At 47.2% G+C, this 71,604-nt stretch overlaps 1 protein-coding gene across 1 annotated transcript; it reads right to left on the reverse strand.

Moving 5' to 3' along the window:
• Positions 1-5,006: 5,006 nt before the first annotated feature.
• Positions 5,007-42,270, reverse strand: GALNT15 (polypeptide N-acetylgalactosaminyltransferase 15). Its single transcript, XM_079921249.1, has 10 exons — positions 41,186-42,270; positions 25,393-25,559; positions 23,789-23,993; positions 22,618-22,785; positions 16,149-16,266; positions 14,638-14,832; positions 13,771-13,902; positions 13,080-13,184; positions 9,041-9,184; positions 5,007-6,452 (listed from the first exon to the last, which is right to left on the reverse strand). The coding sequence occupies exons 1-10, from the start codon at positions 41,860-41,862 to the stop codon at positions 6,306-6,308; spliced, it is 2,058 nt and encodes a 685-aa protein (XP_079777375.1). The 5' UTR covers positions 41,863-42,270; the 3' UTR covers positions 5,007-6,305.
• Positions 42,271-71,604: the final 29,334 nt, after the last annotated feature.

Below are 71,604 nucleotides of genomic sequence, written 5' to 3' on the forward strand. Positions count from 1 at the left end.
TATGTTTTCCTCTAAGAGTTTTATAGTGACCAGTCTTACAGTTAGGTCTCTAATCCATTTTGAGTTTATTTTTGTGTATGGTGTTAGAGAGTGTTCAAATTTCATTCTTTTACATGTAGCTGTCCAGTTTTCCCAGCACCACTTATTGAAGAGACTGTCTTTTCTCCATTGTATATCCTTGCCTTCCTTTGCCATAGATCAGTTGACCATAGGTGCCTCGGTTTATCTCTTGGCTTTCTATTGTGTTCCATTGATCTATATTTCTGTTTTTGTCAGTACCATACTGTCTTGATTACTGTAGCTTTGTAGTATAGTTTGAAGTCAGAGAGACTGATTCCTCCATTCCGTTTTTCTTTCTCAAGATTGCTTTGGCTTTTTGGGGTCTTTTGTGTTCCATATTAAGTGTAAATTTTTTTGTTCTAATTCTGTGAAGAATGCCATTGATAGTTTGATAGGGTTTGCACTGAATCTGTAGATTGCTTTGGGTAGTATAGTCATTTTCACAACATTGATTCTTCCAATCCAAGAACATGGTGTATTTCTCCATCTGTTTATATCATCTTTGATTCCTTTCACCAGTATTTTATAGTTTTCTGAGTACTAATCTTTCATCTCCTTAGGTAGGTTTATTCTTAGGTATTTTATTCTTTTTGTTGCAATGGTAAATGGGATTGTTTCCTTAATTTCTCTTTCTGATTTTTCATTGTTAGTGTATAGGAATGCAAGAGCTTTCTGTGTATTAATTTTGTATCCTGCAACCTTACCAAATTCATTAATTAGTTCTAGTAGTTTTCTGGTGGCATCTTTAGGATTTTCTATATATAATATCATGTCATCTGCAAACAGTGACAGTTTTACTTCTTCTTTTCCAATTTGTGTTCCTTTTTTTGCCTTTTCTTCTCTGATTGCCGTGGCTAGGACTTCCAAAACCATGTTGAATAAGAGTGGTGAATGGACACCCTTGTCTTGTTCCTGATCTTAGTAGAAATGCTTTCAGTTTTTCACCATTGAGAATGATGTTTGCTGTGGATTTGTCATATATGGCCTTCATTATGTTGAGGTAGGTTCCCTCTATTCCCATTTTCTGGATAGTTTTTATCATAAATGGGTGTTGAATTTTGTTGAAAGCTTTTTCCGCATCTGTTGAGATGATCATATGGTTTTTCTTCTTCAATTTGTTAATATGGTGTATCACATTGATTGATTTGTGTATACTGAAGAATCCTTGAATCCCTGGGATAAATCCCACTTGATCATGGTGTATGATCCTTTTAATATGTTGTTGGATTCTGTTTGCTAGTATTTGTTCAGGATTTTTGCATCTATGTTCATCAGTGATATTGGTCTATAATTTTCTTTTTTTGTGATATCTTTTTCTGGTTTGGGTATCAGGGTGATGGTGGCTTTGTAGAATGAATTTGGGAGTGTTCGTCCCTCTGCAATTTTTTGGATGAGTTTGAGAAGGAATGGTGTTAGCTCTTCTCTAAATATTTAATAGAATTCGTCTGTGAAGCCCTCTGGTCCTGGACCTTGGTTTGTTGGAAGATTTTTAATTACAATTTCAATTTCATTACTAGTGATAGGTCCGTTTATATTTTCTAATTATTCCTGGTTCAGCCTTGGGAAATTGCACCTTTCAAAGAATTTGTCCATTTCTTTGTGGTTGTCCATTTTATTAGCATATAGTTATTTGTAGTAGTCTTTTGTAATCCTTTGTATTTCTGTGGTGTCAGTTGTGATTTCTCCTTTTTCATTTCCAATTTTATTGATTTGTGTCCTCTCCGTTTTTTTCTTGATGAGGCTGGCTAAGGGTTTACCAATTTTGTTTATCTTCTCAAAGAACCAGCTTTTAGATTTATTGATCTTTGCTATTGTTTTCTTCATATTCTATTTCATTTATTTCTGCTCTGATATTTATGATTTCTTTCCTTCTACTGACTTTGGGTTTTCTTTACTCTTCTTTCTCTAGTTGCTTTAGGTGTACAGTTAGATTGTTTATTTAAGATTTTTCTTGTTTCTTGAGGTGAGGTTGAATTGCTATAAACTTCTCTCTTAGAACTGCTTTTGCTGCATCCCATAGATTTTGGGTTGTTGTGTTTTCATTGTCATTAGTTTCTATGTTTTTTAAATTTTAAATATGTTTTTAAATTTCTTCTTTGCTTTCTTCAGTGATCTCTTGGTTATTTAGTAATGCACTGTTAGCGTCCATGTACTTGTGGTTTTTACAGTTTTTTTTCCTGTAATTGATTTCCAATCTCATAGCATTGTGATCAGAAAAGCTGCTTGATATGATATGATTTCAGTTTTCTTAAATTTTCTGAGGCTTGATTTGCGACCCAAGATGTGATCTATCCTGAAGAAATTTCCATGTGCACTTGAAAAGAAAGAAGTGTATTCTGCCACTTTGGGGTGGAATGTTGCATAAATATCAATTAAATGTAACTGGTCTATTGTGTCATTTAAAGCTTGTGTTTCCTTATTTATTTTCTCTTTGGATGATCTGTCCATTGGTGTAAGTGGGATGTTAAAGTCCCCTACTATTACTGTGTTACTGTCGATTTCCCCTTTCATGGTTGTTAGCATGCCTCATATACTGAAGTGCTCCTATGTTGGGTCCATAAACATTTATAATTGTTATATCTTCTTGGATTGATCCCTTGATCATTATGTAGTGTCCTTCTTTATCTCTTGTCCTTGTTTATCTCTTGTAGCAGTCTTTATTTTAAAGTCTATTTTATCTGATATGAGTATTGCTACTCCAGCTTTCTTTTGATTTCCATTTGCATGGAATATCTTTTTCTATCCCTTCACTTTCAGTCGTATGTGTCCCTAGGTCTGAAGTGGGTCTCTTATAGACACCATATATATGGCTCTTGTTTTTGTATCCATTCAGCTAGTCTGTGTCTTTTTGTTGGGGCATTTAATCCATTTACATTCAAGGCTATTATCAATATGTATGTTCCTATTACCATTTTCTTAATTGTCTGGGGTATGTTTTTGTGGGTCTTTTTCTCCTCTTGTGTTTCCTGCCTAGAGAAATTTCTTTAACATTTGTTGTAAAGCTGGTTTTGTGGTGCTGAATTCTCTTAGCTTTTGCTGGTCTGAAAAGCTTTTTATTTCTCCATTGAATCTGAATGAGATCCCTGCCGGGTAGAGTAATGTTGGTTGTAGATTTTTCTCTTTCATCACTTTAAGTATATCCTGCCACTCCCTTCTGGCCTGCAGATTTTCTGCTGAAAAGTCAGGTGATAACCTTATGGGGATTCCTTTGTATGTTATTTTTTGTTTTTCCCTTGCTGCTTTTAATATTATTTCTTTGAATTTAATTTTTGTTAGTTTGATTAATATGTGTCTTTGTGTATTTCTCCTAGGTTTTATACTGTATGGGACTCTCTGAGCTTCCTGGACTTGGGTGACTATTTCCTTTCCCATGTAGGGAAGTTTTTGACTATAATCTCTTCAAATATTTTCTCAGACCCTTTGTTTTTCTCTTCTTCCTCTGGGACCCCTATTATTCGAATGTTGGTGCATTTAGTGTTGTCCCAATGGTCTCTGAGATTGTCTTCAATTCTTTTCAGTCTTTTTTCTTTATTCTGCTCCTCAGCAGTTATTTCCACCATTTTATCTTCCAGCTCACTTATTCATTCTTCTGCCTCAGTTATTCTGTTATTGATTCCTTCTAGTGTATTTTTCATTTCAGTTATTGTGCTGTTCATCTCTGTTTGTTCTTTAGTTCTTCTAGGTCTTTGTTAAATATTTCTTCTATTTTCTCAATCGGTGCCTCCATTCTATTTCTGAGATTCTGGATCATCTTTTCCATCAGTACTCTGAATTCTTTTTCAGGTAGATTAACTATTTCCTCTTCATTTTTTTGGTCTTGTAGATTTTTACTTTGTTCCTTCATCTGTGACATATTTTTTTCCCATCTCATTTTTTTTTTTCTTTTCTTATGAGTGGGGTTGTGCTCCTGTCTTTCTGGTTGTTTGGCCTGAGGCTTCCAACACTGGAGTTTGTAGGCTGTTGGGTAGAGTTGGGTCTTGGTGCTGAGATGAGGACCTCACTCCAATGAATATTCCCTGGATTCTGAGGTTCTCTGTTAGTCCAGTGGTTTGGACTTGGAGCTCCCACCACAGGAGCTTTGGCCTGACCCCCGGCTCATGAACCAAGATCCTGCAAGCTGTGTGGGGTGGTTAAAAAAAAAAAAAAAAAGGAGAACCATAACAAAGTAAAAAATAAAATTAGACTAGGAAACTAACAGCTGTGTTAGTTTCCTAGACTAAAAATAAAAATATAGATGAAACAACAACTGGAAAGTAAAACAGAACCACAATAGTAAAAAAGAGGAAGAGAACAAAGAAAAGGTGGAAAAGGCCTTGGCTGTGGAGGGCAGGGCCTGAGCAGGGGTGAGGTTTGAGCAGTGAGTGGGGCCTATGCTTAGGATCCATGGGGCTGGAAAAGGTGGGGGGTGTGTGGTGGGTGGGACTTAGGCTCAACAGAACAGAAGGGCCCAGGTGTGCCCCTGCCTCTGGTCTCAGAGGGTGGGGGACCTCACCTGGGAACCCAGCAGGTTTCCTGGGCTTGAGTGGGCAGGGCAAATGCCCTCCACTCCTCTACCACTCCTCCGGTCCCAGAGGGCTCCTCCCGCCTGCCTCTCCTGATCTCCCCAGCCTCCCTCCTATGCCCCCAGGACCCACGCACCCAGAGGGGACTTTGGAGGTTGGGAGACTGGCCTGGGAGCTCAGCAGGCTCCCTGTGCCTGAGTGGGTGGGGCAAACCCTCTCTGCTCCTTTCCTACTCCTCTGGTCCTGAAGGGTCCCTCCCGTCTGCCTCTCCTGTTCTCTCCCGGCCTTGCTCCTATGTCCCCAGGACCAACTCAGCCCAGAGGGGACCTCTGAGGGCATAGGACCCAGCCTGAGAGCCCAGCAGATTTCCCCGGCCGATTGGGCAGGGGAAATGCTGGGCCCCTGATCTGAGCCCCTGAGGTCCCTCCAGGAGTGGGAACCCCTCCCCCCTCTCAGCCACCCTTCAAGGGTGCCGGTCCTGTCTAGCGTCCACTTCTCCTTCCCCCTCAGTCCCCCCACATCCTACTGGTTTGCTTGGGGGTTATTCCCATCTCCTTGGGTGTCAGGGTCCCCCACCCAGCACCATGTCTTCTCAATCACAGAACCACCCCCACTCAGCAACTCTTACAACCCAACTGGGTGGGCCAAGTCACAACAAGAGGGCCATTCAGCTTTTGCTAGCATGGGCTCTGCCCTGATGGAGATGTGTTCTTCTATGACTGAATGTTCAGGTGTGGGCATATTTGAGGGTCCCAGACATTTCCTACCGGCTCAGAGTCAGCCCTTTCATGGACATTAACACCCACCTCTAGTTCCTCTCATAAGAATTTTGGCTCAGACGCTGGCATTTCCCTCCCAGGGAGGTTTGCCTTTTTGCAAATGTTGCTCATTCTGATCCAATCAGCGCAAACCCTGTAACAGGGCATCAGGAGAGTTTCTGAACTGTACACACTTCTGTTAGTGGGAGTGTTCAATCTAAGCTGACCCAACACCAATGATTAAAGAAAAGAATATTGCATGAGAATCCGATTGTGGTTAATCTAGATAGAGAACAGCAAGGGCAGGGTGAATGGAGATAGAAAGTTCTGAGGAAATTCTCATTAACATGAGAACATCTTATTCCAGGTCTACTGACTCTTTTCAGCTACTAGGCTGAGCTGAAGAATTGGGTCAAAGCTCTCTCCAACCCTATTTTCTCTCAGTAGCTTACTTGCCTTCCTTCCTCTGAGCTATGCCTCAACCAATGAACATGAAATTTGTCCTCATAAGCCTATTGCAATGGTTTTTGGATGTCAGGACTTTGCACTTTCTTCATGCTTTAATTTTCATGGCTGGTGACACAGACAACCCAAGATAAGGCCATTTGTGATAAACTGATCAATCAGAATTGTGTATCCTGAAGGTGTTGCCAGGCCTTTTTCCTTAGTCAGAGATAAAAGCAATTATTTACTGCTCAATGGAAAAAAAAACCCCAAGAATCTTATGTACCATGTAAGGATCATCTACCAGTGATGAAGACATTGAGACAACGGGTCCATGTTTTTCTTTTTCTAAAACAGCCAGTGGTCAATGAAGTAAGGTACGGGAAGGAAAGACTTCCCATATTCATTTGTGGAGTTTTTGTTTCTACTATCACCACTGCACAAATACAAAGGGTCTCCTTCATGATATGCACATGCTCCTGTTGTTCCCTTGAGTTGAACCTCTATGGTCACATTTCTCTTTTCCTTCTGTTGGTAGCATTCATTGTTCATCCACGGTGCTGACATTGTCAAATCGCCACAGCTGGCTGGCTTTTCCATCACACTCACGTAAATACAAATCTTTATTGTTTTCCTGCATCACAGCTTCTATGCATTTCCCAGAAAGAATGTGAACAATCATTCCATTCTGAAAAGAGAGAAGAAAAGGAAAAAAAAAACAAAGAAAATGAGTTGGTCCCCCACAATCAGTCAGCAAAGAAGGAAATTTCTAAGATTTGTGCTAATCATTAAGAGAATAATAAAGGTGATATGAACTGGCCTGGTAAGGAATTGGAGTATTTTGGTTACTATATAATATAATTTAGGTAACCCTAAAATTTAAATATCATACAGAGCCTTGGGGTCATTAATTCAATTATTATTATTGTGGTTGGGTAATTATGCCATTTCTTGGAGAGTTCTGGCTAGTAAAATGCCAGTGTAAAGATCATGTTCAATCATTATACTGTATTGTTGACATTCATTGTTATCACTGTACTTGTAAATTTCTGCTTTCAAAAGGATTTAATTTAATCTCTGCCCTCTGTTAATCCTGCAATTTAGTACTGCTGCCACCAGGCTGCAGTATACAGTAAGACTTTAAGGATACACTGAAGGCCTGAGTCAGCCATGTTTGGAAGACCATAGCTGCTTCCTGCCCAAAATCTACCAAACTTAATACTGAATGTAGCCATCCCCTTTTCAAGAAAAAAATCAATTTCTTTATGAAAAGTTAAACAACCTTAACCAACAGTGCTGATAATGTCCATTTATTTATTTAGAGATATAATTCACATGCCCTAAATACAACTCAACAGATTTTAGTATATTCACAAAGTATATGCAACCATCACCTCTATCTAATTGCAGAAAATTTCATCACTGTAAAAAGAAATGTACTATCCATTAGCAGTCACTTCCCATTCCTGCTTCCTTCCAGCCACTGGAAATCATTAATCTAGTTTCTGTGTTTATGGATTTGTCTCTTCTTGACATTTCATATAAATGGAATCATATAATATATGGCATTTTGTGACTGGCTTCTTTCACTTTGCATGGTATTTTCAAGTTTCATCCATATTGTAGCACAAAATAGTACCCAATTTCTTCCTTTCTTTCTTTCTTTGTAGTGGTAAAAATATGTAACATAAAACTTTCTACCTCAACCATTTTTAAGTGTAAAATTTAGTAATGTTAAGTATATTCACTTTGTTGTGAAACAGATCTCCTTTTTTGAATGAAGAACTTTTTCTTCATTCAAAACAAACTCTATACCCATTAAACAACAACTTCCCTCTCCTCACTTCCCCTCGTGCCTGGTAACCACCATTCTATTTTCTGTTTGTGTGAATATGACTTCTCTATATATTTCATATAAGTTTAATCATACAGTATTTGTCTTTTTGTGACTGGCTTATTTCACTTAGCATAATGTCCTCAAGCTTCATCCATGTTGAAGCAAATGACAGGGTTTCCTTCTTTCTTAAGGTGGGAAAATAGTCCATTGTATATATATAGCACATTTTGTTTATTCATTCATCAATCACTGGACCCTTGGGTTGCTTCCACCTATTGACTATTGTGAATACTGCTGCTATGAACAGTATCTTGCTCCTTTTTATGGCTGAATGAGAATACTTTATAAAGCTTTATTTTTTAATGCCTGAAAGATGCTGGGTGTATCTTAGTCACTAATCTTTTACATATTATTTTTAAATGCTGTTTCTAAATCTATCTTATCCAGAGGACTTTCTTAGAATGATCCTTTATGATCATTCATAAAGGGCCTTAACTTGGTTTCTAAGAATTCTTTGAGCATGTGTGGGCCCCCTGAGGCCTAGGTTCACTTGTCACCAAAGCCCCAAGAGCTTTGTTCTCAACTGTTTATCGTGAGCTCAGCTTAAGTTTTACACTATACGATTTTCCTCTTTCACAGCCTGCTTTAAGAGTACCGATGCATGGAGTTCTGCTTAGTTATTTAATCCCCCCGCCCCCGTTATTCCCAAGCAAAAGTTGAAGAAAGGCATGTTTAAAAGATGTGTGTATTAATCTGTTTGTTTGTATACTTGTACCCTAACTCATTTCAGAAGGGATTTGAGGTGAAGGAAAAACTATGTATGGACAGTTATTGTTGATACTGTCACCTTCCAATCCCAATCCTGTAAACGGCTCACTCTCCCTAAATACTTACACTCCTATTTCCTAATACTTACACTCCTATTTCCTCTTTATTGATGCATAACCTCTGGAAAGGATCTCAAGCTTCTCTCTGGAGTCATGGGAATCAAAGCCTTACTAAACTGATGAAATGCTCAGAGTGGAATTTGCAAAGGAAGAAAGAACGATCTACATCCTCATCTATCTGGTTGTGGAACAGGAGGCAGGCCTTTCCATTGCCCCTAAAACCACACCACCAACGTGGTTGACTGCTTCTGTAACACGCTCCATGGTCCTACTTGTGACCTAAGCTAATAAAGTTTAAAAAGAGGCTGTCTCCTCTCTCCACCATATCAAGACCAGAGCTATACAGAAACCTGGCAAATCAGTACATTTCAAGATGCTGGTGGTTAACTTTGCTGCAAGGTTGGCTTCACCTCCCCCTGAGGCCTTAGTGCCAAGTCACTCAGTTCAACAGCAGGGACACAGGCTTGTATGGTAATACTTGACCTCTTGGAAGAGCCTGAGACACGCACCAGCCAGCCGCCCCGCTGAATCTTTCCTAGCTGGGTTACTTACCTCCTGGTAGTCCCAGTGCTGCCGATGGATGTCAGGGCCTCCCTTGGTGCAGTTCTGCAGAATCACCTGCTCTCGCCTGACATCGAAGCACAGGTGGTGGGGACTGCCATAGTGGATCTCCTTCCTGCCCATGTGATCCAGGTGCTGGGACAGAGGGAAATGGCTGTTAGCACAGCTAGAAGGAGATCCTCTCCAAAGCTGGAGGTAAAGGAAGGAGAGCTCATTGCAATAGGGCTGAGGTCTGGGGGCAACCTTCAGATTCTACTGGGGTCAGCAAGACCCTGTCTCATAGTCAAGTCCACAGATATGATGCCGGACTAGCCCTGGCCTCTGAAATCTCCACATTCCATCTACTTTTGCATTCATATTTATACATTCTGGAAAGTTCCTCCATTATTCCATTTACTGTATCATAGGTGAGGCCATAAAGGATGCTGTGTGTTTTGTGAGGGTACAGTTGGAAGGGCAGATGAGGAAACTCCTGAGGCCCGAGTGGATCTCTTTCTGGAGACGTCTGTGCTGGCCCTGCAAGTGATTTTCCTTCTGTCTTTTGTATCTGCTGACTCTCGCTCATGGTTTGCATTTCCTCCTGGGTTCCGTAGGACTGGATCATGCATTCCTTTGCAGAGGGGCTTTAGCTGCGGGAAGCTCGTGGGCCCAGGTTGGAAACACATCCCGATAAAACCATTTTCCGTTTGTTCCTGCTAAATGCAGCCTGAACTAATTTTCACGCTAACTTTGTGGCTGGGAGACGGGGTTGGCTTCATGGGCATGTGACCTGTGTAACTGCAGGGGCCTCATGCTTAGAAGGGTTTAATGTTCTTGGTGTAATATATTTGGTTTAATGCTGATACTATCTAGGAATTCTTAATAATTGTTGAGTGATAGGTCTCACCATCTTCATTTGCACTGAGCCCAACAAGTTAGGTAGCCAGTCCCACCTGAGGATTCCCAGACAACACAGTTCCTATAAATTTGAACCCTAAACCCACGTCGGACACAAACTTGTGGTTAAAAATTTTCAGGGAAGAGTCATTTTCTCCAACGCAAAGACCTGTCTACAGACCTGCTTCCTTGTCATCTTCTGGTGGCAATAGGTAGTCTTTTCTAGTCCCGGTTTTCACAGATAGGTTACTCTGTGAAGGTCAAAGTTGGCTTTGTATGGGTGTCCCATTTCCAACCCCTCATCTGTCATGGGCTGAAGATGGGCTTTCGTCACTATCTCCTGCTTGGAACCAACGCCTCTGGGTTCCTGAGGTTTGACAGAAACTGTCCCCTTCACCCTGCAGGAGAGCTTGGCCATGGCCCTATGACTCTATTTCAGTTGCCTCTGGATTCGGGGCCCCTGGAGATTTCCCTTTGTTATAAACATAGTTACTTATGCATAAAAGAGGGTGTTTCTTCTTTTTTATATGGCATATGGTGCTTTCAGCTTAGCAAGTTCACAATTTTTCTGGATACAGAAGCCCTTGCTAATCCCCACCTCCCCACCAAGAATGTAAATAAATAAATAAATCCAAAAGCTAACATTCTTTTTGCACCATTATCCCCAGTTACAGATGAGGAAACCAAGACTCAGAGAGGTTAAGAGGCCTGCCTGATGTCACACAGCTAGAAGGTGAGCTATTTCCACCAACACAGAGCTATCTCTCTGTCCTCCTGTGCCAGGTGTGAGTGCCCATTGGGGTGTTCTAGAACATTGGTAAAAGGGCAAAACTGAAAGGGGACAAATGGATATTGAGAACTTGCTTCCCCGGGTGTCCTCCAGGCTCAGGGCCTTCCCCTAGGGTCCCAGAGCCTCGCCAGTCCTGCCTGCAGGGCTGGACCCTCCAAGACTTGTTCTGCCTTTCACCCCAGGCTCTTGGGGCCTCACCTGACTCATTTGATCAATATCTCCAGGAAGTTACACTTTGTTGTTGGTTTTTTAATACAGGCCTTTGGGGTAGGACAACTTATGCAAAGGCCCCATCACAGGCTGAAAAGAGAAAGGTTTGGGGGGCGGGCTAGGCTTTCCAGGTTGTCATCCAAGTTGTGATAAGAAGTAGACACACTAACCTCCATCCGGCATCATGGGGACGTCCCACGACCTGGGCAGTTATTCCTGAGATGGAAATTTGAAGAGAAGAAATACTCTAACATAGAAGGAGACCTTCCTGATATCCAAGGAGCCCACATGGTGCCGGAAGGACCCTCTGTCTCTAGATTCTTCCCCTGACTCAGTGTGGATTTCAGACCTGATTCAGGTCCCTTCTGGCCATATGTACCCACGAGCAGGACCTCTGGCTCAAGGAGAGACTCTCCCTGTGGTCAGTGCCTGCCAGTCACTTTCAGTGTCGCCCTTTGGGCCATAAACTTTTGTTGTCACAGGGCAACCCCGCCCTTCCTCGGTACCGAAGGGTCCAGCCATGCTGCAGAGTGAGGCCCCGGGAAATCCATGGAGTTGGTCTCCAGTGCGCCCCAGGAGAGCTCGTGTGCTCTTTCCCTCCCATCCCCAGGGGCGTTTGTACCCTCTGCCTTCCTCCTGACCATGCAGTGGAAGCCTTTCTCCCTGTGGAAGGAGTTTCACAAACCACATTGCTCTGTGTGTGGGAAACGTTCCGAATGAGGCCACAGCTCTGAAACCCGATGACCCCATCTGTGTGTAAGGTCTCCTCTGACAAGTGAGGCAGAGGGTCACCAGAGGCCAGGAGCCTTGTCTACCCAGATCCAGCCCTCTCCCCACTTCACACACACACACACACACCCCCCAGGCTCCTGTGATGCCCTAAAGTTCCCCCTCTGGCCCAGAAGTATTGGCCCCCATAGATCCCCATTAAATGCCCGAAAGACACAGCATAGCTACTCTGGGCAGGACTCGGCGTCAGAAGCCTGGAGTCTTAGGAACACAGTCACGAGCTATGGGTTTGAGGCACTGCTGCAAATGGGTAACATTTTCCAGGGTCCCCTCGATTCCTCAGTGTTTCTGTGCCTATAGTGCCTGCTCGGTGACCCACTTTCTCCATCTCTGGTTCTAGTTGGCTAACGATCTTGAGCTGGTCCAGATGTTTCAGAAAGGTGCCCTGGTGGAAATTTGCCTGCACACAGGTCTTCTTTGACCTCTGATTATAGATTTTTAATTTAAATGGGGAGCTTTTCCATTTTATAAATAAGTTCATTTGTATCATTTTTTTAGATTCCACATATAAGAGGTATGTTAGGATATTTGTCTTTCTCTGTCTGACTTACTTCACTTAGGATATTCACAGAACAGAAACAGACTCAGACATAGAAAACAAACTTATGATTACCAAAGGGGAAAAGGGGGGAGGGATAAATTACGAGTTTGGGATCAGCAGATACAAACTACTATATATAAAATAGATAATCAACAAGGTCCAACTGTATAGCACAGGGAACTATATTCAATATCCAGTAATAAGGTATAATGGAAAAGAATCTGAGAAAGAGTATATATATATTTATATATGTATAACTGAATCACTGTGCTGTACACCAGAAACTAACACAACATTGTAAATCAACTATACTTCGATAAAAAAAAAAAGAAAAAGAAAAAAATGGGGATCCTTTCCATAAACTCTGGATTTCCAGTGTCTTTTAAATTTTTGGATGATCTTGTAATACTGGATCTGGTTTCATACAAAACGAAAGACATTTACTGAGGCTGGGGCAGGCGCTCCTCTGTGACAACAGCCTCCGCCCAGCTCCCCGGGTTTGTTTCCTTTATCCACTTAAACCCTGGAGACACACCTGAGTTTGAAGCCCCTGGGCTAGCCACTCTCCAAGCCTCGGTTTCCTCATCTGTCAGATGAAGACATTGGCTAAACAGCCTCGCCATGTCCCTCGAGCTCAGATGCTCATATTCTCTGATGGGTCCACATTTGGGCTTGGGGCTGGGGCAGGTTGGGGAATGGGTCGTCAGAGTGGGGGACCATGCACAGTCAAGGGACATGGGACCACTGAAAGGAGATGCCCCAAAGGGAAGGGAGGGCCATCCCAGCAAAGACCCCTTGCAGGTCTGAGAACACTGACCACCCACCTGCTGCTGCTGGCTGTCACTGCAAGGAGCTAGCATCATGGCACAGCCCAGGACGTCCCCTTCTGCCAAGCAGTCTGCACAGAAGCCAAGTCCGGTGTTGTGGAGCTGTAAGCAATGTTCACAGAAGTGAATCCCGCCCTCTGCTGTAAAGATGCCCTCTGTCGGCCACTCCTTCACCCTCTGCAGTGTAGCTCAAGGTTCCATGCTCAGATCATAAAAATGATCGAGGTCAAGCTGAAGCCAGTGACCCTAAGGACAGGCCTCCTGAAGGAGGTGACAGCACCTGTCCTGGTGAAGGGGCCCTGGGATGGGTTATGGGGCAGCCCAGCCACCCCCCACAAGGAGGCCCTGCTGAGCTGGGACTGGGTGGCCAGGGTCATGGAAGAGCATCTGAACTTCAGCTCCTATCCTGGGAGACCACCCAACCCGTTCTCTTCCTCTCTCTCTGCACTTTGTTTTTGTTTTTTTTTTGCGGTACGTAGGCCTCTCACTGCTGTGGCCTCTCCCATTGCGGAGCACAGGCTCCAGACGTGCAGGCTCAGCGGCCATGGCTCACGGGCCCAGCCACTCTGCGGCATGTGGGATCTTCCCGGACCGGGGCACAAACCCGTGTCCCCTGCATCGGCAGGCGGGCTCTCAACCACTGCGCCACCAGGGAAGCCCTCTGCACTTTGTTTTTATCATGACTTGCCTTTCCAGAGAACCTGGGCCTGCGTTCGGATGGGTAGAGCTCGGGATAGATGTTGGCCAGAAACCAGTGGAAGGTCCGACAGCCCAGCCTCCTCTGCAGCTGCTGGCGTTCAGTGCAGTCCGGCTTCCCAGCCTGGGGAGGAGAGAGACACAGGCGGCAGGACGGAGAAAGCTGGTTTTACATCACAGTTCATGTGCTGGGAAGCACAGAGGTGTCTGGGAGCAAGCTGAAGGAGGGAGACAGCAAGCATCACTGTGAACCACGTCCCACATTAAATAGCATTTACATGTCACGCCATCAGAACGGCGCTGAGTGGTAGTGGACCAGGTGAAAATGCACTGTTTGCAAGACATTTCATTAAATGTTTAAAATGTTTATTTTTCTGTGCCTTTTTGGGGATGTCCTTTATGTTTATATTTTATAGTAAAAAATACTTATATTTGTTTCACGTCTTCGGTAATTTTACACAACACTGTAAATCAATGTTATATTTGTTTCACATCTTAGGTAATTTCACAGCCTTGAGCACTTTGCCTGGGATGAGAGGGCCCTTGGAGACCCACTGCAGCGCTCACTCCTCACCCAGCCTCTCCTCCGGCCACGGGATGAAGGATCACACCCCTTAGATGTGATGACAGAACCCCTACAGACATCAGGGGGTTCCAGGCCATGATGCCCCTGGGAGATGCTGGAAGAGACAGAGGACAACCCCGCCAGGTAGAGGAGCCACTTGACAGGGGCCACTCATGGAAGTACTAGCCAGAAGCTTCTATCTGCCCTTCCAGGCGGGAGGGGAGGTGGTCCTGCACAGCCTCCACCTGGTGGCCCTGGGTGGGCACAGAAGACCCTGCCAGTCTCTCCCCTTACCTTGCTCAAGGAGAAGGCCTCCGGGCTGTGCCTGTAGAAGGTTTCTTTGAACGCACCCAGCCAGGTCTCAGCAATGCGAACCTTGTTCCGCAGGGTGGCCTCCCAGTCAAAAGGGGAGTGGGCATCCTGATTTCGGTAGACGTGCCCCACCCGAGAGCAGGGAAGGATTTCGACAGAGCCCCTACAGAGCCAGGTCTGCAGAGAAAGGAGAAGATCAACACCTCTGTACTCCTCGCCAGCAACGTGGGGAGTGAGGGGCTGGCAAAATGCACCAGAAATCATGAGCACAGAAGAGAACGATGGTTCTTGTTCTCAGGATGGAGCAGGGTTTCCAGATCTGAGGGTTCTGGGCTGGGGAGGGACAAGGCGGGGAGAATGAGGGCGGTTGTCCTGGGTCAGAACTCGTGGTGTGAGGGGCTCACACCCCTTCCCACTACCTGTGGTTCCCCACCCCTACTGAAACACGTGACCAGATTCAGCACTTAGAGGATGCAGCCATGCCGTAGTTAGCGCCTGGATTCTCCCAAGGCTGCTTCCTCGGGGAAAAGGGTATACCTAGTGGCCGGGGAATTTCTAAAAGCTTGTGCAGTCTCCTGCTGCAAAGGCACCAGAAGCCATCTGTGTGGAGGTCAAAGCAAGCTTTCCTCAACCAGAATCTTTCTACTTCTGGAAATTTCTCTACTCTCCACTCACTCCCTCCTACTCCCAAATGCCTGAAGTTCATTTGACAGGAAGCCTTTTATTCCCCTTGGGAATAAAGAGGAAAGTGAAAACATGCCTAAGATAGGCAGTACATGAAGCAAAACACACCAAGAACCCAAACCGATGGGGTTCCCAAACTGGGTGCCAAGGCACCGCAGGGTGCTGCAGCAAACTCAAAGGCCACGTGGGATATTTTCATGGTTCAGGAGAAACACGGTGACATCTGTGTTCTGAAAAGTACAAGTTCAAGGCAATTCATTGTTTCAACCTTAGATCACTGCCCTTTTAGCGATATATGTCTTTGTTGGGGTGGGTTTTCAGTGGTTGCTGCATCAGGTTAAAAATCAACATGGAACAGGAAATGAGGGTGGCAGGTCCAATCTGATTCCAAGGTTTGAGAAACTGTCTGGCGCCCAGTGGGTGCTAAGCTGTTCGGACAAATACTTACTAAGATCTTTGGACCAAACTACTCAATGCACAGAACTGCTTGGTATTTGCTTTGGCCAATGGGTGCTGTGAAAACTGTCAAGATGCTAAGGGTGCCGGGAATGGAGAACGTAGGGGAAGCTTTGCACTCAGGTGGAGATGACTGAAAACTCGCCCTTTCCTAAGGGCAGGTTTGACAGGCGAGTTCAAGAAGGAGGCTGGGGTGAACTCAAGAGAGATGAAAAAGGGGGAGAAATGAGGGTTTGACACACTACGTATAATGACTCTGTAACTTGCCCGAAGCCTTAGCCCTGACCTCCAAGCTGTGACCGGACACAGGGCTCCAAAGAACCCACCTGGGCCTCCCTTGGCCCAGGAAGTACCTTGAGAGACAGTTCGAGGTTTTCGCCACCCCTCAGTGACATGAGAGGGTCATACGCTCCAGTGTTTTGGAAGTAATGTCTGTCCATGGCCACGACCCCGCCGGGCAGCACAGGGCTCCTGGAGAGAGAAGGTGAGACTATGTAGAAAGGTTCAGAACCTGGAGCATCTGGTGAGCGGTGGGGGGATGGCAGGTAGGGGTCGCTCCAGTGGCCCAGAGAGTGGACTCAGGGCTCAGACAGATCTCAAGACTGGAGCCAAGCAAGCATGTCAGAAATCCAGTATTTCATGAAAAGAGAGCTCTATGGGCTTCCCTGGTGGCGCGGTAGTTGAGAGTCCGCTTGCCGATGCAGGGGACAAGAGTTTGTGCCCCGGTCTGGGAAGATCCCACGTGCCGCGGAGCGGCTGTGCCCGTGAGCCATGGCCTCTGAGCCTGCGCGTCCGGAGCCTGTGCTCCGCAACAGGAGAGGCCACAGCACTGAAAGGCCCGCGTACCGCAAAAAAAAAAAAAAAGCGAGAGAGAGTTCTGGTTGCCTGGGCCTTTTATACCCCATCCTCCGGTACTGCTCCTTCAGGGAGAGGCCCCTCTGGCGAGATTTTGGGAAGAAGACCTTGGTTAAATAAGATGCCCTAAGGCCGGCAGCACCAGGCATGGACCAAGGAAACCGGCAGTCCTCTTTCTTCCCTCACCCCTGATCTCACGCTCTTGTTTGCTTCGTGACCATTCACCCCCTCCCCAATTCTAAGATGAATCCCCCAGGGACTCTGGAAGTAGATAGGTCCCCATCTGCTCTGGGGGAAATACACATGAATTAAAAACACAGAAAGCTGGAATCCCGAGTGAGGGAATGAAGATGGCAACAGCATCCCTCAGAAGGGTTTAACTGGGGAGGATGGAGGCGATCTCTTTATTCAAAAGAGAACAAATTTTCATTGTTGTTGTTTTTTGGGGTTTTTTTGGTTTTAAAAAAATTTTTTTTATACAGCAGGTTCTTATTAGTTATCCATTTTATACATATTAGTGTCTATATGTCAATCCCAATCTCCTAATCCATCACACCACCGCCTGCCTCCCCACCACTTTCCCCCCTTGGTGTCCATACGTTTGTTCTCTACATCTGTGTCTCCATTTCTGCCCTGCAAACCGGTTCATCTGTACCATTTCTCTAGGTTCCACATATATGCGTTAATATACGACATTTGTTTTTCTCTTTCTGACTTACTTCACTCTGTATGACAGTCTCTAGATCCATCCAGATCTCTACAAATGACCCAGTTTCGTTCCTTTTTATGGCTGAGTAATACTCCACTGTATATATATACCACATCTTCTTTATCCATTCGTCTGTTGATGGGCATTTAGGTTGCTTTCATGACCTGGCTATTGTAAATAGAGCTGCAATGAACATTGAGGTGCATGTGTCTTTTTGAATTATGGTTTTCTCTGGGTATAAGCCCAGTAGTGGGATTGCTGGGTCATACGGTAATTTTATTTTTCGTTTTTTAAGGAACCTCCATAAAAGAACAAATTTTAATGCAGCCAAACTCTGGGTATGCCTCAAGGAGTGAGTGACTCAGAGTTTTTTTTAATTGCTAAGAAAATAGTCTTACATTAACAAAACTACTGACCTTTACGTTATTAAATATACTAAGTTATACCACAATACTGAAAACCAGTAGTGTAGTTATTACTTGATACAATTTCCAATTCTACCACTCACAGTTTGTAAGATCTTGGATGATACAGATAACCTGTCTGGTCTCAATTTCCTTACCTCTAATCGGGTACAGTAATAGTGTTTCATAATAGGGTTTTGTGGGGATTAAAAGAAATGTCATGTAAAGCACATGTGCATGCCAAAATCCAAAGATCTCTGAAAATCAACTGCTTTTTCATGATGCATCTGGCAGTAAACCATGTCCTGAACTGACGTGGGTATCTGGGGATGACAGACTGTATTTAAAACTTGTATTTAAAACACAGCAGAGGGGACTTCCCTGGTGGCATAGTGGTTAAGAATACACCTGCCAATGCAGGGGACACGGGTTCGAGCCCTGGTCCAGGAAGATCCCACATGCTGTGGAGCAACTAAGCCCATGTGCCACAACTACTGAGCCTGTGCTCTAGAGCCCGTAAGCCACAACTACTGAGCCCATGCACTGCAACTACTGAAGCCGGTGTGCCTAGAGCCTGTGCTCCGCAACAAGAGAAGCCACCACAATGAGAAGCCCACGCACCACAACAAAGAGTAGCCCCTGCTTGCCACAACTAGAGAAAGCCTACACACAGCAATGAAGACCAACGCAACCAAAAATAAATAAACAAGTAAATAAATTTTAAAAAAAAACAAAAGAACACAGCAGATCAGAGCCGTGAAGAGCGTTGTGTCAGGGGACTGGCCATAAGCGTTTTTTTTGGTTTTGGGGTTTTTTTTGCAGTACGCAGGCCTCTCACTGTTGTGGCCTCTCCCGTTGCGGAGCACAGGCTCCGGATGCGCAAGCTCAGTGGCCATGGCTCACGGGCCCAGCCACTCCGCGGCATGTGGGATCTTCCTGGACCGGGGCACGAACCTGTGTCCCCTGCATCGGCAGGTGGACTCTCAACCACTGCGCCACCAGGGAAGCCCCAGGCCATAAGGGTTTTAACCCTGGATCTACCTCTTAACAACCTTATGGAACTGGGCAACCTCTGGGGGTTTCATCTGTAATTTAATCTCTAGATACCTCACTTTTCACACATGTAAATGGGATTAATAACAGTAATTAGTAACAATAACTGCTTTACAGAATTATGGTAAGGTTTGAGTTAATATGTATACTATGTTTACAGCATTAGCTAAGCACATAATATATGTTCAGTAAATATTCCTTAATACTATCATTTGCAAGTATACAAATGATGATACCCTTTCTGGAATTTTCTTAGCATCTGTATAGAGTCTGTACCAAACCTTGTCCTAATTCCTCGTTTCGTGCTCTCTCACCAGACTGATGAGGGAAGCCATGAAGTCAGAGTATTCAGGGTGGGGAAGACATGGGTAGAAAAGTATGAATGTGTGTGAGGAGGGATCTGGGCCCTGGATAGGGAGGCTGAGTTCTCCGTGGGGCCCCAGGTAGCAGCCGGGTCTCAGGGAAGGACTGGCTGCTGAGGGCAAAGGTGGCTGGGCTCTCTGGTGCTGACTTTGGCCGATGGTAGGTCAAGGTGACCTACAGTGACCTTGGCCATCAGAGAGGCCCTGAGGCTTAGAAGGTTCCAGAGAGGATTGATGCCTGGGGTCAAAGTGCCTTTGCCTCAGGTTGGGTAAAGGTCCTCTGAGAAGTCTGTTCTCTTCAATAGAATCCCTTTGCTTCGGCTGGAGCAGAATAAATTGTTCCCTCAAGCGAGCACCTCTCTTAACTCCCTGTGGGCCCCTCTGTCCGGTACCCCTCATACTGCTCACCAATCTACTACCCTCCCCACACCATAAATCGAAGAGGTCTGGAAACTTCTCTTTCAATTCTTTGTGTCCACAGCCCTTAGAGTATCTGGCATAAAACAGGTGCTCAGAAGAGGCTGATGGACCAGGAAAGAGGTTAGAAAGCATTCAAAGCTCTCTGCCCTTTCAGGATTCATACCTATGATGGAAGGAGGTGAAATCTATCTGGCTCTGCACCCCGACCCCACATAGTTACATCTTAATACCATGAAACTTCCCCATTGGGTATACAAGGCCCAAGGTTGGTATTGGCCTGTTACAGACTGAATGTATGTGTCCCTCCCAAATTCACATGGCAAAGCCCTATCTCCCAGCGTATATTGTATTTGGAGATGGAGCCTCTGAGGAAGTAATTAAGGATACATGAGGTCATAAGGGGGGAGCCTTGATCTGATAGACTCAGTGCCCTTAGAAGAGGAAGAGACCCCAGGACCCCCTCTCTGTCCTGTGGGGACACAGGGAGAGGTGGCTGTGTGCAAGTCAGGAAGAGAAGTCTCACCAAAAACCAAATTGGCCAGAAACTTGATCTTGGGCCTCTACCCTCCAGGACTGTGAGAAAATAAATTTAATGTGGGTTAAGCCACCCAACATGCAGTATTTTCTTATGACCACTGAGCTGACTACAACATGGCCCAACAGCCAAGAACGAAGACACCAGACTCTGAGCTTTAAAGTTTGAGTGACAAAGCCACCGCCTATGCCTAAGATGAGGGATCACCCTCACAGAGCCAGTATTTTCTATGTCCAACTAGATAAGATCCTCCACCCTGAGGAGAGAAGAGAGAGCCCGTGGGGAGACCAAGAGACAAAGGTGCAGGTAGATCCCTGAGAAGGACCTCGTGTCCACCTTTACACCTTCGGGGTTAACTCCTGGAAGAAGAGGATCCCGTGCTTGTTGTTTGGGAATCAGAGAGCAGGGGGCATGTTGCCCACCTCCCATCTGGCTGCCCTGGGAGTTCAGGAACCCCCTGACCACCTTCGGTCCCAGGAGACGGGTCTAGGTGGTACCCTGGGGACCCAGGCAGAAGGTCACGGGGGCCCTGGGGATCCAGGCAGAAGGTGGTGGGTGCAGTTCCATGGAGACCCCTAGCCCATCAGCACACCAGCGTGTGCTGTGCTATGGGGGCCAGGAGAAGATGTGGGACTTCAGCAGATGCCACGTGGAAGGTGCAGGCCACTGGGGACAGCGTGCCAGCCCCGCATCAGAGGCCACGACCAGTGAAAGTGCATCGTGGTGAACACCGATGCAGGACAGCTAAAGCCCGAGGTGGGGCACTCCCTCCCCACCCACCTCCCCGACAGAAGCCTGGAACTCAAAGTCAACCCCGGGGGGACGGGAGGGTGGACAAGCATGGATGACAGATTTAAAGATGAGATGACTAAGCTATCACTGAATTTGTCTAATTTGTCTGGAAGGTTTCTGCCATTAGGAAGCAGGGGTCAAGACAGAAGTTGCCTAAGTCCGGTTAGTAGAAAATAAAAAGAAATATTTTTTGCGTATCTAAGCTCATGGTTTATCACATGTCAGCTGTGAGAGTGGCACACCCTCGGGCAGTCCCTTGGAAGTCCTGTCTGTGCCTAATGCCGTCACTTCGTGTCCCTGGACTAGGCATTTGGAAACAACTTGGGGAACTGCTTGGCACTGGGCAGGTCAGCTGTGGCAGATTCCTTATCCCACGGGCTTTTCTTACAACATGACATTGACATTGACACCCCTGAGAGGTGGGTCCATGTCTCCTTCCTGTGGACCTGGGTGGGCCTGTGACTTTGGAAGAAGTGACCTTAGGTGACTTCTGAGACTTAGTTATAAAAGGGGATACATACGCTAAGACATCACAGTAAGTGAGAGAAGACACATAAAGGTTAACTATTGTACGATTCCATTGATATGAAATACCCAGATTTGATCAATCCATAGAGACAGACAGTAGATTGGGCATTGCCAGAGGCTGGGGAAAGGGGACAGCTGGAGACACTAAGGAAGGGATTTTCCTTTGGAATCATGGAAATGTTTTGGAACTAAAAGGAGGTGGTGGTTGCCCAATATTGTGAATGTACTGAATGCTACTGAATTGTTCACTTTGAAATGGTTCATTTTATGTTAAATGAATTTCACCTCAATAGATTATTTTTTTAATCGGTCGGGGGATACAGCTTGGTTTGCCTGGCTCCTTTTGGGTACTTGCTCTCCGAACCCAATGTCGGGGTGTAGGAAACCCCAACTAACCTGCCTTCAGTGACTTAGAGGAGAGAATGGGGAAGAAGCTCGCGCTGGGTCCCAGCGACGGCCAGCGTCAAACTCCAGGGGATTCCTGCCCGGAGCTGTTGAGTCATTTCCAGCCAGTCTAGTCTAGTAAAGGATAGTCCTGCGGAGGCCCCAGACCCCACGGAGCAGAGACAGCCAACGCCAATGCTCCCTTTCAGAATTCACAACCCAGAGTCCATGCTCTTAATAAAACAGCTGTTTCACGCCTTTAAGTTTGGATGGTTTGTTATAAAGCAGAAGGTATCTAGAACATTGACTTAAATAGAATAGTTGTCCAAAAACCAAACACATGAGAAGCAAACCATAAAGTTGGACATATTTTGAGACTTATGGTGTCCTAGCATTCACCCGGCCGACTTCTTCCGTTTTACCAAGAAAGCACAGGGAAACTCCAGTGTTACCTGGTAAGACAGAGCTGGATTGAGGCCCCAGACAAGGTGCTTCCACTTTCCACTCCAGTATCTGGAAGCTTCGCTGGACTCCATCCATATAACATTGTAAGAATAATAACACCTATAGCTGCGTGTCTGGCACTTTCCGAATGTTTTTCATATATTAGCTCATTCAAACCTCACAACAACCCTGTAAGGTAAGTACCGTTACTATCCCCAATTTACTGATTAAGTAACTTGCTAGGAAACTAGGAGAACCGGGATTAGCCCAGGCAGTCTGGTGCTGAGTCCACCCTGAGGAAGTAAAAGCAAGGCAGGCTGAGTGAAGGAGCCTCACCTGATGGGGCTGATGGGGGACAGGAGGGCCTTCCTCTCTCGCTCCGGCAAAGGCTCCCAGTGGAAATCCAGCTTCCAGTCCAATACCCCGCGCTGCAGGTCCTTGGAGGGGTAATACTGGAAAGTCTTCCAGTCAATCACGTCTAGGACTGGAGACACCACCCTGCTCCTGGAAAGAATCGTGGAATCAGATTAGGGATACACACCCTCCACTTGCTGGGGGACAGAAACATAATCCAGACACGTGCTGCACAATAGGGCAGCTACCAGCCACATGCGGTTACTGGGCACCTAAAATAGCATCTGTCCGAACTGAGATGTGGTGTAAGTGTAAAATATGCCCTGGATTTAGAAGACTTAGTTTGAAAAAAAAGATGTACAAATCGCAGATTGCATATTGAAATGATAATATTCTGGACATATTGGGTTTACTAAAATATTTTGTTAAAATTAATGTCATCTGTCTCTTTTTCTTTTGTAATGAGACTACTAGAAATGTTTAAATTATATCTGTGACTCATGTTCTATTTCTACGGAGCAGTACTCTCCTAGAAAATATATTTTTCCATAAGGAATCGGGGGCCTATTTCATTAAAAAGCATGCCTGCCCCTTTCTTTAAAAACCTCTCAGGATAGGGCTTCCCTGGTGGCGCAGTGGTTGAGAGTCCGCCTGTCGATGCAGGGGGCACTGGTTCGTGCCCCGGTCTGGGAAGATCCCACATGCCGCGGGGCGATTGGGCCCGTGAGACATGGCCGCTGAGCCTGCACGTCCGGAGCCTGTGCTCCGCAACGGGAGAGGCCACAGCAGTGAGAGGCCGGCGTACCTCAAAACAAAAACAAAAACAAAAAACTCGCAGGCTAAAACTGAGACACAGGGGAATAGGGACCTAGGCTCAGCTCTGCCGCTAATGTGCTGTATGATCTTGAGATAGCTGTTGCACCTCTCTGGGCCTCAGCTTCCTCATTCATAAAATGGGAGGCTGAACTGCTTCTCACAAAGGTCTTTCTCAGCTGTAATGCTCTAGGACTGTGGCTCTTGACTTCCTTGGCTTGGGCCCTAGAGCTGGCAGTCAGCACAGGCAGTGATGGGTGGGTGTTCTCTGAGCGGCTGAGGCTGTGGACGGTTTCCCCTTCTCCCACCTCCTGCTCTGCAGCCCCTGGGGGTGAGTTACCTGTCACCAGCTATTCTGGCCAGGAGGGGCTCCAGCCAGCCCGGGTGGCACTCGCAGTGGGCGTCCATGAAGACCAGCACGTCCCCGGTGGCCCTGGCGGCGCCCAGCATCCGGGCCCTGGCGGCACCCAGCCTCCTGTTGCTCCTGAGCAGCTTCACCCCCTCCAGCCGGGCCACATACTCGCTGAGAGCCGACTTGAGCTGTCCTGGAAGCAACAGGACAGTGGGGTCACGGATGCCACAGCCCGCGAGATTGCCATGACCCTCACTAGGAACACTGTCAACAGGTCTATCTTGGGAGCTGTGGTGAGCACAAGAGTCCCGAGCAGCACGTACATGGTGGTGGTTGTGAAGGTGTAAAACGCTTCGTTAGTTTCGGTGGGTCAGGATTCTCTCCACTAAACACCAGAAGAAATGGTCTCGTAAAACTAAGAGAGGAGAGAACCCGCTCACATTCTCTAAATGCAGCAATGAGGTTGAAGCAGATACTGCTGGTGCCCTACTCAGAAGCCCTGAGATCCCTTTTACTGATCTGGTTTGCTTTGCATGTGCCCAGCTGCTGTGGGCTGGCTGCTAACGGCAATCAGCAGCCTTCCCTGGAGATGTGCCCTAGAGTATTGGAACCACCTGTCCTGCAAGTGGCAGGGAGTCATGCAGAATGATACCCCTCACGCCAGGTGCCAGAGTCAACGACCGGCCATTGCCGGGGTACCAAGCCCGCTCCCTTGCCTCAAGGCAAGACAGATACTGAGGTGCAGTTTACACTGCAGAGCTCCCCCTGGGATCAGGCTGTGGCTGAACTTCGTCTGACACCACATCTAAGTTCAGCTCCTTCCTCTGCCTCTCCGGCTTTCCCTACAGTGTTCCCCGGAGGGCACCGCCCCCGCCAAATCACATGCACATGAGGCCCCATCTCAGGCTCTGCTTCTAGGGTACCTGAGCTAAGACACAGTGGTCAAGGAAGTCAAAGACAGAGGGTCCATTTCATATGACTGCCAGTAGGTCATTGGTGGCCCTGGCCAAAGCGGTCTCACTGCAGTGGTAGCGGTGACTGGGCAAAATGCAGTGGGTCGAAGAGAAAGTGGGAGGTAGGAAATTGAGACCAAAAGTCTAAACGTTCTTTTAGGAATGACAATCTATAGAGTTGACAGCATGAGACAAGCTTGTTAGGCTTTGTATTCAAGATCAGAAATGCTCTGTGTACGGGCATGCTGAGTACACCCAGATAAGCAAACTAGTGGAGATGGAAAGAACAAGGTATAGTCGTTCCTCAGTATCTGGGTGAGGGGATTGGTTCCAGGACCCGCCCCCGTAGATACCAAAATCTGCAGATGTTCAAGTGCCTTATATAAAAGGACAGCGTAGTCAGTCCTTTGTGTCTGAGGGTTCTGCATCTGAGGATTCAACGAGCAGAATACGTCTTTGGTATTCACCGAGAAGCAGTGCCCCTGGGGCTCTTCACTAATGAGTTACCTGCGCCTGCATCCCATCTGCAGGTCTGCTTGGGGGAACCTTGCCTGCACAGGTTCCAAACCCCAGTCTGTGCATGGGAACCCCCCAGGGTCCAGGCCCTCCCCAGGGAACCTGGAGGAAGCCCGCGGGCACCTTGCTGGCTGAGGTCGTCCACCAGGATGATCTCCTTCAGGTAGGCCCTGGGCGCTGTGTCCAGGATGCTATGCACGGTTCTCAGGAGGGTGGACCAGGCCTCATCGTGGAAACAGAGGATGACGCTGGCTGTGGGCAGGCTGTCTCCGGGATGCTGCTGCAGACACCTGCAGGGAAGAGAAGCAGGGCGCTGAGGGGAAGGGCAGGCCCTGGCTGGGGCTTCTTCAGCCAATGGCTCTCCTCCCAACTCACCGGCTCTCTCTGGGTTTTCTCAGAATTTCCACATAAACAGAACCCATTACACCCTGACAGAAGTGCTGTCCACTATCTCCCAGGACTCGGGTTCCGAGAGCTTCTTTACAGTGTTAACCCATGCCTCTCCCATAGCAGTTGAGAGGTATTACCACCATTCTCAGCAGATGACTGTCCTAATCTGTAAAGTGGGAATGAATGACAATATCACCAACCTCTTAGAGCTGCTGTGAGGCTTAAACAGGACGAGGTACATAGTAAGTGTCCTGTGAACATGAAAGATCATCGGTTTAGGAGTAGGGACACTATTTTCTTTATTTTTGTATTTCTATAATCTAGTACAGCATCTGACACATAATACATGTTAATCAACATTTCAATCTATGCGTGTCCTTTGCCCTAAGGTGGGTCTCTTGTAGGCAGCATACTGTAGTGTTTTTTTTTTTTTTTTGTAATCCAATCTGCCACTCTGTGTCTTTTTTTTTTTCGAGACTGTGTCATTTTTTTTTTTAATTTATTTTTGCTGTGTTGGGTCTTTGTTTCTGTGCAAGGGCTTTCTCTAGTTGTGCCAAGCGGGGGCCACTCTTCATCGCGGTGCGCGGGCCTCTCACTATCGCGGCCTCTCTTGTTGCGGAGCACAGGCTCCAGATGCGCAGGCTCAGTAGTTGTGGCTCAGAGGCCCAGCTGCTCTGCGGCATGTGGGATCCTCCCAGACCAGGGCTCGAACCCGTGTCCCCTGCATTAGCAGGCAGATTCTCAACCACTGCGCCACCAGGGAAGCCCGACTCTGTGTCTTTTGTTTGGAGCATTTAATCCATTGACATTTAAGGTAATTATTCATAGATATGTATTTATTGCCAATTTTAACCTTGTTTTCCCATTGATTTTAAATTTCTTCTTTGTCCCTTTGTTTTTCTTTTTCCTTTTCTGGTTTGATGATTTTCTTTGTATTATGCTCATGTTCTTTTCTTTTTGGTTTTTGTGACTCTATTGTATATTTTTGATTTGTGGTTATCCTGTTTTTCAAGTATGTTAACTCATCTTCCTATATCTAATTGCTTTAGACTGGTAGTCATATAGACTCAAACACATTCTAGAAAAAAAAATCTATATTTCTTTACTCTCCTCCATATTTTATGATTTTGATGATTTTATGATTTTACATCTTCATTTTCATTCTTTTGCTGTTCATTGTGGTTATGATCGCTTTAACAGAAAATTTTTAAAAAATCTGTGTACTGGCTTATTTAAATGATTTACTTTCCAACTGTGATTTTCTCTTTCCTATAGATTCTTACTTCTTTTCTATTTAGAGAAGACCTTTCAATATTTCCTTTAGGATAGGTTTAGTATTGCTGTATTCTTTTAGCTTTTGCTTGCCTGAGAAATTCTTTCTCTCTCTTTCTATTCTAAATGATAATATCGCTGGGAAGAGTATCCTAGGTTGCAGATTTTTCCCCTTGAGGACTCTGAATATATCTTGTCATTCCTTCTGGCCTGAACGTTTCTGTAGAGAAATCAACTGACAGCCTTATGGGGGTTCCCTTGTAAGGAACTCTTTGTTTTTCTCTTTCTGCCTTTAGAATCCTCTCTTTATCTTTTAACTTGTGGGGCGGTGCGGTGCGTGGTGTGGCCTCTGCCCAGAGGCTGTCAGGTCCCACTTTCCTCTCCAGGGGAATGGGATGCTCTATATTTGTTGTGCATCGGGTCTGTTGAGAGCTCTGAGCGAATCCACAGTGGAATGAATTCTAATAACAAGCTGATCCATGGAGCAGTGTGTGGCTCACATTGTCCACAAAAGGCACTTTCCTAAACTGCACTTCCAGAGTGCTCCTTTCTAGGCTGCAGCGCTGAAACCACTGGTCCCTCCTCAGAGGAGTATTTGCATTTGAATTGGGGCTGTCCCAAGGACCTCAAACTTCCAGCATCTAAAGGCATCTGTGCTGGTGGGACTGCACACAGAGGGATGATCAGAGGAGGCTGGCCCTGCTCGGGGAGATGCCACCTGAAGGGTCAGCCCGAGCTGCTCACCAGCTGGACATCCCTCTGCCGGGTGCGTCCCAGCCAAAGCTGGAGCTCTCAACACTTTGGAAACCTGCCCGTGACTCTCTGGGCAAAATCCTATGTGGTGGGGGATTGATACCAGGTAAGTGCTTTAACTTAATGGTAAAACAGAAATCTTAGATAATTAAACAAAAAAGCGCATGAACATCTCATAAGGTAGCTGTGACAACTGTCTTACTGTTTCTGTATTTATACACTATTTCTTTTCATAAAGTATTTAAAGTCACTCTCAAGAAATAAGTACCATAAAATAATGGTAAAAGAAAAAATAAGGCTGAAAAGTCAAGAGTAGGGAAATAGAAGTAAGAGTGTGAGGACAAAGAATGTCGCCTGCCATTCCAGTAAAAAGAAAAAAACGTTGTAGCCATCAAGCCAACAGCCAGTGCATCCCTCACCCACAATGCACCCTGAGGGGATTCAGGATGCAGAAAAAGAGGATACTTAAGATACTTATCTAAGGAATAATTTCAATGAGCCCAGACTTTTGCATCTTCCCTTACGTAGAAAAGCACTAAAATCATTAACTTGAGATATCTGTGTTTTGTGATTAGCAGTTATCTTTTGATGTTCAGCTCCATGGTTTGTCTGTTTATTTGTTTGTTTGTTTTCAGCAAAACCTCCTATATATCCTCCCCTACCTCTTTGGAGCAGTTCCTCAGAGCTATTTGAGAGTCTGTCTCCCTGGCTATGGTCCTCAGTAAGGTTCCCAAATAAAACATAACTGGCAACTCTTAGGTTGTGCATTTTTCTTTAGCTGACAAGTAGAAAGTCAACATCTGGAGAAAGAACATACATTCACAGGTCAAAAGGGCCTTGGTATTTCTAGAGAGAATCTAAAATTTGACTCTGAGCTTCCTGGTAGCCAAAGTAAAATGGGAGGTGTATTCTGCAATAGAATTATTACCATCAGAAAAGTTACATACCAGATATTTTAGGGAAAGCAATGTTCTTTCTAGACTGTTGTTTTGGTTTTTTTTTTTTTTTTTACAATTTATAACTTTTTCATTTGAAATCATTTAAGACTCAAAAGAAGTTGCACAAATAGTACGGACAGTTCCCGTGTTTTCTTCACCCAGCTTTGCCGAATGATCCACAATGATCCAAACCAGGAATCTGACATTGTTCAATACTATTAACTCAAATACAGACCTCATTTAGATTTCCCTAGTTTTTACACCTAGTACTAATTTCTAAAAGAAATTCCTGAGGACTTTAGAAAGAAGTCCCTCAAGAGATGACAGTGTCCTTAGAAGCATCCCTAAGATGAATACAATAATGAACTATACTATACATGAACCTTTACAGCTTGATTTCAGGGATGGTCAAATAACACATCCAAAGTGGAACCAGTTCCCATGACGTTTTGGGACGATGACGGAGAGGCCCCAGCGCACGCTGCGCTCTCGGCTGGGTCTTCGACCCCCTCTACCCTCCATTTCTCCCACCCCGCAGCCCCTCCTCTCACCCCAGGCCCTGGTGGGGCTTTCCTCCTGCAGTCTATCCGAGTTCGAGAAGTTCCACTCTGCCCCCAGAACTGCTCTAGATCTGCTCACAAACAAACAGGTTCCAATTTTCCTTTGTGTGTTCTCCATTTCCTGTGTGGTTGTACGTATTGGCGGATCCAGGGGTTCTAGAGATGGGGACCTCCAATGGCTGTTGAAAAGAAATCTTGCCTCAGTGGACTCAGTGAGTACAGAAAAACCCAGAAACATTACTTGGGCGATTGCTCGGAGGCTGGCTGTTTTCCAAGTCAGACAGGAGAGGAGTCTGGGGACAAGGAGGTCTGCAGATGGGATGCCCATGGGTGTAGATTCAGACGGAGTGAAGTTCATCACCTCAGGGCAGAACACAGCCATACCTTCCCCGGGGCCTGGCCCCTTCTCCACCCCAATCTATAGAATATGTGGACAGGAAACAACACTTCTGTGTGTGTGTGTCTGTGTGTCTTTGTCTGTGTGCACCCATGTGTCCTTGTAGAATGGTGGTCAAAAGAGCTTGGACTTGGAATCAGACAAATTTTGATTTGAATCTCCCCCCTGCTGCTCCCTGAGTTTCTCTGGGTAATATACTCAATATTTAACTCTCCTCATGTCAGGAGACGGGGGAGCTTCCTGCCGGGCTACAGAGCTGGGGACCCTGGGCAACCGACTTTCTCTCCTTGGGCTCACAGGACATTCCCTGCAGAGGTGATTCAGCTGTGGACGCGGGAGCCCCGCTACTTCCTAGCTGTGTAAACGACCCTGGACAAGTAATGTGGCTTCCTGGGGCCTTGGTTTCTGCAGGTGGGTGACAGTAGCCCCTGTGTTGCAGGGCTGCTGTGAAGATGAGATGGCTTTTTCACGAAGCACTAAGAACGGTGCTGGCACTGAGCGCTGTGTAAGTATTCGCTGCCATGATCAGAGGATGTATTATCACTGCAGGATGGATCACGAAGGCTCTTCCAGCCTTGAAATTCTGTGTTCCTGACTCTTCTGTGCATAGGAGAGGGGGAAGGGAAGAGGACAAACCAGGGGAGCAGGGGTTTCAAAGAGAATCTCAGAGGACTCCTCTCCTCTCCCTCCACTAGGGTTTTCTAGGTTTTATGCATAGATAGAACTGTGTTCTCTCTTCCTGGTGAGAGAGGTGGGTGAAGAGATGACAGGCAAGGCTGGGATGAGCTCAATAGGCTGTGAGGACTTTGAAAGGCAAATGGGCTTCTGGAAGCTCTTCCAAGGCCAAGGGCGGTACCTCCCTGAGCCGCGGAGGCAGATGTCCTGGCACCAGCTCCGAGAGGACCCTTCACCTGCCCCGTGGAAAGATGCTCACACGGCCTCCAAGACATAAACAGGTGGTGCTGGAACACCTCTTCAGGCAACCGCAGAACTGCCCGGAGCTGTGAACTGGAAATAGCCGTGGCGGTACCGTGGTCTTTCAGGGCCGAGCGCCGTGGGCTCGGGCGGGAAGGCCAGTGCTCTCACCGTAGTCTGAGCACGGTGCTAAGTATCAGCAACAGAGGGTGGCGAGGCCTGTGTCTCGGGGCCAGGGAGATGCTCTTCAGAGGAACCAGGATTGATTCTTTTGTTTCTGGGGGGCGGGGTGAGGAGGTGCAGGAGCCTGTGGGCAGGGCAGGCTGTGTAGAGCCCCGTGGAAGGAAGGGCTCTGGATACATGCCTGGGCTTCTGCAGTCGGTGGTCATCAGCCTGTGGGCAGCACCGGGTCTCGTAGGGATGGGCAGACGGGCCCATGTGGTAGCATAGTGTGGAGAAGGGGGGTGTGGCATGCAATACCCTGAGAGCTCAAACACCGTGACAGTTCAGGGCATCTTAGGAAGAGTCCGTATGTGTCATCAAACTTTGGCATTGAGTTCAAATCCTGGATCTGTCTTTGTGTGACTCGGACAAGCGACATAAGCTCTCTGATAACCATCTTTCCTTTCAACAATTTCCAGATCCGCAGAACCAGTCACATCTGTAGTAATCAATTGTCATTTTTCGAAATACTTTTGATTCCAGTATGTCCTTTTTGAGCATGCATTTTACTTAACCTCAGTATTTTTCATCTGTGAAATGGATTTGTTGGAAGGATCAAATGAGTTAATTCATACAAAGTACTTAGAGCAGTGCCTTACTCATAAGTAACAGTTCAATACATGCTAGTTATTATTATTTCTTGCAAGCCTCCCAAAGGCCTGAATACCTCTCTAGGCCTCAGTTTCTTCATCTGTAAAATGAGGATAAGAAGTAGAGTTATTTTAGAGGACTACTTAAAGATTATAAACTTCATATAAATAGAATCACATAACATGCAGCCTTTTGTGTCTGGCTTCTTTCATTTAATATAATGTTTTCAAGGTTCATCGTGTTGAAGCATGTATCAGTACTTTATTCCTTTTTACTGATGAATAATGTTCCATTGTTTGAATAGACTGTATTTTTATTTATCCGTTCATCAGTTGACGGACATTTGAGTATTTCCAGTTTTGGCTATTATGAGTAATGCTGCTGTGAACATTCATGTATAAGTTTTTGTGTGAACATATGTTTTCAGTTGTCTTGGGTATAGAGCTAGGACTGGCATTGCTGAGTCATGTGGTAAATCTGTGTTTAATATTTTGAGGAACTGCCAAACTGTCTTCCAAAGCAGCTGCACCATTCTACGTTCCACCAACAACTTCTTCACATCCCTGTCAACACTTGTTATTGTCTGGGTTTTTCTTTAGCCATTCCAGTGTGGGTGAAATGGTACCTCACTGTGATTTTGATTTGCATTTCCCTACTGACTAATGATTTGAGGATCATTTCATGTGCTTTTTGGCTATTTTCTATGTATTCTTTGGAGAAATGTCTATTCTAATCCTTTGCCTATTTTTAAGTTGGATATCTTTTTATTGTTATTGTAAGGGTTCTTTATATATTCTGATATAAATCCCTAATCAGATATATGATTTGCAAATATTTTCTACCATTTCTGGGATTGTGTCTTCACTTTCTTCAAGCACAAAATTAAAAATTTTATGACGTCCAATTTTTAAGCCACTAAATTTTGAGGTCGTGTGTATGCAGCACTAGATAATGGATACACTGTCCCATCTTAAAGATGAGGAAATTAGAGTCCAGAGAGCTTAAGTGACTTGTTTAAAGTTGCACAGCAAGTTGCTGATGGTCAGTGTGACTCTAAACCTTGTGCTCTTGACCAGTATATACATATCCCCATCTTGGACTGAAGTGCTAATAGAATGTTCTGGATTCAGAGTCATAAGGCTTGGGTTCTGATGTCCAGATCACACTGACTGTGATGGGGGGGGCGTTATTTGAAGAACATGCAATCCATTGGTTTCATCACAAGCTCTGGACTGTCTACACTGATTCAGTAAAGTCCTCAGAAAGCAATTTACTTTGATCCCACTGTCTTGGCTGCCTTAGAAATTTGCTTCTGTGGAGTTCTGCTTGACACCATGCTCTCAGCTTTGATCAGAGAACAGTACATGAAGGCATTTCAGGACACCTGGTTGGCATTACAGTCTCTGTAACACCTGTGGAGGGGAATTGTCTCCTCCAGCACTTTCTATCCCCTCCATGCAACTTTAGGGGGAAATTCCTGGCAGATAGAAGTGCCAGGAAAAGCTTTTCCTCCTCTGAGGACCTGGCGTGTTTCCTGTTCCTGAGCAACAAGGATCATGATACTTATTGAGTTTCCTTTTTCACTTTGGCTGCCAGGAAGCTCAGAGTAAGGAATTAGGATATTTAGTCATTGGTTGCTTATTTTCATTCTAATTTTCTCTTTGATCTTGATCTCCCATCTCTCCATCCAGTCATTTAACTGATATTGACTGACAACCTACTATGTGTGAGGACTGGAAGATGAATTAAGTAGATAAAATCCTTGAAGCAGAATCTGTGGTGCCCTGCCCATATCCCCTCGGGGATATCATATAATACAGCACAACCTGACTTCCAATTGCCCGAGCGTTTTCTCTGACTGCCAGAGATGCTCTCCTTAAGCACCAGCTGCCTGAAAAGGTGGAGAGTAACCTCCCTCCACCCCTGGGAGCTGCCCTCAGTCAGTGACTAAAATGAGTTGGTGTATTAATATCCAGCAACCCAGACCCTAAGGGTGGGGGTGGGTAACAACGAGATGCTGTCTCCCAGGTTCTCCCCAGGGCTGAGCTCTAGCTGCCTGCAGAGGTAACTGCCTGCAAACCCACTTTTCATTGGCTGCTCCCTACCAGGGCTCCCAGGCATCACCTGCAAAACAACTCTTTATCCTCAGGGTCTGCTTTGGGGGAACCCAAACTCAGATAGTCTCTGATATCATGGAGTTTATATCCTATTAAACAGAAAACCGAAGAATTATTCAACAACTGAGAGGGGAGAGGTGTTCTTGGCAGAGGTCACAGCCTCTGCTAAGGCCTGGAGGTGGGAAGGGGCTTGGCCTGTACCAGGAAAGGAAGGAAAGATTTTCTAAAGTGTGCTTCCCTTTATCTTGACTAAACATGATATTAATAGCAATTTTGTATTTCATAATGTATCTTCAAATCCTTTGAGGGAATAAAGTACGTAGGTAAACAAAGAAGAGAGCAAAAGGTAAGTGGTCCACACAGGGGCCCTGGGCAAGTCGCTTCCCTCCCCTGGCGACCTGGGTTCTTTCTGTCAAGTGGGGATGTTTTTCCTGCTCTGTCTGTGCCACGGCTTTGCTGGGGGGCGTGAATGAGGCAGGGCAGAGAAACAGCTCTTGTGCATTGCGAAGCAGTGTCCAAATGTCACCAGGTACTCATGAAGCGATCCAAGAAGAAATCCTTGTTTTCATTATTAAATAATGGAGGCATTTTCTTTGTCCTTCAACCATATACCTGGTGAATATTTTACTGTCCCAGTTTGTACACATCACACAAGTATCCAAAAGCCCACCCTGACCTCATTTGTCCATCTTCTGAGTGGCAGCAGGTGGGGAAGGAAAGACCCAGGGCTTTGGACTCAAATCAATGTGGCTTTGAATCTTGGCTCTGTTATTTATTTATATCCCTTAATTAGCCAGCACAGGGAGCCTGAGACCTTTCTCCAGCCCACGGCTGCTGCCTGGATTAAAAGGGATCATTCAGGCCCAGGAGAGCCGCTCAATGAGTGCAAACTTTATGTCTTCACACTCCAAGATCAGGAGAGCCTGCGTCTGTGTTTACACAAAGATGCACGCCCTCACTTCATGCAGTTCCAGGGTCCCCCGTGAACTCAGAACATGAATTTGGAGGCTGATTCTGAAGAGAATGAGTCACGGCAGTGCACCAGATGGCCTGGCTGTGACACAAACCCTCTCCTGCCCTTCCCTTGCCTGGCCAGAGTACAAAGGTTTCTGCCGGGTTTTCTAAAGCTGGTTTGGAGTGACTGACCCCCTGCTCCTACCAAATCAGCAGAGGCCCCCCCACTGAGATGGGCTTCCCTGTCTCAGCCCTGAGCCCAGTGATGTAACAGCTGCATCCCTCAGTGTACCCTGAGCTCTTTGGGGGTGGGGCTGGGGCTTGCTCACCTTCTCACTTCCAATAGTCGCTAAACAAATAATTATTCAATGAATGAAGGTGGACACTGTTCTTGCTTTCAAAGGGTGTATAGGCTGGCTGTCTATAGACACAGGACAATAATACCAATTTCTTGCATTCTGGGAAAACCCCGAGGTTCAGCCCATTGTGTCTCTAATTGGTAGAGCTCATCTTGGGGACACCAATTTCCAGGCCAGACCTGGGGATAGAGCGGCTGGAGATACAGCCTGCAGACAGTGCCTTAGAAGGATGGACAAAGGAGCTTACAGATGAGCGAGAAATGTGGAAGGGCTGGAGCCTGTAGGTGAGGCTGAGGCTGTCACTCGCCACAGTGGAGACAAGTCACACAAGGTGCGTGCAATCCCCTTCCCTTTGTGGGAGTCCTCTGAATTCTCCCAGCCTCCTTCTGCGGGGCTCCAGGCACCCTTGGCTTTGCTCTGATCCTGGCTCCCTAGTCCTGGACTAAAGATGGGTACCGACTAGGAGTCTCTGGTCTGAACACTGAAGGCTCCTGGTGCAAGAGCTCCGCCTAACAGGGACAGCTGCCCCAAGAATGGCCAGCTGCCCCAGACCGATCCTTGGTCTCAAGGTGATATTCAGACACACGGCGAGGGTCAGCAGCTGGTAGCAGGTCACAGAATGGGCAGTAAGCCAACGATGAGGCAGCAGAAGCCAAGAGGTAGCCCAGCGCTTCTCAGATATTAACAGGTACCCACATCACCCGGCATCTCCACAAATGCAGATTTGGGGTCCAGGAGGTCTGGGGTGGGGCCTGAGAGTCTGCATCTCTCGTGAGCAAGCTCCCGGGTGATGCTGATACAGGTGGGTGCTAGACGACAGCTTGAGTAGAGGACAAGACATCAGCAGGGAAGTTGCAACAGGAGTGAGTGCCGGGCCTCCAGCTGCCAGAGGACGTCAGGAAGGCACAATCCCAGAAGCACTGTGACCCGTGAGTCCCCTTCCTGCACTGCCTGCAGTCTTCCCTGGGCAGTCCCTGCTCCTTACTTCCCTGGGAAGACTCGAAGCAACCCTGCCACCTGCAGTCACATGAGTGTCTCTGTTCCTTTTCACCTAAGAGGACCTAGATCAGTAGCTCCCCGCCTAGCTGCACACAAGAATCACTTAGAGAGCGAGTCCCGGTCAGTTGTATTTTGCTCGGTTGGTCTGCGGGTGGGGAGCCTGGCCGTGATGATTCACAAAACGCTCACATGCAGGCAGGGCTGTGAACCCTCATCAGCTTACTCAAACTTTAACACGAGCATAAACCACCTGCGGATCTTGTTAAAAACAGAGTTTCTCAAGCAGTAGGTCTGAGTGGGCCTGAGACTCTGCATTTCTGATGCTGCAGGTCTGAGGCCCACACTTTGAGTGGCACTGCAGTAAATAACACCAGCTTTCCCCAGTAATTAAAAAAAGATTAGATGCAGGTGGATCACTTCTGATCTAACCCCCGAGGCTGGCCCGAAGCACAAGACAAGACCCCACTGCACTGGGCACCATAAGTGCATTCGATCTCAAAGAGTCACACTCAGCTCTGTCTACACCACAACCCCACTGTGGGGGCCGGATCCAGGGTGGAGGTCCAGGGAGGCACCGCTCCCGGCCGTGGCTACGCTGGCCTCGGGGGCTTGGTGCTTGTGGGTTCCCTTCGACACCTGGCTGGCCAAGTCCCACACACACTGGGTTGTTTTCCCTCTCTTGTTGCCGGGGTGGGGGATGCGCTGGGCTCCAGCCCCCAGTCTCTGCCCCAGGCTACTAACCCCTCCCCAAGGGGCATGCCCGCTCCCCCAGATTTACTGGTGATGCCCTGTCAGCTGCCTCTCCTCTCTTTTGCAGCCCAGGTGCCAAAGTCATCCTGGGGTGTCTCGCTGCCCACCAGGAACTGACCTGACCCTGTGGCCTGCAGCACCCCTCCTGCTTGACAGCAAAGCTCCTGCCAAAGGGGCCTCTGGGGCAGGAGGGGGGCGGGGTGAGCAGAGGAGGAGATGCTCCTTCCTACCTCCCCCCACTCCCTCTCCCAGGCGGGGGAGTGCCTGGTGCCTCGCAGCCCTGGTTCTCAGCCCTGGCTGCATGTTGGAACTACCAGGGGACACCCAGGCCTCACCCCAGACCAACTAAATAAGAATCCCTGAAAGTGGGACCTGCCCAGGAGTCCTTCTTATGACTTCCCAGGTGATTCTGATGTGCTGCCAAATTTGTGATGACTTAGCAGCTGGAGGGGCAGAAAATAACCCATGGGTCAGAGAAAGGACAGTGGTGTGAGGCCCACAGCTGCCCGCTCCAATCTTCCTCCGTCTTTACAACTCACTCCTAGGGCCTATGCTAGAGAATACAATAAGGGCATCGTCTGTTTGGACTTGAACACTGGCGGGGGGGGGGGGGTTGGGGGGGGAATCAGCACACACTTCATCTCATTTGATCCACAACCCTACGCAAGGGTGTTATTATCATCGCCATTTTACAGTTGGAGAAACCGAGGCTCAGAGAGGTTGAATGATTACACAAGGTCACACAGTAAGGGTTGGTGTCCAGAATTCAACCCCAGGTCCACTGTTCTACGGGCGTATGATTTAGTCACAGTTGCGGGCATATAAACCAGGGAAACGTGGGCCAAACGGTAAACACAAGTTATAAGTTGGCACAGGCAGGTAGCGTGCAGCCAGCTACGGCTGACCTGACATTTGCATTTAAGTGTAAAACCCTGGGCCATGAAGGGGACTGTGTTTCTTTCTGCCTCTCTTCTCTATTCTCCAATCCCAGAACTACCTCCTCCATGGAAACTTCCAGAACCCTACTACCTCTCCACTCACCATCCTGTCTAGTATCAGCTTGTAAAAATTCAGATCGCTGGGTTCCAACTCAGAGCCACCGATAGTCTCTAGCGATGGAGTCTGAAAAATCTACATTTTTTTTTGTTTTTTTTGCGGTACGCGGGCCTCTCACTGCTGTGGCCTCTCCCACTGCGGAGCACAGTCTCCGGACGCGCAGGCTCAGCGGCCATGGCTCACAGGCCTAGCTGCTCCGCGGCATGTGGGACCTTCCCAGACTGGGGCACAAACCCGTGTTCTCTGCATCGGCAGGCGGGCTCTCAACCACTGCGCCACCAGGGAAACCCTGAAAAATCTACATTTTAAACAAACAATCTGCAGGAATCTAACATGCACATACGTTTGGGAACCAATGATGTAGTCCCTTGCTGCTCAAAACTGTGGTCTCTGGACCATCAGTGCTGGGGGACCTGATAGAAATGTCGCATCTGGGGCTGCACCCCTGGCCAACTACCAACATACTCTGCATTTTCACAAGATGCCTGGGGCGATTTGCATACATGTTGAAATTTGAGAAACAGGCTCTATGCAATCTGCTGGGCATAAAGAGTGTCCTCAGACACAAAGGGTAGGTGCTTGAGAAATGGCTGTTCTTTTATGGGTTGTATTTGGGCCCAGTTTTAAATCTAGAAAAATGGTACAGATGAACCTATTTGCAGGACAGGAATAGAGACGGAGAAGTGGAGGACGGACATGTGGACACGGAGGGCGGGGGTGGGGGTGGGGAAGGGGAGGGTGGGATGAATTGGGAGATAAGGATTGAAATATATACACTACCATGCATAAAATAGACAGCTAGCAGGAACATGCTATAAAGCACAGGAAGCTCAGCTCTGTGCTCTGTGATGACCTAGATGGGTGGGGTGGGGGGGAGGGAGGTCCAAGAGGGAGGGGATGTATGTATACATATAGCGGATTTCTGTACAGCAGAAACTAACACAACATTGTAAAGCAATTATGCTCCAATAAAAAAAAAAATTTAATAAATAGAGTGATGGGAGAAGGAGAGTCCTGGCACCCTGGAGGGAGGGTTGTGGCCTTACTTTGCAGAGAATCCCTTGTGCATCCTGGAGCCTGCCAGGAAGGGGCGGCGCCAGTGCCTGTGCGCTTCTGGGGGAGGGGAGTCTGGGATCTCAGGTCGGGCGCACAGGCTGCAGGGACAGGCTGCGGCCAGAAGAGGGCGCCACATCCTGCCGGACAGAACCAAGCTGTGGGCGGGGAGACCTACCGGCCTGGTTAGCCTGGGACGGAGGGGTTACTGCGATGGGAAAGTCCAGGCAAACTGAAACTAGTTGGTCACTCTGGCTGGAAGAAGCACACACAGAAGTGGTGCACACATGCACATACACACGTGCACATCACACGCATGACACAGTGTACCCACACATGCACAACACTCACCCATGCACTTCACACCACAAGCACAACACAGACAACACACTTGCAAAAGTACACACGCGCCGCTTGCACAACACATTTATAACACAAGGAGCACACACCACGCAATGCACATGTGCAGCACACTCACAACAAATACGCATGTACGCAGACCACACAAACACGCCGAACAAGCCGTACATCACAGCACACACACAGGCACACAAGCACAGTAGGGGTGCCCATCACGCCACGTGCACAGCATACACACATGAACCACACACACACAATACACCCGTGCCCTTCACACCACTTACACAACGCATGGGAAAACACACAACACACACAAGCACACCATACATATCACACATGTGCACACAGTCATGACACACGTACCACAAAAACATACAGCCCAAGCACCACATAACAACACACACAGGCACAATGCCATGTGCACCACATACATGATACGTGCACGTGTCACGCAATCACGATGCATACACGCATGAACATTGACACAGCAACAACACACATGCACACATGACAAGACACCACACAGCTTGCACCCGTGCACATCACATCACAGCATACACAGGCACCAGGCACACGGGCACCACTAACACACTACACACAACACACATGCACAGCATCCATTTGACACACGCACAACACAATGCAGCCACACTTGCACGATGCGGACACACAGAGACACACACACTCACAGCTTTGGGAGCCAGAGACTCTTGATCGAGGCCGTGTGTCTGGTTGGTAAAACGTCCTTGCTCCAGGCCAATGAAAAGATGTATCAAAAGAATTGGAAAACGATATATTGATTCATTCAGCAATTGTTTCTTTACTGTGTGCTGGGACTACAGGTTCACTGCATGGCAAGGGAAGCAGGCACCGAATAAACGGATACATCAATGACCATTTAGCTTCGGTTGTCATGAGTGTTACGAATTAAGGCTGCAGAGAGCACAAACCTGTGATGAGGGGGCGGGGCCTGGATGGGTCTGGGAGTTGCCTGAAAAGAGCTGTTGCAGCCAAGACCTGGAGTCGGAGCATCAGGGCTGGGGCTTTGGTGACATGGGTGAGACTCTGAGGTACACAGTCTAAGGAGGCTTCACCCTCCAGGCGACTGCATCTGCACGCCCCTGAGGGCGAGTGGCTGAGTGGCCAGGCTCAGAGGAGCCCCATCAGGGATCTGAGAAGTAAGTGGTCCGGCTCCCAACTGCTGCTTCACTCCAATCCTCCCGCCCAGAGGGCTGGAGGATGGGTTTGCTTCCCGGGAAACTCTGGGCTCTGGGAAAAGCAGTGCTTATAGGGAAGGGACCTAGTCACCCAACTACCCAGCTGCCCTGCTCCTGGATGCTGGTAACCAGACCCCTCCTCTGCACCCCCCATGGTAATGGTGGGGAGGGCAGGGGGTCCAGGACGAGCCCACCGTTTCCCTGGGCACAGCCTGTATGTCATCCTACTTCCCAGCTTGCCTGGGCGGGGGCACCCTGCCAGGTCAGGCTGCATGAGTGCAGTGTTCTAGATCCTGGGTCCTGGACCTGTCCCCTTAGTTTCACCGACTAAGGAAGGGGGCGTAGAGTGGGGGGCTCAGGCAATTTGGAGCAAATCCCTGCTTTGGCACCTACTAGCTGTGTGACTGTGGGTAAGTCACTTGGCTTCTCTGTGCGTCATTTTCATACGCATAAAATAGGCATGATCGTAGTGCTAGCACCCATCCTTATAAGTTGTAAGGATTTTTGAGTCAATACATGAAAAGCTCTTTGATTAAAGTCAGGCACATGGCAAGAGCCACATAAAGGTTAGCTGCAATTGTTACCTTCATCCAAAATAAAAGTAAACCCAACAATCATACTATTAAAATGTGCTGGAACTGGAAGCGTCTTGGAGAACATCCACCCTAGGCCCCTCTGGGTTATAGAGATAAAGCTGTTTGACAATCCACAGAGACAGAAGGACTAGAACCCAGGACGGGAAGAGGAGGGACAAGGAGGGGTTCCTCCTTTTCTGTCTCTAGGACGGTGGTTCTCCCCTGGAGGGCTGGTTAAAGACAGATCGCTGGACCCCACCCAGGGTTTCTGCCTCTGCATCTCTAGCACGTCCTCAGGGGATGCCACCGCTGGTCCAGGGACCACACGTGGAGAAGCGCTGCCCTGAGGCAGTGGAAGCAGAATGCAGAAAGTCTGCATCCCTGAGTATGCTGGTTGCCCTCCAGGAACGGGGAAAGGAGAAGCAAGGGCCTACTTACAGTGGATGCCGTACCTCCGGCAGCGCCCTCTGCAGGGGGATGCGGGCACTGAGCGCCTCCTCCAGGCTGAGCGAGGTCAGCGCCTCTTCTTCAGATGCCCCCGCGTCCTCCTCCTCGGCCGCCCAGTCCCTCTCGGGGGCGTCCTCGTCCGGCCTCCTGCTCAGCCGCTTGATGAGCTGGTAGCTGCCACCTCTCTTGCCCTGGCTCTGGTTCCCTCTCGCCCTGGGAGAGGCCACAGCCACCAGGAGCTGATCCTCCCGCAGTGAGATGAAGGGCGGCAGACCCTCCAGAGGGCCGTACTCTTGGTCCTCGTCCTTGGACTCCAGCACCCACTCCTGGGATTCCCCAAAGTCCAGGCGGTACCCGGCTTCGGGGTCGTGCTTGGCGACCTGAGCTGGGACAGCCTGGGGCAGGGCAGGCAGGGGAGGGTGCAGCACGGCCAGCATCAGCAACACACATCCCAGCAGCAGGAATTGCAGCCTGCAAGGTCCACGCCTGCATCGCTTCCTTACCAGCATGTGGCTGGAACTTGCCAAACGCAACAGGTCATGTTCAAATTCACTGTTTCCTCCTGCTCCGGGTTCCTCCAAGCTGGCAGCAGAACCTGGCGTCCTGGGTCCACCTGGAAGGTTTTTCTGCCGGTCACTTAACCTGCTCCTTTTTTCCCCCGCTGACATTTGCCAGCAGCGTGTGTAAGACCGGCTTCCACTTACAATAAGAAAGCCACGGACCCAAGTCCCAGCCCAGGTCCCCTCTGAGCGGACGTCTTTAATTGCCTTCCAAAAGCCCGTTCACAGGGACTTCAGACTGAACTGTTTGCGCCTCCCTCCACCCCCACCTTTTGATGCCCTTTTCCTCTTTGGGAAAAATAATGTTTCCTTTCTGCTCAGGGGTCCTAGTCCCACGTGTTTCGCTTCCCCCCCCCCCCCCTTGCACGAATTGTCAGGCTGCTATGAGATGTCTGGGGGTAGCCGGTGGGTCCTCAGTCTGGCAAAGCTGACAGCCGTCCTCTTTTGGACCCTGCAAGTCGGGTCAGCTCAACAGATGTGAAGTCGGCAGCAGGCTAATTTCCTTTCACACATTGCTCCCCGCGCAGCCGGCCCGAGAAGCTCTGCCAGACGCCGCAGGCGTGCGCCTCGCTCATGGTCCTAATGCCCTCACTATTCCCAGGCTTTGTGCAACCGGAGGAACCCGACTCCGGGGAAAACAAACGCCGTCACCGCTAGGACCAAACCCAACAGGAACACCCTAGGAGTTCTGATTCGAATCTCCTTCACAGGAAGGCTTCTTTCCCCACCCAAAGGGGCGGGAAAGAATATGCCCTCCTAATTTCCGGAAGGCTGTACCTGGGATGGAAATGCAGGGAGCTCGCTGCCTATTTGCACACTCAGCCTCCGACAGGTCTGAGGACCACCGTCCTCAACCTTCTGAAAAGGAGTGGAGCGGGGGATGCTTTTGTCACAAGCCCCTCCTGCCCACAACAGCACCTGAATGCCTGCTCTGCGCTGGCCTCTGAGCAGGCTGGGGGTGGGGGGTGGGGAGTCAGAAGAAGAGGGGCATGCTCCTTCAGTTGTAAATGTCCTTCATTCAACCAATGCATATTGATGAGCACCCACCATGTGCCAAAACTATCCCGGAGACTGGGGGTATAGCAACGAATAAAACAGCAAAATGTGCACCTCGTGGAACTTACATTCTAGTGGGAAAGACAGACAGACATAATTAAAATATACAGTGGGAGGCACTTCCCTGGCGGCGCAATGGTTAAGACGCCACACTCCCAATGCAGGGTGCTTGGGTTCGATCCCTGGTCAGGGAACTAGATCCCACATCCATGCCTCAACTAAGGAGCCTAAAAGCCACAACTAAGGAGCCTGCCTGCCGCAGCTAGCACTTGGTACAACCAAATAAATAAATAAATATTTTTTAAAATAATAATAAAAAAATAAAATATACAGTGGGAGAGACAGTGATAAGGGCTAAGGAGAAAAATAAAGCAGGGAAAGGGGCTGGGGAACAGGGGCTGGGGTTGGCAATTGACACTGAGCGAGGGAAGGGCTCTCAGAAGCATTTGTGAACGAGGAGGCCTGGGCAGCTTAGTGGGGTGAGCATTTGGGGCAGAGAGCACAGCAAGTACAAAGGTCTTGCGACCAAGAGCATGCCTGGCCTTTTGAGGACCCGCAGAGGGCCCGTGTGGCTGGAACAGAGTGGGCAGGGTGGGAATGGAATGAGAGAGGTAAGAGGGGGGATTACTTAGGACCTTGGGGGGCTAAGGTCGGGATTTTGGCTTTTCCTCTGAGTAAGATGAGAGCCCTTGGAGGGTTGTAAGCAGAAGACAGACACAGTCAACTCGGACGTTAACTGGTCCACTCTGGCTGCTATGCTGAGGTTAGACAGTTGGGGAGAACAGGGCAGAAGCAGGGAGACCAACTGAGGTGTTACTGCGGTGAGACATGATAAGGGCATCATTGGAGGTGGGGCAGTGCTCGGCTTCTGGACGCATTTTAAGGAAGAACCTATACGATTGGTTGGTGAATTAACGTCCAGTGTGAGAGAAAGATGAGTCAAGGATGATTACAAGTTTTTGGTCTGAGCAGTTGGAAGAATCAAGTTGCCGTCAAGGGAGATGGGGAAGGCTGGGAGCATGGAGAGGGCAGTGAAAGCAGTGGTTCCGTTGGGGACACGCATAGTTGGAGATGGCGTTTCAACAGCCAAGGGGAGGGGAAGGGTGGGCAGCTGGATATATGGATGCTGGGGATATATGATAGCTGGAGGTCAGAGGACAGGTCTGGCCTGAAGATAAACAGCCAGACGCCAGCAGCACATAGATGGTGCCTGAAGATCCTGGAGGGAGTGATGGAGACGGGAGAGACGAGGGGAGCCAGCGAGCTCAGAGGCCTCGGACATCAGGCGGACCGGATTGATGGAGGGTGGGTAGCTGGCACCATGAGATGCCACCATCCTGATGTCTGAAGAGGAACCAGGGGTGGGGTGGGGAGGGCTGTCAGTGCAGGGTTCCTGGATGAATTGCTCATTGTTTCTGATTTGATTTTAATCTTAAATTGTGAGCATAAACATCTCATGGGGAAAAAAATGTTTTTCCTTTGGATTCAGTTGCTGCTTCCAGCCTGTGTGCGTGTGTGTGTGTTCACATTTGTTTTCCCTGAAGCCACTGAGTCAGAGGTGAAAGAGTGGGTCCTAAACGATTGTTCTCGACAGCCCAGCACGGCGCCCAATGGACAGCTCATAGGAATTGCCATATTGGACTGTATTTTCCAAATCCCACATCAGGATGTCCTGGGGATGGGAATTGTATGACTTCCAGGTTTAAGAGGCAGGCGTTCTGGGAGATGTGGTTTAGAATGTAAGGACATCTGGGGGTTAACGAGGATGATAGGATGGAGAGTTTTGATTCCAGGAAGCTTTCGGAGATCTAAGGGTGCACAGTCTCCGCCCTCGGGCAGAGCGCCCTCCTCCATCCTCTCCAGTAACACTGGCCTCCAACTTGCCAGCCTCGTCCCACCTCAGGGCCTTTACCTGGCCTTCCTTCTGCTTGATGGCCCTTTCCCCAGAAGTCCAGCCACATGGTTCACTCCCCCACTTTGATGTCAACTCCAAGATCGCCTATTCAGGGAGAGCTCCCCAACCCACCTCTTCCCATCAGAAGCCCTCCATCCACGTGTGGCATTGTCTGTCTGCTTCCCCTCTGCTTTCTCCGTGTCTCCATGGCTCTTCTCAATACTCGGTGAGTAAGATACTCATCCGTGTCACTTCTTGATCTGTTTCTATTCATTTTGCTGCTCATTATGGGTCATCTTTCACTGGCTCTTTGCATGCCTAGTCATTTTAACTTTGATTCCAGATGCTGTGAATTTTATCTTGTTGGATATTGGATATGTCCGTATTTCTATACATATTTTGAGCTTTTTCTCTGGAAGGTCAAATGGTTTGATCTTTGAGCCGTCTTTAGCTAAGGGCCAATTTCCCCCCACTTACTGAAGCAAGACCTTCTGAGTACTCGGCCTGATGCCCCATGAATGACGAGTTTCCACTCTCGCCGGTGGGAGCACTGACTATTCCCCGCCCTGTGTGAGCTCTGAGGAGTCCTCCCTCTGCTCCTTTAGCTGGTTCCTTCTCTGGCCTTGAGTAGTTTTCCCACAGGGATGTTCTGATCAGAGCTCCTGTGAAGACTTGGGCTCCTTGCAAATCTCCGGAGCTCTCTGTGTGTAGCTCTCTGCTCCCCAGGCCTCTGCTTTGCATGCTCTAACCCCCTTGGCCTCCCCAGTCTCCCAGTTCTATCTCAAGTCAGGGACACACCCTGCTCCACCTGGGATCCCCTTCCTGCACGGTAGCCTGGAAACGGTCTCCAGGCAACACACTCACAGGTCTCACCTCATTTGTTTCCCCTCTCTCAGGGATGCTCTCCCTGTTACCTAAGGACAATTCCTGAAACTATTGTTTTATACTTCTTCCAGGGCTTTCAGTTGCCTCTGAATTACTTGAGGAGGAAAGCACTTCTGTGATGTTGTCTTCATTTGGAGTCCCCTAGTAGCGGGCTCTGGGGTATAGTTCATCCTGATGCGTTCTGGTTGTGTGAATTTGCCTACTTGCTACAATTTATTTGTAACCTCGAAATTAACACTTGTGTCACTTTCACAATCATTTGTGGACGAGTGCGGAGTGGCAGAAATGTTGACTTATGTGATGTGCACATTCCCAGCTGAGGTCACACAGGTGACACTCTGACCTTGTTCCAGCTCTCATATTATAAACAAGTAACCTGTTCTATCTAGTGCTATGTTTACACATTTTTTGTGCTTTATGTTGGTGATTTTGCTGTTTAAAATGGCCCCCAAGCCTAGTGCTGAAGTGCTGTCTAGGGTCGTAAGCGTAGAAGGCTGTGATGAGCCTTACGGGGAAAATGCATGTGTTAGATGAGCTTCATTCCGGCATAAGTTCTAGTGCTGTTGGCCGTGAGTTCAATGTTAGTGAATCCACTATATATATTAAATATATTAAGGTGTCTTTGAATATAAACATATAGAACAAGGTTATGTATTGATTGGTTGGCCAGAAGACCAGGGAGCAGTGGTTCTGTATTTGCTAATTCAGTATTCATAGCAACTTTGTAGAACATCACTCCTACGAAGTCTTGTTACTGTACAAAAAAACTGAACAAGTAGTTTATTCATGGAGGGGAGAGAGGAAGAGAGAGAGGGAAGGGAAGGCAGCCTTTGAAGAGCATGTCATCAGGGCAGCTATTACTGTGGGGACCTAGAGCTTAATATCATTGGGGTTGTTTGGGAGCCACAGTAGAGCACGCCTCAGGGTGATCACAATCAAGGGAGAGGGGGTTGGGGTATTTATGCACCAACCCCCCATCAGCTGAGGTCTGCTGGGGAGGGGCACTCAGGGCCTGCTGGGGAGCAGACAGAGGTACTGAATGCCAAAGGAAGTCCTCAGAGAAAGAGGTACAGACGCTGGTGATTGAAGTCCAGCCTGGGTTTCTACTACAGGGGGAGAGGATCCAAGCATCTGCTGCAGATGGCATGACCAGGGCTTGTAAACTCAGATGCTTCCAGAAGCCAGGCAGGTAATATAAGCAAGAGCAGTAGGCCGAGGGGGGCTGCAGGACCCGAGAGTTTCTCTTCCTGTCTAACAAGAACAGCTGTTCCTCAGCTATGGCCAATTTTTGCCATGCAGGAAAATAGGCCGAGACTTGCCAAATCTTCTGGTTTTTCAAGAAAAGTGGGAAATTCAGATTTTTAAAAATGTGAAATCCTAAATTTGTAAAAGCTGGCAGTGAATTTAAAAACTTTTAAATACACCATGAAGGCCAAACAAAACATGGCGGCAGGCCAACTTCAGCCCACGGACCACCAATCTGCAATCTCTCTGGTAGAAGGTGCGCGAAACCCCACCTGTTGGGTATGAGGCTGGAGAAAATGGATCGTCATCTCCTGTGCACGCTAAGCCTTCTGGGAGTGCCAAGAGATGCCTAGAAGTCTGCCCTGACATCCACGTGGCTAGGCGTCCCTGTGTCTGTCCGGTGAGCTCACCTGACTCTCCTGCTTCAAGGTTTATTAGAAGTCCAAGGACCACCATTCCTCGTGGCTACAGGAGTTCTCCAGCGATTTCTTGTCACTGTTTTGGCATTTTTCCTCCTGTGAGAAATTAGCTGAGCCTCCTGGGCTATTCGTCTGGCATCTGCTCATCTGCACAGCCGGTCAGCCCACTCCATCACTAAGAACAGGGCTGCCTGCCCAGCCTTCCACCTGCACACAGACTAGAAATTGTCAGAGGAGCTTGCAAGTCGAGTGGTAGTGTGTGGGGAAGCAGGGCCCAGGGAATTGGCCACCATCTGGCATTTTCTGCAACTCAGAGGGAGGGAGAAGCCAATGGCTGTGCTCCCAGGGAAATGCAGAGCACCTGTCAGCCAGGGGTCAGGAGTCAGCCAGGGAAACAGATCCACCAAGAGACATAAATGGGAGATCTATGACTTGTTACAGAGATATGATCTCACGTAATCTTGGGAGCTGGCAAGCGGTCTCTGCAAAGCTGTTGTCTTCACATCTGATGCTGAAGCCTGAAGTCCACAAGACAGGCAGCTACGAAGGAAAGATAGATGCAAAGTGGCGGAAATCAAGACCAAGCTGGAACCCCAGTGTGAGATGGAACCCCACACTGATGGACTAAAACCCGTGTCAATCCTTGCTGCCTCTGTGTAAGTGGTGTGGGTATCCTGCAGAAGCAGGGGTCCTTTGGTGTGGAGCTAAACGCAGACCCCTGGCCCAGACACAGGAGCGGAAGAGCTGAAGGAGGATTCAGGGGAAGTTCTACCGCTTCCCACCAATGACGTGAGTCAGCAGATTAGCAACATTATGTAGTATGAGCTACATTAATGTCTGTTGCTTCCCTTCTGCCCTTCCAGATTTCCCAAGAATCACTCTTGTGCCCCACTGTGGAGATACTAGACCAGCTCTGTCTTCACTTCTGGGGATGCCTGAATGTCTGACTTTTGACGTATGACCGAGATAAAGGCAATGGGATGTGTGGTATGCTGTGTGAGGTCTGAACCTCTCCCGACAAGCGCAGGGTTATCTTCTTTACCAGCGGTTTGCAATGGCCTCCCCAGTTTGAGAAGCCTGGCTGGATGACTTAAAGAGCCACTTGGTTGGCTGTGTCCCCTCCTTACTCATGCCCACCCATAAATCCTACTTTCCTGTCAAAGAAAAAAAAAGCCACCTGGCTCTTTTCAGTGAGTTCTCCTAAAGCCAAGGTTCCTCACACAGATCTTGGCCCTTCAATCCAGAGATTCAGTGTGGCCTGTGTGGACAAATGTTGGGCCCCGATGCACAAATTTTGTCTCTCAGAAACGACCCTGTTCCCTTGCATTCTCTTTCTCTCCCTCCATTGGATCTTTCATCTTTAAATAAAAGTCTTAACGTAAGTATACTCTGTGGAGTCTGGAGAATCCATTCAAATATCTGAACTGGGGAAAACAATATAACCAACCCCACTGAAAATGTGTAAAAATGAGCATTCTGGGAAATGTAGGTCAGTCAAGCTAATTGATACCTTATGAAGTCATCAAAATGTCCATGGGCTTCAGTGCTCTGTGGCCACTATCTTGGTATAGGGAAGTTTGCTCTTGGTGTCAGGAACAAGCTTGGCAGACCTAGGTCTTTCCAAAGAAATCATTCCACAGCTGCCTGGGGAACCAGAACAGACAAATTCTACGAGGAAACAAAGACTTGTTGATTTCTTAAAATCCTCCCTTCTTGTGATTCTGCGGCTAAAACCTTATGTGGTTTCTTGCTAGTTTTCCAATGCTAACAGAAAGAGAATGCAGGAGGGAAGGTCTGATTCCTTTTGGGAAGGATGCTCTAGAAAGATCCAGGAAGACATAGATGAAAAAACTAGAACTGCCAAGAGCGAGTTACAACATGGCAGATTTGGGCTCCATCAGTGGGAGGACTTTATAACATTTAGTGTAAATGTCCGATAGCTGAAGGGATTGCCCTGTGAGGACCTGAGTCCAACTCCTTGACTTGTTAGCTTTGGACAGAGATTTAATAACATCCTTCCTTCCTCCTTCCCTCCCTCCCCCTGTCCCTCTCTTCCTTTCTTCTTCCTTCTTTTCGTCCTTCCTTCCATGCATCTGTCCATCCAGTAAATTTTCTCTGAATGAAATCAGTCAACCAACATTTATTGAATACCTATTATACGCCAGGTGCTGTGTTGGGCTCTGGAATCACAGCCCAACAGGGAAGGCAGTTGGGGTTATTGACCACCTGCTGTGTGCTGGGCACTGCTTGAGGTGCTAGAGATTAGAACCTAGGATAGCAGGCAGTCTGAGACTGGTGTTGAGATTCAATTCTAAGCCATGACCCTTAAGTGGATCCCCCAATTTGTGAGTCCCAGTCTGGTTGGCACTACCAGCCATGATTCCCTGACTCACAGTGACCCACGGGGCTTCTGTTGCCACTAAGACTGTTTTGGTTTGGCTGGGTCCAGTGGGGCTGGGATGTTCTGGTCTGTGACCTCATTGTTTATTATCATTTTTCAAAGCTTCTGCCTCCCTTCTGTAGGCTGGACCAGAGCCAGAGACAACAGAGTGGCTATGTGAAATAAATTCCAGCCAGCATTACTATCATCTTGAACACCCAAACAATGGGTCACATGCCTACAGCTCGTGATGTCTTGGCAGCCTGGCCGAGGCTGAGCTCTTCCATTTTTATACGCCATTTGAGATGGGAAGGCATTGGAAATGGCTGATCTGTGAATGTTTACAGGGTGAAATCCATGCAGATAGAGAGGAGATGAATGTACGAGTAGTCCACTCTCAGCCCTCAGGGAAAGACTAGGAAATACATTTAGCCTGACATTTAAAGATCTGATGTGATCCAGGTGCTGTCACTTTAGCACCCAACTCTCCCCAAACACTGTGCAAGACCTGACAGGGGAGGGTGGCATGTGGGAGGACACGTGGGTGGAGGAAGGCCAGGAGGTCAACAGTTCCCAAGATGGCGGCTGGGCTTTACCCCTTGGATGTGCCCTGTGCTGTGTCCCAGTTTGCAAGGGTGGGACTGTCTCTAAAAGAGCCTTTTGAAAACCTTGTGCAGTCTCTTTGCAAACATGATATGATCCCTGAGAAAGAGAGTGTATACGAAGCTGGAGATGGCTCTTGACAAAAGTGGTTTGCTAATAAGCAAGAGTGGGACAGATAGAAATGTAGGCCTTTGCTGGCTGTGGAGGGAAGGCAGGGCTGGATTCCTGACAGAGAACTCTCATGGTCTATGGTGCTTTCCATCAGGACTCGTGCTCAGTTATGTGTTCAGAAGGCTGCTCATGCAGATGGTTGGGGGCATAGATGCTCCAGGCAACTCTGCAATGCTTGGAGGATGGGCATCTTTGTGAATGTACCTTGAATATTGAGTAGATTGGAGGTAGGGCTTGGAGGAAGTCTATGAAGTTTGTCTTAAGAAGTTAGAACTGAATTTTTTTAATACTTTATTATTTTTTAATTTTATTGAAATATAGTTGATTTACAAAGTTGTACTAGTTTCAGATGTACAGCATAATGGTTCAGTTATACATATATATATAAATATATATATATTCTTTTCCATTATAGGTTATTATAAGATATTGAATATAGTTCCCTGTGCTATACAGTAGGTCCTTGTTGATTATCTGTTTTATATATAATAGTGTGTATATTTCAATCTCAAACTCCTAAATTATCCCTAAACCTTAGAACTGAAGGTAATGCACCTGATTCTGGGGTGGTCACAGGTGTGATGGACGTTGGATCCCAGTCCAAATTCTGCAACCTATTCTCCGTGTGAACTTGCAAGTCCCTATATATTCACGGAAGGAAAGGGCTGGCTTAAATGTTCTCCAGAGATTTTTCGGCACTATGATGGAAACTGAACATGCATTATAAAATGGAGATCGTGCCTGAGCCATTTATACAGAATCTCCCAATAGTCACGCAGCTGGAGGAAAATGAAGAAACCTTAAATATTCTACCCAGCCTCCCTGCCTTCTGAGCAAAAGCATTCTTGGAATAACCAACTTCCTGGCCTCTACAAATATAACCCCACAGAGAACCAAGTCTTCAGCCACAAAGAGCTTTACTTCAGGTGTTTAAGACGACCCTGCATTCCCAATAAAAAGGCCCATGCTCTTGGCTCAAAATATCGCTGCAGGTTTTAAGTGACATTTGCATATTGATTTCAAAAGGCCCTGCGGCAACTCTGTAAATGAATTCATTAGAATAACTGAGTCTGGTAGCTCTCCGACCCAGCAGTGACATCACCCCTACAGAGCACAGAGTTGAGCTTATGAACCAATCAAGATAATTGTGCCCTTGATTGGGAAGGATAAGTGTGCTGTTGAAGGCATTTGTCAGCTCTACAGCTGGGACTGTGTGGAGATGCCAGGAGACAGTTTCAGAGAGAAGGCCATGGGGAATTCCCTGGGTTGGGTGTTTGAGCGTTAATACTTCTTTCTCCATGAGGTAGAGGTGGCGGTGGGGCAGAAGCATGCATCCGAGATTGGAAGCCTTGCATCATGAAAGTCAGCATGACCTGCTTTGTAGAGTCTACAGTACTTTTTGTGCTCTGCTTCTTCCTAATCATAGCAGTTACCATTTGCACTTTGTTTTTATCAATATATTAGTCTCCTTTTTTGGAAAGGATTTGTGGTGGCTTGAGTGTACATTCAATTCAATAGGACAGAATAAATAGCTAAGGACACTGGGTCAAAGGAAAAGTAAGCTTAGGGAGTAAGATGAAACCAGAAGTAAAGTTAACACACAAATTATGTAAGCAATTGCAAAAGTGAACCACTCTGAGCTTCCTAGCAGCCAATGTAAGGAAGGGAACACGGTTGGTCCTCGGGTTCACAGTACCCAAAGAATAAGAATGTTCCAACTGGACAATCAATAGATCCTCCTGGTCATTGCCCATGAAACCTGGAGTTCAGGATTTTCATCTTTAAATGACAGGTACCTGGAGATAAAATGTCTGCATTGATCAGAAAGGGCAGTGCCAAATGCTTTGATAATCTAGAAAATGTTATATAGGGCAGATGTTCTTTTTGGTTTAAAAAAAATTGCTTAAACCAGGACTTATGCCTGAGTGTAGGCCCGTTCCACAGCTGCAGAAAGGTGAGCTGAAGGAGACCCCTCGCAGAGCCAAGAGTGTCCTGAAAAAAACTGTTTGGGACAAAGGGGAAAATTTTTTTTTTTAACATCTTTATTGGAGTATAATTGCTTTACAATGGTGTGTTAGTTTCTGCTTTATAACAAAGTGAATCAGCTATATGTATACATATATCCCCATATCTCCTCCCACTTGCATCTCCCTCCCTCCCACCCTCCCTATCCCACCCCTCTAGTTGGTCACAAAGCACCGAGCTGAGCTCCCTGTGCCATGCAGCTGCTTCCCATTAGCTATCTACCTTACATTTGGTAGTGTATATATGCCCATGCCACTCTCTTACTTCGTCCCAGCTTACCCTTCCCCCTCCCCATGTCCTCAAGTCCATTCTCTTGTAAATTAAAGACACTTCTGCATCTTTATTCCTGTCCTGCCCCTAGGTCCTTCAGAACCTTTTTTTTTTTTTTAGGTTCCATATATGTGCATTAGCATATGGTATTTGTTTTTCTCTTTCTGACTTACTTCACTCTGTATAACAGACTCTAGGTCCATCCACCTCACTACAAATAACTCAATTTCGTTTCTTTTTATGGCTGAGTAATGTTCCATTGTATATATGTGCCACATCTTCTTTATCCATTCATCTGTCCATGGACACTTAGGTTGCTTCCATGTCCTGGCTATTGTAAATAGAGCTGCAATGAACATTGTGGTACATGACTCTTTCTGAATTATGGTTTTCTCAGGGTATATGCCCAGTAGTGGGATTGCTGGGTCATATGGTAGTTCTATTTGTAGTTTTTTAAGGACCCTCCATACTGTTCCCCATAGTGGCTGTATCAATTTACATTCTCACCAACAGTGAAAGAGGGTTCCCTACAGAGGGGAAATTAAGTGCCCAGTGTTCTAGGTCTTAGTACTGTGGGTCTTTCACCTTGGCTATGCATCAGAATAACCTTAGAGCTTTTTTTTTTAAAATTTATTTATTTATTTATTTATTTTTGGCTGCGCTGGGTCTTCGTTGCTGTGCACGGGCTTTCTCTAGTTGCCGTGAGCGGCGGCTACTCTTCATTGCGGTGCACGTGCTTCTCATTGTGGTGGCTTCTCTTGTCGCGGAGCACAGGCTCTAGACGTGTGGGCTTCAGTAGTTGTGGCACGTGGGCTCAGCAGTTGTGGCTCACAGGCTTAGTTGCTCCGCAGCATGTGAGATCTTCCCAGACCAGGGCTCAAACCCGTGTCCCCTGCATTGGCAGGCGGATTCTTAACCACTGAGCCACCAGGGAAGCCCCGACCTTGGAGGTCTGAACAACACTGAAGTCCAGTCCTCCAGGGGATTCTAATGTGTCCCCAGAGATGGGGACCACTGCTCGGAGCATGGGGTTGTTTTGGGTGGAAAACCCCAGAGCAGCTTGCTAACCATTCACTGGCCATACCCACAGTTAATAAGCTGTCCTTGCTGGATCTGATTGTGAGTGATGGAAAATCCTGGTGAACACGGAGGAAATATGAACCTGCAGGTAGTGAAGCTGTTGACCTGCTGCATCAGGTTGTGGGAACTTAGCCAATGAGTTTTGGAGGATACCTGCCCACAGGAATACCCGAGCCCTTGCATACAGGACCCTGGTGGGCATTTGTTGTGACTTTGATTTACAGAGGCTGATTAGCCAACCCGGTCCACCGAGGCTAACTGGGTCACAGGACTTGCGTTGCTAAAACTAGGAAAGCCCCAGGCAAACTGGGATGAGTTGGTCACCCCAATGGTTTGGTCTCTTCTCAAGACAGGATCAGAGAGTGGAAAGGGTGAGTCAGGCCTGAAGCCGAGCGGGTTTGACCCTCTGTGGATGTTTATCTGTGTCTTCCTTTCTACCTGGGCTGCCAGATGCAGGGTCCTCTCCCCCCCACCTCTGTTCCCATCTCCCTGAGACATTTCTGTGTCCGTCCCGGATTCCAGCAGGGGCCCAGCCAGAGCTCTGGGGCCTCTGGGGCCTGGGAGGAAGTGGAACTTCCCCAAACTCTGAAGATCTGCTCTGTCAGACGCTGTAGGACCATGGCTTTTCTCCAAAGTCAAGACACAGGGCTTTGACACTCACTGTCTTTTGCCTGGAGCCTTTGTCCTGGAAAGCCAGTGGGCAGCCCCTGGGGTACGAATGAAACAGGCCGGGACCTGGGACCTGGGGCCCTTTGCTGCAATGCTTGCACCTGGACAAACGTCTCCTTCAGCAACAAAATACAAAGAAACTCTAAGGGACTAAAAATAACTGCCCACATGCACAGTTGGGGGCAATTATGGACAACAAGATACAAAAAGACCAAAACCACAACTGCCACTTCTGAAGAGCCAGGAGCAAAAGCAGGGTGTCAGGAGAAAAAGCAGGGTACTGTGCATGCCCCCTGCACACAACACCACCAAAGAGGTGGGCAAACCACCTAAGTCACCCTTCTGGCCCGACCCCTGGACACACCGCTACCCTCACCCCATGTAAGGAACCAGCTTGCCCCTGCCTGAGGAGTGAGCGAGCAACGAAACCTGTTACTTGTTCTCGATCCTTCCTGCTGCAGCAGGGGCCCCAGTAAAGCCTTCCCTGAATTTCTTGTCTGCTCTCTGATCAACTTCTATTGATTAAGGAGGCCAAGAACCGTGGTCAGTAACACAAACGCTTAGATGACACAGGAACCCCACAGGCAAATGGTGCCCTGCTACCAGGGCTGGTTTCAGGGACACTCACTCATTAAGGCCCCTGCCCAGAAGGATCCAGGCTTGGTTTAACAGTTCTGCTGTCATCATCTTGAGCTCCTTAATAATTTTTGAACAAGGGGCCCTGCATTTTACTTTACGCCAGGCCCTGCAAATTCCGCGGCCAGATCTGCCTGCCACCCAGCCCAAAGGCAACCCCTCCACCTTCGTTCCACCCAAACAGATTCACTTATGCTGCTTTTGCCAGGGGTGCCGTTATGGAAAAAACTGAAATTAAAATGGGAAATTTTACCCGAGGGACTCACAACCTGGCTAATTCCTGGCCTAATTCCGGAATCTCTCAATCACATTTCCAAGGGGCACAGCCCCCAAATCTGCATTTTAGGAAAGGTACCTGGGTGATTCTGATGCATGGCGAAGATTGGGCTCCAGTATTTTAGAGCAGGATTTTAAGTCAAAATAAGTAAGGGGGGAAAAAAGAAAGGGAGGGCTTCCTTGGTGGCGCAGTGGTTGAGAGTCCGCCTGCCGATGCAAGGGACACGGGTTCATGCCCCGGTCCGGGAGGATCCCACATGCCGCGGAGCGGCTAAGCCCGTGAGCCATGGCCGCTGAGCCTGCGCGTCCGGAGCCTGTGCTCCGCAACGGGGGAGGCCGCAACCGTGAGAGGCCCGCGTACTGCAAAAACAAAAACAAAAACCAAAAAAAAGAAAGGGAATAAGCTGTGAGAGGTAAGCACTTGTTGGAGTCGCTGAGTCAGGCAGACTTTCAGGCTCCTACACTTATCCATAGTGCCCTCGTTTGGCCCCGACTGTGGGGATGTTTCCCCTTTGTGGGTTTCACTGCCTGAAATAAGAAAAAAGTATCTCTGTTACAATTCTGTGAGCAAGTTCCTTGAGGCCTGGGCCTGCTCTCTGCCCATGTTTTAGCCCCTGCTACCCCTTGTAGCCAAGCCAGGCTGCCCAGCAAGAACCCCCAGATCAGCTCTCTGGAGCCTCACACCCCTGCCTGCACCACTCTCCGGTTTCACGGCTTCCCAAATGCCCTCCTTCTGACCAGCCTCTCCAGCTGCTACACCCCGTGTTTGCTTCTGATTTTGACTGATCTTGGCCCGTGGCCCTTGGCTGACTCCTTCTGGCACTCTCATGGAAGACTCCAGGGCAAACAATTACCTGTCCCCTCCTGGTCTAAGCTGTGTGTCTTTGTGAGAGTGAGAAAACAATGCCCCTAGTCAAGTCTCACATGAGTAAGAAATGTAGCAGATCTGGCTGGCTTCAGGCATGGCTGGATCTACTGACTCTCTCCATCTCTTTGCTTCGACTTCCTCTATGAGTGCTCAGAGTTGTATCTTTCGATTCTAAAGGAAAGGCATGGTGACCAACACTCCTTCCCCCATCACAGGCAGCAGGAGTTTAGTTGGCTCAGTCTGCCTCCTCTGGGGTCTCTCATCATCTGACGTTGACATCCAATGGTGGTGTGCTGGTAGATGTTTAACAACTGGCTCTTGCCAGGGGAGTGGGAAGGATGCCTTGACTTGTAGGATTTGCTGGTTTCTGTGATGTAAATACTATTATGGTGACATATTTCAAGCTACGGATATTATATCTGTCAACACAGAGTTGGGAAGAGATGTACAGTAGAATGCCATCATGTAGTATTGCCAGATACCATATTTGTAAGTAACCTCAGGCACACAGATAATAATAAAATGTGACAAGACAATTAGGAAGGGATGAATTTTGAGTAGCCATTACTTTTTCTTTTAATATAATTCATTTAAGTATAAACTTATATCATTTAAGTTTTAATAATGAATATGCTTAACAAGCAGCTAGCAAGATTCCTGAATTTCTTTTTCTTTTTTTTTTTTTTGCGTTACGCGGGCCTCTCACTGTTGTGGCCTCTCCCGCTGCGGAGCACAGGCTCCGGACCCGCAGGCTCAGTGGCCATGGCTCACGGGCCCAGCCGCTCCACGGCATGTGGGATTCTCCCGGACCGGGGCACGAACCCGTGTCCCCTGCATCGGCAGGTGGACTCTCAGCCACTGCGCCACCAGGGAAGCCCCGTGAATTTTTTTTTTTTAATGTTTTGGCTTGCTCCACACAGCATGCAGGATCTTAGTTCCCTGACCAGGGATCAAATCCACGCCCCCTGCATTGGGGGCTCAGAGTCTTAACTACTGGACCACCAGGGAAGTCCCAAGATTCCTGAAATTTAACCATCGGCTCTCATGAGCTGGTACCAGCGGCTCCAACACATCACTGCTTCTAGAACTGGGCTCAGTGACAAATGGTGAACAACATTCAATTAAGAACATCTGCTAAGGACTCCGGGTGGAAGATGGGTGGCAGGCATGCCTCGGGTTTACCTTTTCTAGAATGTCAGCGATTTTATGAAAAGAACGTTTGTTTTTTTCAATTGCAAAGAACCTAGGATCCCCAAGTGAAATGGCACAATTTTCCCTGGGGAGGAACACGTAGATTTTGTTCCTGTTTATGATGCTTCTGCGGTGGGGTCTGACTGCATCTCATCGGCGTTGCCAAAGTCAGGAAAGAAGGGAGTGGGAGCCACCTGGGGGGGCATTTCTCATTTCTGTGCCAAGGTGCTAACAGATCTGTTAATTCTGCACACCATGGAAAAGCTAACTGCTGGAATGTGGGCATAGGTTGTTTTTCAGGTTCTTTTGCTTGAGTAGAGGGAGTCTTTACGGTCAGAATTTCACAGTTTAATATCTCATTAAGACTTCCTGCATCAGCTTTCCCGTTTCCCTCTTGTTTTCCCTGGTGGAATTTGCCAGCAGCTGAGCAGATCTGGGGGCTGGCTGGTTCTCGAAGGAACCAGGCAACAGCTGCCTCTGTGGAAGCATGACACGTTAACGTGGCTTCCCGGGTGTCAAAAAGTCTCTTAAATAAGGAGCTGTTAGTTCTGGGTCCAATTTGGCTCAGTGGCTGTGGCTTGAGGAATTCCAGGTATTGATTCTGGAGCTGGAGAAGTGTCCCTGGGAACCAGGGTCCAGGGTGGCTCCCCTGCACCCCCACCCCCTCCCCTTTTGCTACACCAGTGATTAGTGCAAGAATCTGTATACAGTAGGTGCTTGTCAAACCTTCATCCCAAATTGATCAGTTGGAGGGTATGAATCACAGTGAAGAGATAATCATTCTTAGCAACAGGTTTAATTTTCACTTCTTTATTGAGTTATAATTTAGATAGAGTAAAATACATACGTCTGAAGTATACAGCTCAAACCTTTTCTGCATATACATATGTAAATATTCATGTGACCGCCATCCTATAAGATGTAGGTAATTTCCTTCACCCTAGAAAGTTCTCTGTGTCCTTTTCCAGTCAATGCCTCCCCCAGAGGCATCCACTATTCTGGTCTTGTCTTAGCTTGGGCTGCCATAGTAAAATACCATAGGCTGGGTGGCTTAAACAACAGAAAGTTACTTTCCCATGGTTCTGGAGGCTGGAAGTCCAAGAGGAAGGTTCCAGTCGATTCAGATGGCTGCCTTCTCACCCTGTTCCAGCATGACCTCGTCTTTGTATCTGGAGATAGTGAGACCTCTGTTATCTCTTCTTAAAAGGACACTAATCTTGTAGGATCAGGGCCCCTCTCTTATGATCTCATTTAACCTTAATTACTTCTGTAGAGGCCCCATCTCCAAATACAGCCACACTGAGGGTTAAGGATTCAGCATAACAATGGGGACAGGGGTGCAAGCATTCAGTCCACACAAATTAGCATTGCTGGCTCTAGAGCTTCAAACAGATGTGATCATACGGTACACGCTCCTCTGTGTCTGGCTGCCTTTGCTCAGTGTAATGTTTTCAAGATTCATCCACGTTGTTGTATGCATCAGTGATTCTTTCCTTTTTATTGCTAAATAGTGTTCCATTGTATGAATAGACCATAATTTGTTTATCCATCCTCCTACTGATGAATGTTAGGATTGTTTCCAGGCTGCCAATAGATATTTATTCTGTGTAGGTCATTACGTTAGCTGCTAGGATGTTAAAAAATGTAAAATATGTCCCTGCCCATCCGGAGCTTATGCTCGGGATCTGCGCTTAAAAAATAGCTAAGAAGGGGCTTCCCTGGTGGCGCAGTGGTTGAGAGTCCGCCTGCCGATGCAGGGGACACGGGTTCATGCCCCGGTCCGGGAGGATGCCGCATGCCGCGGAGCGGCTGGGCCCGCGAGCCATGGCCGCTGAGACTGCGCGTCCGGAGCCTGTGCTCCGCAACGGGAGAGGCCACAACAGTAAAAAAAAAAAAAGCTAAGAACATACCAACCTACCAAACAAAATAAAATATGACCCTGTGACTGACTCAGGGACTTGGAAGGAGGGAGATTTTTAAGGAATGTCAGTAAAGTCTGTTTGTAAATACATGTACTCAGAAGATGAGCCAGCTTAAAAATGTCAGCTGCCAGAGAAATGAAAGCAGCTCCAAGTGAGGTCCAAGCTGGCAGGCCATTAGGCCAGCTGCATAGGTACCTCTGGGAAGCCTCAAAATGCTTCATTGCCTGTGTTACGGGCCGAAGAGCTTCATGAAGTGGGAACAGGGTGAAAACATTCCCCTCGGAACAAAGCTGGCTCCTGCTTTGTTTTTGTGGTTTCCTCCAAGAGGGTGGGAGGGAAACGTTTGTGCTCAGAAGGACAGCTAGGCACCACGTCCATGGTCAAGAAGGGCTCTCCGTGGCCAGGGGTGATTGTTCCAAGTGATGGGAAGGCAGGGTGAGCAAAAGGGTATGGGTCCTGGTCCCAGTGTGGGGTCTAGAGGGTGCACATTCAGCTTCTCTGGCCCAAAGGTGTATTTGGGTGGGTTGGCAGAGGTTTGGCAGCTGTGACAATGTCACACGGGCAGGGATGGGCAGCTGGAATTGACAGCCCCCTCAAGGGACCTGGGGACCTGCCTGGGGTCTGTGAGCAGAGCTGCTAATATCTGTCCGTGAGTCTGAGAGATGAGGTCTTGTGTGTGTCCTCATAGACCTTTAGAAGCTCCCCCACCAAGTTTCGTCTAACGCCCTGGGTCTTGCCTTTCCCTGCCCAGCCATAGAGCAGATGGAGTTAAAGGGACTTCCGAGGTCCCTAAGCTTTCGGAGGTGAAAGGGTGACAGAATGAGTAATTGTGGGAGATTTCAGGAGAGTTACTCAGTGAAATCTCCCAACCATCGTTTTATGACCATGTTGGTGGTAACTATCCATTTCCTATTCATAATATCATATAATATTAGTGTTCTGCTTGCTTGGGGTTTAAACTCTCTTTCTTACATTTGTTTTGATTGAGAGGACAAAAACCATGTTAAAAAATTGGGAAGAAAACAAGAAAGCTTCCTAATAGCCCCTCCTCACAGATATTTTCACGTTGGTCTTACCTTCCGGTTCATTGTTTATGCACCATCTTTTCACAAATTTGCTTAAGCATTTATTTACCTGTGGCTGCAATAGACTTGACAACGATCACACTTAATGGCTGCATGATATTTAGTGTGGATGTGCCATAATCTTCTATTGCTGGACATCTCGGTGTCCAGATTTTGCTATTATCTGCAACTGAGTAATTCCTTTTAAAGAATTTGTACCCAAAGGTGCACTTACCACAGCCCTGAGGGAGGCCCAGGGTGTCATCAGTGTTTCAAGGACAGAAAGACACAGAGGACTTGGAACTGCATTTTTGTGGGTCCAAAGGGAACCAGAACCAGAGCTGTGGTGGTGGTTGGGGGGAACTGTGGAAAGTATGTTTAAAATGTTAAAAAGGCAAGAAAAAAAAGTTATAAAGGCAAAAGAAAGTATAATTCTCCTACAAGTATCTAATGAGTACATGTCAAAGTTTTGTTTTAATTCGTTCATTAGAGAACCAGATGTATAAGACGACCTGATATATGGTTAGTAAAAGAAAAAAATGGGCAGTTAAGATCGCTAAGTTCGATACAACACTGATTATTTTTCTTCGAGGCAATAAAACTACAACCTTTAGTGTTATCTTCTCTATAAACAGAAAGTCATTTTTATCTCTACAGGAAAAAAATCATTTACACCACTTGGATAAAAGCCATTTGTATCTTAATGGTTTTCAACAAGTTAATAGCTAATTTTAGAGACTTGCGAAATATGGAATCAAGAGTAAATAGTAAGTCAAAGTTATTTCCTTCTAGAAGGTCCAATGCCCCTGAGGCAGCCATTCTTTTCTGCATCCTTTTTTGCTTTATTTCTGACTTTTGGAAATTGTTTTTCTTGAAGAGAGAAGTGACCTGGAGAGGGGAGTCCATGGTGATGTTAACTGTCCCCTCCAGCTATTTCAGAGCAGGGCAGCACCGCCAGATTTTTCTCTTGGCTTGAAGCAACAAGGGGTACAGATGGCTGGTGAGGACAAAAAAAGAAGCTTGAATAATTAATGCCCTCCCACTGGGGATGGACATGGAGAGGAGGGCCCAGAGCCTGTGAGAGGGATGGAGTGGAGACCTGGGATTGGACTAGAGACCAGACCACCCCTCACCCCAGAGATTCTTCTGGAAGGCTGCCCAGAAGGGACCTTAAAAGCTCATTTGAACCTGTTCATCTCACACGTTAAGTGATCCCTTCCTTATGGAGTGGAGCTCTGCCTTGGTCCTTTTGATCCATTGACAGTATTGTTCACCATTACCACTGCCACTTTCTTATCCAAAGCATCCCTTAGTCCCCTGAACCTAGAAGCCTAAGTAACCAGCAGTCCTCTGGCTTTGTTCTTTTCCCTCCAGGCCCCTGCATTGCTTCCTCCTCCTGTTCCAGAGCAGAACCCGGCTCTTCCCAGCAGAGCAGAGTGGGGAGCTTCTGATTAAGGAAGAGGACTCCAGCCAAGGCGGGTGGGATGGGAGAGGAGAGGGATGGATTGGGAGTTTAGGATTAGCAGATGCAAATTATTATATATAGAATGGATACACAACAAGGCCCTACTGTAGAGCACAGGGAACTCTAGTCAATATCTTGTGATAAACCATAATGGAAAAGAATAGGAAAAATAATGTATATATATATATATATATATATATATATATATATATATATATATATATAAACTGAGTTATTTTGCTATACAGCAGAAATTAACACAACATTGTAAACCAACTATACTTCAATAAAATTTAAAAAAAAAAGGAAGAGGATGACAGTTCAGATGATGAACTCATCCTAGTATTCTTGGGAACGTCTAGATTGGAAAACTGAATGTCCCATGGCCCAGGAACCCACTCAGCCAGAGGCTACATCGGACAGTTGGTCACCCTAAGTCCAACCCCCTTGTGTTCTGAGCAGCTGTTGGTGCTGCTGTTGCCACCCTTAGTGGCTCTTTTAACTCTTTCCCCTCTGTTCTCCTAGTCTTCATCTCTTGTTATATCTCTGTTAAATACTCTCTCAATTTATGAAGCTGAGGCGATAGCTTAGGACTCGTACAAGTTTCCTGTGGACTTCAGTCTGGAACAGAAATGCATACGAGTTTTACATTTTTGTTTTCTAGCAAGGAGTGTTTGTGGAAGCTTCCAAGAAGACAAACAGAGTGGAATGGGGTGCATGGATCAGAAATGAATCACATCGACTTTTTTCAGTAATGACACAGAGTTGTGGAGTCTTGGGAAAGAAACAACAGAAAGAAAAGGTTTTCTGGTGGAGACCTGTGAGAAGAATAAAGGCTCCTGAATGGAGAACTGGGATTCGGAGAGAAAGCTGGACAGTGGTTGGACTCTTGAAGGACGATAAACTTGCCGTGCTTGTTAATGCCTGACTGCTGTTTACAGCTGGTGCTGTTTACACCTGGTGCTGTTTCCAAATGTTCTCCGTGAGCATCCGTTCTGCTCCAGGGTCCTCAGAAAGACAGGTTAATAGTTGACTGAAGGGAAGGGAGGCAAAGGGGGATTGTGTCAGTGTGTCCACAGCTGAACTCTTCTTAGGGCTGAAGGCACATAAGGGGGTATCATGCCCAGCTCTGAAAATAAAGCGTTATTGGCTCCAGTCAGAAACTGTCACTTTCTGCTGAGATGGAATATATTACTCAGAAGAGAGAAGCACCAAATATTATGCAGTCTGCCTTTGGGGAAAGAAAAAAACACCCACTTCTTATAAAAACACTTTTTTGGGATGAAGGATTTGATTTCAACTGGTGAGTCATCCCTGTGTTTTTTTGTTTTTTTTTTTAACCACTTAGCCAAAAAATGAGGTTTTTAAAAAAGCATTTCTCGAAGCAAAATCTTCCACTGCTTGGGTTTCTCTCATCTGACATGGAAGGCATCCTAAGTGCTTATATCCACAGCGCCAGAAGCTGCCCCAGTTTGCATGAAAGATATTGTAGGACAAGATTTATAACGATCAAGTTTCAGGCTCATTAGGAAAAAGCAACCTCAAGATACTATTTGTGATCTAGAAGTGAGAAATGATCAAGAAACAGAAAATAAAATTTAAAACACAAATTTCAATGAGTGTGTTTGAAAATGACACAGTGAATGTCAGAAGGCAAAGGAGCTGAAGAGGGCTGTGGGCATTGTAGCAGGAAGGACCATATGTCTTGGTCTAGCAAGGACAGTCCTGGTTCATGTTGGAAAAGCACCTACTTTCACTCTCAAGGATGTCTTGCTTTGGACAGTGGGTTATACGCTCGCCCCAGATGTAGTGGTTTGAAAGCATGTCTGCCGATTCTTTGACACTCTTAACCATCAAGAAGTCTGTGTCCCTTCTCCTCGGAAACGGATGGGCTTTTGTGACTGCCTGGGTGAGTGGTACGTGACAGCAGAGAATCCTGTAAGAAGCCTCGCTGCCCTGGATCTGCATGCTGGAGGCACTACATGGAGAGACCAGAGAGCAGAGCCAGAGGTGCCTGAGGAGCCCCCCCTGCTGGGGTCTTCCCTGTCAAGGCACCAGACATGTGAGTGAGGAAGGCTTCGTGATGACCCCAGCCCCCATCCAACTACAGCCACATGAGAGACCCCTAGTAAGAGCTGCGCGGCTGAGCCCAGGCAACTCTAGAACCGTGGGAGAAAAATAACAGATGATGGTGCTCTTTTATGTCAAGAAGTTTGAGGTAGTTTGTGATGCAGCGATAGTAAGCCAGATGCTAATTACAGGTTGGTTAAATACCTTGAGGGCCCCCACTGAGGACTTTTACGTTGCTGACAGTTTTCCATCATGCGCCTTCACTCACTATGCCACGGCTGCCCTGGCCCCCTTTCGTTCCATTCTCCCTAGAGCCACGTTCCTCTTGAGCCAGGACCCACTGTCTAGAATGCTCTCCACTCCTCCCTTCCTCCTCCAGGTCCCAGCTTAAAAACCCCTGCCCGGATCCCTCTAATAAAATCTTAGCTCTCTCATAGCCACTTGGGAGAGATTACATTTTCCAAAAATTGCCCGAGCCACGTTTGTGATCTTACGTGCTGTTCCAAAACCTCATCTTTCCCTTATCAAGAGGCAGGGACTATTTCCTTTCCCCTTGAAGTTGTGCAGGACATTGCGACTGCATGGATGGTACGGCATCCACCCTGCTCTCTCTCAGGACACACACCCTGGGAGCCCAGCCACCACATTGTCGGGAAGCCCAGGTCAGGCGGAGAGGCCACGTGGTGTATTCCATCTGATAGGTCCAGCTGAGGTCCCAGCAGAGAGCCGTCATGAACTGCCAGACAGGCAAGGGGGTTTTCCTTCAAATGATTCCGGCGCCCAGCTTCTATGCCACCCCAGCCAACGCCATCCAGAGCTGGGTGAGCCACCCCTGTCCAGTGATCATCAACATCACACTGTCTGTTGACTTTCAGACTGAGTTTGGGCTGGTTGTTACGCAGCCATAGGTGACCAGAACACCACTGTATTTTTATTTCTTAAAACTCTCCCAATCGTGATTAAACATTTTAAAATGATTTACTGAGTATCTATTTTTCTTCCTAAACTGTAAACTCCATGAGAGCCGGAACCCTAAGTATCTTGTCCATTGTTGTATTTCCAGCACCTGGCAGTACAATAGATGCTCTGTAATATATTTATGGGATGAATGAATGGATACAACAGCCTGAAAATACATGAGGAATGCCACCAAGGTGAAAATGAAAATCAGAACAGTTCCTGAGGATACACAGTTATTTTGGCGATTAGGAAAGTGCAGAAGGATATGCAGCTTATATAGGACAACAACTGTGGAACTTGGATGCTGTTTTGTAATTTTGCATATAACCACCATCCAATCAAATTTGTGTGTACACTAACACACACCATCTCAACAAAAGCCTTTGATAATCTTTTGACACCCTTAAAAGTTAGGTTCAGAGTAGATCCTTGGTTCGTGCAACTTCGTTAATGCATTTATCAAAGATTTAACTATAATCACATACCAAAACAAGTATCGTCTCCCATAGGTGGGAAAGTTGTTGTCAACTTAAACTCCATAGAGGAAGAGCTGTTTGAAGATGAGTATATTCAAGCCAGCAAAGTGTGAGACGTAGGGTGTTGTTGACAAGTGTTACTGCAAAACACTCAGCTATTATTTTTGAGAACACGTGGCAGACTGAGGTCCCAGAAGGGGGAAAAGCTACAATGGTGCCCATGTTTTCAAAAGGGGAGAACTTCTCAGGAAAAGAGAAAAACAGAACAAAACACCAATTTATCCATTTGTGGTCACCAGGCAGAACTCGAGGTCCTGAGCAACCAGCTTGGCTTGAGGGAGATGGATTTGGGACCAGGACCAACTCAGCCTCCAGTGAGAGTGACAGGCTGGGTAAACAATTGCACAGTGATGAATGACTGTATTTGGGCTTCTTGGTTGTTTGACTGCAGGTGAATAAATCAAATGCCTCTTGAAAGAACGGCGCCTGGCCTGAGAAGATTTTATAAACATCTCCTACTTCTGGGGGAGAAATTCATACAACCTTGTGAACTGGACCCACTCAAATGTTGCATAACTTCAACTGGTCATAATTCTGTGTATCCTGGTCAGAGCCCTCTTCCACCCTCTGGTTCAGTTTCTCCAGTGACGGTATCGGCAGTCTCCTTTAAGGTGGAAGAAGGGTGGACATCAATTACCAAGATGGGAAAGGACTCCTCGCCCGCTCTATTAACTGCTGCCACACACACCCTTTTCTTTTTAAACCCAGTATTCTGTCTATTCCATCTGCAGTGCAGTGGACTGAATGTATGTGTCCCCCTACCCCCAATTCATAAGTTGAAATCCTAACCCCCTGTGTGATGGTACTGGGCGGTGGGGCCTTTGAAAGGTGATTAGGGTTAGTGTCCTTATAGAAGGGACTCCTGATTGCTCTGTGCCCTCTTTCTGCCATGTGAGGATACAACAAGGAAACAGCAGTCTACAACTCAGAAGACGGCTCTCATCAGAACCTGACAGTGCTGGCCCCCTGATCTCGGACTTCTAGCCTCCACAACTGTGAGAAATACATTTCTGTAGTTTATCAGCCACCCCCTTTACATTTGGTTATAGCAGCCTGAGTTAAAGCACATACAAAACCTCGGGCTTCCCTGGAGGCGCAGTGGTTAAGAATCCGCCTGCCAATGCAGGAGGCACAGATTTGAACCCTGGCCCGGGAAGATCCCACATGCCGCAGAGCAACTAAGCCCGTGCGCCACAACTACTGAGCCTGCGCTCTAGAGCCTGCGTGCCACAACTACTGAGCCTGTGTGCCTAGAGCCCATGCCTTGCAACAAGAGAAGCCAACGCAATGAGAAACCCGTGCACCACAATGAAGAGTAGCCCCTGCTTACCACAACTAGAGAAAGCCCGTGCACAGCAACGAAGACCCAACGCAGCCAAAAATAAATAAATTAAAAAAATCAAAAAACCATGCACGAAACCTCTGTCTTTGGCAAATGCATCGTGTCCTCTCTTCCCTCTGTAACTTTGCCCTGAAATGCCCTACTGTTTCCCCTCCCATATATCCCATCTAACTAACTTTGACTACTCCCTTCTCTCAGGGGTCAGTTCAGGTGTTGTACTAGAGGGAAGCTGGGGGCACCCATCCAGATCCCTGTGAGCTGGGCAGGTACACCCATCCGCCAGCTGCTCTGAGTGTTAGCTTCTAACAGCTCAAAGCTAGAAGCCAACACTCCAGTGACTGGATGATAAGGAGTACAAAAGTCTGGTGTCTTTGGTTGAAGGAAGGACAACTCTGGTGTAATTCACCCTCCGTCCAGTTACCCTCCAGGACTAGAGGCTAGACTCCAGCAGGAACCCAACTTCTTCCCTTGTTCTAGCTCACTTGCCTCAGTTCTTCACAGGCTTCTTCTGCTCTCCCTCAATAAGTCACTTGTACAAGATTTCTCCTTCCAGACTCTGCTTTGAGGGAACCCCACCCAAGCAGACATCATCTCTTCTGGGAAGACTTTCCCGGACCATTTTCCACCCACACTGATTTAGGGACCCCTCTTTTGTGCACCCACCTCTACCACTGAGCTCCTCGCTAAGTCCTGGAATCACTGATTTACCAGTCAGTCTCCCTCCTAGGCTACTTGACAGCAGAAGCCCTGACCCACTGATCTTTTCCTCCCCAGCACCCAGGGCAGTATCAGTTTGGCCTATAGCTCGTGCTCAGTAAGACGTTAACAAACTGAATCTTGGGGGCCTTTTGGAAAGAGAATGTGCTCATGAAATGAACCGAGGTAAATGGCAAAACCTTATTTTGGCCTCCCATGTTGGAAGAGGGTTCAGAAGAAACCACAGAGATGGTTCTAGAAATAGGATATGGCCTTAGAATGTTGTTAGCACCATTGAAAATGCAATGTCATCTGGGATTTTGGTCAGAAAATAATTATCAAGCCAGCTACTTACAAGGTACAATGGAAGATTTTTTTTAAATGTGATACATGGGCCCTATCTTCAAACAACTCAAAATCCAGTTTGGGAAAGGTTGACTATAAATATATGAAGAGGCAATCCAAGTAGAACATGAACCAACTTCCAGCCCCAGTAAAGAACAGGAAGAAATAGGCTTAAACCATAGTGGGATATTGGGGGAAATATTTGAATCAACTTCCTGACGGTCAGAGCAGCAGAAGTCTCGCCGGCACGGAGAGAGACTCTGTCTTTGGCCAAAGTTGAATCAGGCTCCTCTGAGCTCTTGACTGGCTCCATCTTTGGCCCATGAGCACTGCAGACTCTTGGCACAAATGATTTTGTCCACTTTCTACCCTAAAAGACTTGAACAACACTAACGCCTCAAGCCTGCGTCCCTAGGACAATGGTCCCAGTCCCCTTAAGTTCCTGCCTGAGAAATCTCAACACTGCCAAAAGTATTTCCTGTTTGTTCCAAAAACCTGACTATATGTCCCTGACCTCCCTTTTCTTAGAAGCATTTACTTTGAAGAACTTGCGATTGTAAATCCTTTCTCTGTCCTGTTGTGATGTATCTTCCACAAGCCAGGTCTGTCTTTTTCAAGGACCTGAGAGCCATCACTTGAAATGTAATCACCAAGAAGTGCAGGGCCCTGTCTCCCAGCCTCTATGGGAGGGTGGGAGCCTAACTTCAATAGCAAACACTTAACCCCACATCATATCCTTCAGTACTTTTCCTTTAGCACACCCTAGTGTTTAAAGGCCTCCCATCTTCCGTTTCAGTGGAGTTGAGCTGAAGTCTCTCCCCAGCTGCAGTAGAACAGAATAAAATCTGTCCTACCACCTTTAACTAGTGTCCAGCTTTGTTTCTCTTTGACAACACCCGAGGGAAGCTGTGACTTCAACATTAGTAGAAAGCTTTGAAGAGGAGAGCAATGAATTTCCACTTCAGAGGGTCCTGATTTTGTCCTGCAATGAAGCAGGAGGTGGACAAAGTGACCCTTTCAAGCCCCTCTGCTGGCCAATTTGTCAGATCATTGGGAAGATGTCCCTTAGGAATGCCATGAGTATAAGGACAGGATCAGGCAATGTATTCAGTCCCAAAATAAACAGAGAAGTGATGTCTATAGTAAACAAAAATGAGACTGGTCCTGACTCTGCTTCTCCCTTGCTGGGTGACTTTAGATAGATTACATAACCTCTCTGAACCTCAGTTTCTCCATTCTGTAAAAAGAAGGGGTTGCACTAGATGACGTTTAGGCTCCATTCCTAAACATGATGTTTTGCTCCATTTCTCAGGCAAAATCAATTGATATGTTATGACTTCCAGAGCCCCCAAATTCCTAAATTAACAAGGAAGACCCTCCTGCTAGTTGTCCTTGATGGGTACATTGAAATGCCTGTCATCTGTGTGTTAAGATGGGAGAGGGGCTGTCTACTGCCTGCCAAGAAAGCACTGTCACACCTCTTCCAGGGCCATATGTGGCCAGGATCCCCTGGGAAACGAAAAGCGCACATGGTTGCCAGAGCATCTAACTTTGTGACTCAGAAATTGCCATCTGTGAAACAGCTTTTAATTGAAGCTCCAAGAGGCAGAAGCTGGCTGGAAAAACCTTGCAAGTTGATCCAATAGGATCATCTTCCCTAAAAGAGGTTTTTTATGTTTAATTAGTTGGAAGCCATTTTTTCACAGACGGATTTTTCGGATGTCAGTCCTTTTGGTGCCCTGCCTGTCCACTCCCTCACCCCTACACCCCCTCCCTGTGTTCAAGTCCCACAGATTCTTTAGTTAGTAGCAGCCTCTGATTTTTTTTTTTCCCCTTGAGGCTATATTGACCATCCTATGTGGAATCCAGGGTTATAGAAGGCTTTCCCCACCACTCAGGATACAGATGAGTTATTTCAACCTGGGTGGAGAAGCCAAGTGTAAGCAGGTCTCAGTTTTTGGTAATCCAAGTCAGTTACCCCTATACTCAGGAACCACAAACTCATGGTCAAGTTGGTCTGTACTGAGTCATCAGGCAGGCATGAGCCTGAAAGGCAACACTGACCAAAGGGAAACCCAGTCATTCCAGGGGTGAAGTGTTAACCCTTTGTGCCCCAGGCTAGAGAGGACTTGCCGTGGCCAGGACCAGCTCCATCAGCTGCCGGCAAGAGGTGGGTGAAGGAACCCAGAGTCAGGGGCTTCTTCCGACCTGGGATTTGTACTGCTGCAATCCCCCTTGTGTCCCCAGGGCGTGCAGTGTGAGACTCTGTTATAACAAAATGGGTAGAGTCAGGGAGTGGAGACAGAATTAGAACCGTGGACAGACCTGGCTGCAGCAAGTGAAGATACTGTTCAACGTGCTTCTAGGTTTGCAGCTGGGCAAAATACTCCATTTCAACCCACAGGCAGATAATAGTATCTTCATTTTAACCCTTTTATTATGGAAAATTTCAAAACATACAAAAATGAAGAGAACACTTAAAGAATCTCAGTATACCAGTTACCCAGTTTCAACAATTATTAACTCAAAGCTAAGCTTGTTTCATCTATACTCCACCAACGCCCCAGCCCCACCTCACTCCCCGTATTACAGCCTCACACTTTGTAATCAAGGAAAGCAAGGCTCAAGCACAAATGAAGAAGAATGAATTGGGCCAGTTATTCTCAGTGACTGGAGGGAGGGTGTGGGTGGAGGAGGTATATCACATTCTTTGGGGTGGCATGTGTGTGTTTTGGGAAAAGCAAGAAAATACTGCACTGTTATTATATAATTTTTATTTGGAACATGAAAATATAATACCTATTGTCTTCATAATATAAATTACAGAAAATAAAGCTGAACGAAAGTTTTCTCAAAGCAGGTGGTGGGGACGACATAAAAAATTCTCAGTCTGTGAGATCTCTATATTTATCAGAAAGAGGTTATGGGTCAGAATAGGTCATAAAGTACAGGATTAGAATTTGTCTAAGGTTCATTTCCCCTTTGACCTTCCAGTATTTATAATCCTAATGCCTGGGAATTGGAGGCAATGGCTCCTTCCCTTTATAGCATCTAGCAGAGTTCTGCATAACCAAGAGGCTTCAAAAAATGCTTTGGAGAAGTGGCCTTCCCTACAGTTGTAATTAAAAATAGGACCCAATGGGAGACTGAGAGGAAATTGCTCATAAATATCTTACATATGGCATTTCCAAATTGGAGACATTGCTTGAAAATAAGTAAGGCCTGTAGTTTTCAAACTCTGTTCCTTGGGACCTTATGGCTGCATGAGGGGTTTGGCAAGGATTGATGTGTCTCAATCAACCTTGGAAAAATTAACCCTGTATCACTTTTGTTTTATATTTGGATTTTGCTTTAATTTTTCATTAGATTTTTCATAAAGGGTTCTGCTGATGAAAAACAGTGGCAGTAGTCTCCTGCCACGGGGAGGAGCTGGTGGTGCAGAGAGGGGATGTGACTTGCCCTCACACAACAGGGCAATGGAGTTGCTGGGACCGGGGCCTGGTATCCAAGGATCTATGGGCAGTTGACATGGTTGCTGGATTGGGGGCCACAGAAAGTACCCAAAGTAAGTGGGAAAATCCTTTGGAACGGAAGCACCGCCCACTCAGGCTCTCCTGCCCCTCAACCCCATCAGTCTTAAGGATAATAGAGGAATTTTGCAGGGGATGTTTGGGAAGGTTCCTGCAGAGGAAACCATTGTTCCAGGACATGACATGATTAGAATGCAGCCTGTGGGATTTTCTCTGATGTGCTATAGAACCCTTGAACTGTGGCCCTCATAG

This window comes from Stenella coeruleoalba (genome assembly GCF_951394435.1).
Source record: "Stenella coeruleoalba genome assembly, chromosome: 5".
NCBI classification, from domain to species: domain Eukaryota; kingdom Metazoa; phylum Chordata; class Mammalia; order Artiodactyla; family Delphinidae; genus Stenella; species Stenella coeruleoalba.

What these genes read in the sequence shown, in the direction of transcription:
- GALNT15 (XM_079921249.1), bottom strand. Translation starts at nt 41,862, where the DNA reads ATGTCAGCGGGGGAAAAAAGGAGCAGGTTAAGTGACCGGCAGAAAAAC. An exon ending in CCGGAGGTACGGCATCCACT is followed by an intron (nt 25,560 to 41,185) that starts GTAAGTAGGCCC and finishes TCTTCCCTGCAG; the next exon opens with GTGTCTGCAGCAGCATCCCG. An exon ending in ACCTCGAACTGTCTCTCAAG is followed by an intron (nt 14,833 to 16,148) that starts GTACTTCCTGGG and finishes CTTTCTCTGCAG; the next exon opens with ACCTGGCTCTGTAGGGGCTC.